Genomic DNA, 71710 nt, shown 5'->3' on the forward strand with positions numbered 1-71710 from the left:
GCTATGAAGTTCTTTTTTTTTCTTCACTGATGAGATGTTCCTAGAAAAAGAATTCCAAAAAGCTTTCTTCCACGGATATTGGAAAGCATTTGAGCCTTGTATTTGTGTGTTTATCACATGTAGATGCAGGCAAGGTGGGAAAGAGAGAAGTTTAAATGGAATATTGTGGTTTTCAAAATATTTTGAAGATAATGTCCAATCCAAATGCCCCTGATACAGCTTGAGGCCATGTCCTCTTGTCCTGTCACTAATTGCCTGGGAGAAATGGCCAATGCTCATCTTGCTACAACCATGTGGAGCAGAATGGTAAACAACGGAAAGAGCAGATGGTAGTGATGTTCTGCTTGCTGGTAATTTATTTATAAGATGCCAATATTGAAGTCTTTATCTTCAGTTGTTTGTTATGAGTGTTTGCCTCCACCATTCCTACCCTTACATGTCCAGATCTCTTTTGCATCACCAACATTGTACCTTCTTACCTACAAAGGTATCCAAAATGAAAACAGTAGAGTTCTGTCTACAGTTAAACCACCCCTTTCTTTATTGCAGTGGTAGTGGGAAATCCAAGCCAAGGAAGACAAAAAACTCCCCATCCAAACCTAAAACCTTGGAAAACTCAGGTTTTGGGTGTGCAGAGGTATTATCCAGCATTAAACTGTTTATTAGGAGACATTATTTTCCTATGTCAAGAATATCTACCATGATAGTTTGGCTATATTTCATTCATTTCACTTTAAATCACGTATCTGTTATTATCAAAAGTCCTTAGTGGAGACCCTGAGAGGCTACTTCCCTTAACACAGCCCTGAAGCTGTGAGACACAATTGGCAACACCACACAATCCATATGCAGGCTGGCTACAACCACATTTTCCAATGTGAGGCAAGGCAGCAGCTTTGATCATTGGCTATCTGTTGTCCTCTATGACAATGGTTCTTCTTGGATACGTCTCAACATCCACAAATATGTAGCGAACCTCGAATCTTCCTGTTTCAAGATTCTGGAAAGAAAAGAATTTCAGAGTGTTTTTTTCTCTTTGGTAGTTTAAATTCAAGACTAAGCTTGTCAGGAGTACCAAGCAACTATACATACCTCTTTGACTTCCACATGGACTGTTCCCTGTTTCCCTGATTCAGTGCCCTCAATATAGAACTTCAAACGCATGTGTTTCAGTCCGTCCTTTACGTACTCAATGTGACTAAAAACAGCAACACAAAACAAAAACCCGACCACCCAGCAAGAATACAGATTATATGCTAGTTAAGTCTTCAAATATAAACTTACTTAAGAGGAGTTGCTTACTTATTTTGTAAGAAAGTGTATTCCGGTGGTGTCCTTATGCTACCTTGGCTTCCTTCTCTACTGCTCCTCTCAAGCTTTACTGTGAGTGCCTAAGGACTAGTGGAGTTAGAAGAGCTAATTAGCTGCTGAGCATTAAGAGATTAAATGCTTAAATGTCCTCACCCCAGTCCTCCCCTTAAAACTGAAAAGCAATCCACTGCTGAAGACTACGGAAATTCCTTGTATTTATTCTAAAAAAACCCTGACTTGGAGATTTGGAGCCCAACATCTAGAAAGGGACCCACATCACCAAGACTTCCAGAGTTTTCTTAGGCACTTAAACTAAGTCATCAAGCCAAAACACACACAGCATGTTTCTCCAAATTAATTATCAGGTTGGTTAAACCACATCAAAACAAACAATTTACTATGTGCTTTACTTACTTTGGCAATAATTTTGTTCTGCTGAAATTGTGTAACTTTGGCACTGTTTGAGATCTCCAACCTAAATGCTGGTATTTAGACTGGAGTTGGGTTATGCTCATGTATTAAATAAACAGCACATCACTTTCAAAGTGACTACTTTGGGAAACTAATGATCCCATGAGAGTTCTGGTGCCAGTTTATGTTTCCTACTGAAATTATTAACTGCTGTTTAGCACCAATCTTTATTTCTATAAGGCATGTCCAGGTACACACTGTGAAATAAGCTTCCAATACAGCTTAAAGCGACATGATGGGGTAGAGAGAACAAATACGAACAAAAAGCCTTACTGCAGCAAATTTACATTCAAGGTGTTCATACACAAAAAACGCTGTAGATTTTTGAGACAAATATTTAAAGTCATTCTTATACTGCAGATGCAAACTTTACAATCTTACCCAGTTCCCAGCTCAAAAATTTATTTAAAATACAAGGCATTCAAAATTATGGAAATTAAATACTAGGAAAGCTGATCCATAGTAAATTTACTTATTTACAGACACGTGCTCAGAACGTTTGTGCACATCAATTTCATTTAGCAGCTTCACTTTAAACATTATTTCACAGAGTCCGGTGAAGAGATAAAGCTTCAACGACTAAAAGTCACTTTCATCAGACAAAATAAAAAAATCTCAATTTCATGGTTCAACCTGTGTCTGGGCTTATGTGTCTCATTCTATATGAAACCTCATTGAATATATTCCTGCCAAATAACCCAATAAAGGCAGAGGACTTAAGTTCTGTAAGAAATAATTGTGTTGTTTCTTTCAAAAGGAAAGTAACAGACACACTCATGAAAGGTTTAGGTGATAGATGTTCTGTTAAAACACACAGTAGAGATGTTGCCTCAAGTACCAAAAAGCATACTGCGTATCAGCTCAGTGTACTTTCAGACTGTAAACTTCTGTCAGATTACTGCTCCCCCCATGCAAGCCTAAGCCTCTGTGCTACTCTTTTCATACTCATCCTATTTTTTGGAGAGCTCTGTGTCTACCATGATGACATTGCTTGTTTTGAGGCACTCAGAGTTGGCATTTTATATTCTATGTACACTCTACTTAGTGGTGTACGGCACACAAGAGGTACTGCAAGAAACTTTTATGTTCAATCAAAAGTGACAGGATACGTCACAAACAGTTCATCACTCTAGAACTAACTTGTGATCCAAAAATATCTTTGCTGCACAAAAACTGATGTCTTTATGGGGCAAACACCAAGGGGTACCTGACATGCTGTCGTCTTCCTCTTCTTGTTGCCTCTCCATAACCTTTGATAGAGTCACCAAAAACACCAATTATCTACAAGAGAAAAGAGATTTGAGCTGTCAGAAAGGATCACATACAAACAGGTATTCCAGTAGCAGCTCCTGCCTCTGCTGTGAATGCATCTTCTTTTAACAAAATGCCCCTGGAGAACTTAACATGTCAAGAATAAAAGCGTTTATGAAAGAAAACAGTTTAAGGAAAACTCCTCTGTATTCCAGTCCTTTTTATTCTTTACAGTCCCATATTAAATGTCTAAAATAAATCCTATTGATATCTTCCATTTGTACTGTTCTCTAAGATGAAGACATGTAAACTGACATTTTGTATAAAAAGAAAAAAAAAAGTACAAAATATTTGCTCACGTTTCCTCCAAGAGAATATGTTTCAAAGTTGAAAATGCAAATGCACTCCCCTTCATATTATCTAAAAACCACTACTGAATAAGAAATTTAGTAATCTTTTTTCTGATCTATAGAGTCTGAGTAGATTAACTTAATCTTAAACTTACTTTAAATTTGGTTAGAAGGGGAGGTTAAGTTTTACTCTGCAAGTACTGGAAAGAAGTTTTAATTCTACAAACTCATTCCAAAGCAGTCTTCATTTTTATTTGAGCAACAACTTGTCACTTAGTTTCTAGGTTATCTTCAACAGCATCTGTGGCAACCTTGTTTGAAGGATGTTTTGTCTGAAGTAGTTTTTTAAAAATCTAGTTTCATATTGATTTTTGTTTACACATAGCTATGACAACTGTGTGATCCCATGACTTGTCTCCACCTGTTTTCCAGTCAGCCAAAAGAATTCTAATTGTGCTCCAAATGAAAAAGTCAAATTTCTGGGTATCAGTGCAGCGCCTCACAGAATGACAGAACCATAGTGAAGTGTCACAATAGAGTAAGTTTGCTGAGAAAAGGCAGCAGGTAAGATCTACAGAGCTTAGTGGGACCAGTTGCCTCTCTGACCCGCAGAATTCAGGTGCTGCATTTAGCAGGCACTCAGAAAAGTCCCCAAGACTTTCTGTATGGTGACACAAGCACATGCTCTGAGGGGCAGACTGTATTTCCATCAGTTTTTGTTCTGTGGCACAGTTAGTTGGCTTCTAGCAGGCTAATTCAGACAAGCTCAATGCTTGCACTGACTTCTCCTAATGGAGGCTTGGCTCTGGAGCTGAGCCACCCCATGCCAGCTAAAAGCACTGGCAGAACTGCTCAAGCACCACGTTGGGTTTCATGCAGCTTGTGAGAGTCCTTGCACAGAGTTTTGACTTGAAGAGAGACAGTAACTACTGAGAAACAAAAACTTAGGACTAAAGTTCAAAAACCAACCTCGGGGTGAGATCTGCATTTCTCCAAGGCATCTCCATAGATCTTATTTGGACTAGAAGAAGAGAACAGCTCTTTAAAAATCACATAGAACAAACCACCTGTAACAGAAACAACATCAGATGCAATGAAAACTTATCAAACCAGATGGAATTAATGAAAAGTGTCTTCTGATAAAGAATGTAATTAAAAAAAAATAACCTGTAACACCAATTCCAACAAGCACCACAATAAAATAGGTAAAGTCTCTTCCAGCTTCTTTCACTGAAATTAAACAGAAAACAACACGTATGTTACAACCTTGGATAATAACACTTGTATGACCTTCTTACATGAATGCTCTTCTGTTAGTCTGTAGCTCAAATAACATTTCAGCAGAAGAAAAAATTCCAGTAACGGTTTCCATAATGCATCATTGATGTAAAAGAGACCATGGAACATCTTTTATATTGTACAGGGCATGTTTACATCTCTGTGTTAAGCCTTATTACTTTGTTTGCCAGATGTTTTCAAGACCCAAAGTAGCAATTACGGCTACTTTTTGGGTGCATGAGAGCCAGATTTTTCAGGAACTAATGAGGTATTATTTAACACTGCAGCATTCACACTACCACCTAAACCCACTACCACTGAAAATCCTTATTCAAAGAAAAGAAGTAAAAATAAAAAAGTAAAAGCTTATAAGTTGCACATACTGAAAATAACTGATTTTATGAATTTGCAATCAATAGAACAATGAAAAGGGGAATATCAGAACAAAATAATTTTTTTAAAACATAATTAACTGCTGTTTGTCTGATTCGTTTTTATCTTTCAATTTTGATCTAAAGTACAAGTGTCAGTATATACTGCAAAATAAGTCATAGGATATTCTCTGTTTCAAAATATTTGAGTACTTGGAAAGAGACTACTTATTATCTTTTAGTGATAAAGTGTGCATTTCAGTGGAGTACAAGTTATGGAGGAAATATTAATAACTATTTCGCCTGCAGTCTTCTAATCAGTTAAGTGTTTTTCGTAAGTAAGTCATTTCAAAGTACTCAAATTTTCTGAGGCTAATTATGTAGTAACTACTTTTCACTGAAGTGAATAAGACCAACTTAAAGTGAAGGCAATCCATAAAGAAACTATTATCATATGTAGAGCTTTGACAATTTTGTTGGAGGTGAACTAATTTCAACAGCTGTACAGACAGGTCACATGTGATAGGTTTTCCTTCTGAAATGGAAAACGAGAGGCTATTATATCTTGTGCCTCATAATTACTTAGATCAACAGGCTGTTTAGAAGAAGTCATATAATTTATTCAGATTGTGCAATGCATACACAGAAATGTAACATCTGCTCCAAACAATACGATGGGAAAAGAAGCCGGCTGGGTGTGCTTAATTTTTTTTTCTAGATGCTTGATGTTTGGAACTACAAAACTTTAGCTACAGAAGGAACCATCTCCAGCCCTTCTGAGCAGCACACAGCATCCTCCGCCTTACCTTTCTGAGCCGCCGACACCAGTGTTTCCTCGTTCAGCGCCCTTTGCACGGACACATCCTTGCTATTACCGCCCGGTTTTGCAGCTTTCAGCCCTCCCGCCTGCGTCCCGAAGGTCAGACGGGCGGCCCCGAGCAGCAGCGGGGGCTGGTGCCGCCAGCCCGGGCAGGAGCAGGACCGGGCGCGGGCCCCCAGGAGCGCCCAGCCGCGAGTGGCGAGCAGCCAGCGGCCCAGGCAGCCCCGCCCGAGGGCAGCGGGCAGCGTCCGGGGCAGCACACCGGGCATGGCTCCCGCCGCCCTCACAGGGGCACGGCCGGGGCACGCCAGCCGAACGGAGGAGCCCTCGGGGAAGTGCCCGGGCAGCCTCCCGCCCCGAGCGGCCGCTGCTCCCGCTCAGGAGCCCACCTGAACCTTTACCACCGCCGGCCGCTGCCCCGGCGGAAATGTTTGGGACGGCGGAGCAGCGAGCGGCGCCGGCGGGCCCTGGGAGCGGTAGTTTGAGCGGGCTCCCTCTCCCGCCCGCCGCCGGGAGCGGCTCCCAGCGAGGTCACTACAGCGCCCGCCATGCCCAGCGCCGCCACCGCCGCAGCCACCGCCACAGCCCGCCCTCCGCGGGCGGAGACCCCCGGCTCGATTCACGGAGGGGGAAGCCGGGGGGCTGCTCGCCGCGCATGCGATGCCGGTCACCCTTGTAAAGCTGTGCTTTCATACGTGTTTTTCTTGGTCTTGCACACATATATGTGTTAAAACTATGCAGTTGAGGTTTCCGCGGATGGAGACGGCTAGAGGGATCTAGGCAGGCAAAATGGATGGGCTGAGACGGACGGCATGAGGTTCAACAAGGCCGAGTGTCGGGTCCTGCTCACAATAACCGCAGGCAGCGCTGGGGACAGAGTGGCTGGAAAGGTGCTGGTGGAAAAGGATGGGAGCCAGTGTGTGCCCAGGTGGCCAAAGCCAATGGCTTCCTGGCCTGTATCAAAATCAGTGTTGTAAGCAGGACTAGGGAGGAGATTGTCCCACTGAAGTTGGCACCTTGAGTACTGTGTTGAGTTTTGAAGCCCTCGATTTAAGAAGGATATTGAGCTGCTGGAGCGGGTCCAGAGAAGGGCAGTGGAACTGGTGAAGCTGGAACACAAGTTTTATGAGGAGTCGCTGAGGGAGCTGGGGATGTTTAACTTGGAGAAAAGGAGGCTCAGGGGGACTTAATCACTCTGTACAAATCCCTGGAAGGAGGCTGTGGCCAGGTGGGAGATGGCCTGCTCTCCAAGAAGAGGAAATGGCCTCAAGTTGTTCCAGGGGAGGTTTAGGTTGGACATTAAGAAGAATTTCTTCACAGAAAAGACGATTAGGCATTGGGATGGGCTGCTCAGGGAGGTGGTGGAACTGGAGATGTTTAAGAAAAACTGGTATTGGCACATAGTGGAATTGACACAGTGCTGTGGTGTCATTGACATGGTGGTGCTCGGTCATAGGTTGGACTAAGTAATCTCAGAGGTATTTTCCAACCTAATAAATTCTGTGATTCTGAGACCCGAGAACACAGTGCCCGAGAGCTCCGAGCTCCCTGTGGGGCGGGGTAGGTGCTACTATGCTCATGGCGGCAGCACTGCCGTTCCCGGGCGCTAACGCTTCCCGAATCCCCGCACTGCCGTGCTCCCGCCCCGCCTTCCCGAGTCCGCGCTCCGGGCACCGCCTCCCTCGGGCTGCCTCCGTCCCACCCCGCCCCAGGGCGTACCGCGGGACGTGGCCGCGCTTGTTCCTCCCTTTCCCTCCCTGCTGGGGGTGCGAGGCCGCCGCTGTCCAGCGGCGCAGCGGCCATGGCGACGGGCCGTGGCAGGTAACCGCGGGCGCGCCGAGCGGGGCTCTGCCGGCCCGGGGCTGCCTGTTCGGCCTTCTTCACCTTTTCTGGGGAGGGTGGTTTGCTGTTTTCCCTCAGCTCCCATTGCTCCTCTGGGAAAGTTAATTCACCTGCTCCACGGCTCTGCTCTGGTTTCTAGCTCTTTACTCTTCACGGCGAGGGCTGTGACCGTGGTGCTCTCCTCTCCCTTCCCCTGGCCCTATGGACGCCGTACAGCGGGAAAACGCTGATGTTGCAGGTGCATGGAGGCCTGGGTTTAAGACTTTTTTTTTTCTGCCTGGAAAGGGGAGCTTAAACTTCGGTATGTCCTTCAGCTTGGAGGAGGTGCTATAATGTGAATACACAAAGTTAGTTCAATGGCTGCTTTATGTGTATTCGGGGTGGTTAGGCCTTTGAAATAAATAGGAGGGTTTCACTGTGGAAGGTGTGATTACCTTAATTCTTACAGTACAGGCTCAGCTTTCAAAATTTTAGAGCATCAGTCTGAAAGGCGAGGTTGAGAAAGCAGATTTTTCTGCTAACCCATTTCCCATTTCTTCAACCTTGAGTTTCAGAGCAGTTCATTTTTTTGTTTGGTTTTTTTGTTTGTTTGGTTGTTTTTTTAACCTGCAAATGGATTGGGGTAATACCCACCTTTTAAAAAGACTGAAATTGTTAACTGAGGGAACAAAACCCAACAACCCAACCAACCCATATCAAACCATTATTGTTATTTTTATTTATCCCCAGATACACTTTAACACGTGGAGGAGACAGGTGTTATCACTACTTAAAACTTTGTTTATGTTATTTGAAATGTTACTCGAAAGACAATTGTTTGCTGACCATAAAAAACCAGGGCGCATTGCAAGTATTATAGCGTGTGAAAGTGAAAATACTGGTACGAAACTGAGCCACACAGGTTGAAAGCTAATGAAAAAGCAATTGAAATTGTTGTGCTTCTTACATAAGATCATCTCAGTGGTTCTAGAAGTTTCTAAAGAGGGGGTGTAACAGCTGTCATTGATTTTATCTTAGGCTTATCTGCCCAAGCTGTGTCAATGCAATATAAAAGCATTCTGTTAATGTTAATTTAAAATCTTAGCACACACAGTACTTGAAAAGTAAATTATGGATTGGGTTTGCTGTTTGTTTCTTCACACCTTGAGAATATTTTTGTTTTGGAAGATGCAAAAGTTCTGCAGGTTTTTTTTTTTAATTGAAAAATAACTGTTACATTAAACTTTTCAAGGCATGTATCGGTAAAATGTTTCTTTCCTCAGTTATTTCTCACTGGGGTGAAGAAAGGGAGGGTGGTTTAAATGAGCAAGGACTGAATACAGGCTATGCAGGTTATGCTTGTCCAACTTAGTGTGTTTTAATGTCCAGAATCCAGCTTCTTATCTGAATTAGTCCTGTGGCTGGAGTCTGTGAAGTTGTGTCCCTATAGAGTATGCCCAAACTCTCTGCTTTCAACATGGATTCAGGGCAGAATAGCCTGGGATGTGCTGCCCTGAAACATACAGAAATGATAGCTCTGCTGCTGTTGAACACAGCTTGTGTTTCTAAATCCCTTTAATGGCAGTTTGTTAGTGCCTCATCCTCTAAGAGCTCTTGATAATGATACATGAGTAAATCCCTTGTTTGATTTCCAGGTTCTGTTATCTTTATTATAAGACTACTTTTTTGTAGTTGTTAATTTAGTTGGTCTATCAGTGATTGGCACCCAGGCTGAAATGTGCATGTCTTTTTCTTAAGCTTATAACAATTCTCAGTGAAATGTCTTGGATTGATTTTTTTGCGTAGTGCAGTTGACAATGTAGACCAGAGTTGTTAATTTCTTTTGATTTTATTTTACTTTGAGCATGAATCAGTCTTAAATCAAAATTGGTAGGTATTTATATGTGTGTGGTAGGCATATAGTTTAAAAATAGCTATTTTCCCCCCATATGGATTGGTTTCCTAGAAACCCAGAGCTGGTTTGGCCAGGTGTTGGAAATCTGCTGGCAATTTAAAACATAAGTAATGCAGTGAATGGGGAGCTCTGCCTGCTTGGTGGCATCAGTGGCTATGAAGTGCAAAAGGATTTGGTTTAAGATTGAAACTCTGTCTCCATATTTCTCTGTGGATTAATGATAGTATTTGTTTGCAATTACAGCTTACGAAGTCCTTCCTATCAGAAAACTTGGAAAAATGTATGAGCAGTTGGATTGTAAGAATTTATGTTAGAAATATGCAAAGTTCCTTTCTTTTGTATCCAAATTGTGATTTGAAGTACTGCCAAAATAGGTTCTTTCACTGTGATGTGCAAGAGGCCAATCTAGACACAGGGTTGAGGTCTTTGATACATTTACAGTCCTGCACAGAAAGGGATGCTGGGTGGTGAATCCACAAAGCTGGCACACCAACTATCAAAATTTTTTACTATTTTATACATTTTAGCTAAGGAAGGAATTAGTTCTCATTGGCTACAAGTTACATAATTCTCTTAATAATTAGTTTTCTATCTTCTATTGGATAATGATTCTCTTGCTTCTCATGCTAATTTGCATGCTCAGTCTTTATGTTTTTTGAGCCAGTGAGTTTCTTGGGTCAGTGATCATGATCTCACATTTCTGGAAGCTGGAGCTAATTTCAGCACAGTTGCTGAGTTGTCTTTAATAGTTTCTTCCTTATCTTGGGAGTTGTTCCAGGTATCCTTGTGGCCTGTAAATTCTGCATTCTTTGTGTCCACTAGCAGTGGCCATCCTTCTTCCCAAGCTTTGTTAACCTCCCCCTAGGTCTGAAATCAGTGAAGCATGTCAAGCCTTAAACCTTAACAAAGCAATTCTACCAACAAGTAATTTGTCTGTCTAACATCTGGACATCCCTTAGAGCTTGTTAGCTGCCCTCTGTTTCATGGGTTAAATCTCCTTTCTTGCTGTTCATGCAAGTAAAGAGCATGGCATAGTATGCAAGTATACAAATGCTTTTTTAACCGCAACAGTTTCTGAAGAAGTTTCAAGGTATTGTTTTTATCTGGTATCTTTTAATAACTTAGCAGAGTTGGGTGCCTCAAAAATGTCTCTGGAGTAATGTTGTGAAACAGAAGATTAATCAGTGAGTTTGACTCACTGCAGGGGCCTCAGTGGGAGCTTGGCTGTGGTGGCTGAGCAGTGGTGCTGCTGTCTAAGGATAATAGATCTCTACTGGATTCAAACTGATTTGGGGGAACACTAATATTCGCTTTGCCTGCTGTGAGAGATCTATCACAGGATTGACAGCTGTGAGTTTAAATCTGAATCTTCCTCATGCCAGGTATTTTAACTTGGGTGTAATTGTTCAAGTGATAATGGTTGCCATGTGATATATTCCCTGCATCCTACATTGGTTGAAATGTTGTGTCTAGGTGTGCACAGTATGTATATTTTTTCATTTTGTGAATATGTGACTCTTAACAGCTTTTCCTTCTTACAAGTAGGTTAAGGACCTTTGCTGCGAGGCCTGGGGAATCTTCTGAAACTGTAAATGCTGGAATTAAAAGTCTGTACTTGACACCTCCCATAAAACCAAAACCAAATGTGCGCTTTGAGAGGTATGTCTTTATGTTAGGAGTACGAGTGGAAGTCCCCCTGTAAGCTGTCTTCTGACTGCTTGCAGTAATTATATTCATATTTTGGAGATTTTTCTGTCAGATACTCTGAGTTGAAAATATTTGCTTTCCTGGCCTACTTTAGGATCCTGTGTTCACCTTCTAATGCTTTCTGGCATAGTTCTCCTTTGTGTTCTTTTCTAAGTTCATAAGGAATATGTACATTTTCCAAGCCCCGTGAAGCCTTCAGCAACTCCTTTGCAAGTCATGGGCAATGTTGTTCCTTGAGAATAAAAATTGTTATTTTATTCCTTCAATGAAAGCCAGTTCAGAATTAAACTACTTCTGTTTCACTTGGTTCTTGGTAGTCATCAAGTGGATCTTAGTGTATAGGGAGGCTGAGAATGGTGGATTGGGATGAGGGAGGAGGAATAAGTGGCTGCTGCATATTTGCTGCAAGGTAAATGTTTCTCTTCTTGTTTGACGGTGAAAAGGCAATTTCAGTATAATTGTGAGTTGTCTTTTTGAAAATTAGTTACATTTTTACACAAAAAAATTCTAAGAATATGTTACCTGAAAAAGTAATTAGTTTTCCTTGTTTTATACATTTGATATCATGGTGGTGTTCACCGGGGTCTGAGGAAGAGGGAAGACATGAGGATCTGACTCCATGTTTCATAAGGCTTGATTTATTATTTTATGATATATATTATATTAAAACTATACTAAAAGAATAGAAGAAAGAATTTCATCAGAAGGCTAGCTAAGAATAGAAAAAGAAAGAATGGTAACAAAAGCTTGTGTCTCGGACAGAGAGTCTGAGCCAGCTGACTGTAATTGGCCATTAATTAGAAACAACTCCATGAGACCAATCACAGATCCACCTGTTGCATTCCACAGCAGCAGATAATCATTGTTTACATTTTGTTCCTGAGGCCTCTCAGCTTCTCAGGAGAAAAAATCCTAAGGAAAGGATTTTTCAGAAAATATAATGGCTACATGATAGCTTCCTGTGTATTGATTTCTCTGTTTTGCATTGGATGGCCAGTTTAGTATTTCAGTGCTGTCAGATGGGTGTAATGGTAAGAGAAAAAAGCAAAAAAATCCTTTCAGCTTCCTTCAAAGGAAAAAGAATATGGTTGAAAATTCTGGATCACGTGTATTATTTTTGCTAATCTGCAGCCTTTTAATTTAATAATTTTATCACTTCTAAATTATCTCTGGAATGAGTGCACTAACTGCTTTGGGCTTACAGTGTATGAGTTATTTCACATAATAACAGTGCCAGTTTTGGCATGTTGCTTCTATGTCAATGCAACTAAGATTCTGAGTTTAATACAAACACTGAGGTATTGGCATTATCATGCTACTTTTTAAAGCTCTCTGCTTCTGAAATAGTGTTATAAATCAACAAGTGTTGCAAATAACCCAGTAGTAAAAGGACAAGAGGCACAGCCGGGGTATTGAATTTCAAAGCACTTTTTATTTTCAGTGCTGATTTTGATGAGACCATACTCAATGCTCAAGGAAATTAGATATAAAATGCATGTATTTTAAACTCTGTGCAGTTATGAGGTGCTGCTCAAATGGTATGAGGTTCCTGTCTGTTAACGCAGAAATCATATTGGCTCATCTCCAGGGTATGTTCTGCTTGCCATGCTTAGACTGGCACCTGCATTTCAGGCAGCCGTCCAGATGCACAGAGACATTGACATTTTCAAGATATCACTTGGCTCTCACTTTGAAGTTCACATCTTTCTGTTGACGTAAATAAAAATTGCACAAGACCCCTGAGCATGTACAGTTTGAAGACTGTGATGAGGTAGAGCATGATCTTGCTGTTAGACCAGGACATTTCTGTCCTGGTACTTCCTGACACTGCAGTCAAAATGGAGAGGGAATATATCTGCAGTTTTGCAAGTGCTTGTGATTATGGAATAAATGTTAAAATCATGGTACAAGCAGTAAGAAACTGAAGCAAAACAAGGTAGTTTCATGTCAAACACAGTTAAAGTTAACAAAGTTTAATGAATGTGCAAACCCATAACTTTTCATGTAATTGTGCTGTGCCACTTGAATAAGTTGTCATGTATTGTTTTAGGCAAATGCCACATACCAGAGAGTGAAATTAGAACCCAAACTCCACAGTTTAACTCTTCAGGTGATTTTTGATTCACCTGTTTACAACCTGCTGGTTTTCACCTCTTCTGTTTTTGTCTGGTTTGAAATTAAAATTGTCTGCCATTGTAATTTCTGGAGTTTGCCAGCATGTCTAACTGTATTCATTTTTCTTTTCTTTTCCAGCATGCCATCAGAAATGCTGCTGAAGATATTTTCCTATTTGGATGCTGTGTCCCTATTGGCTGTTGGTTGTGTGAATAAGCGCTTCCATGAGCTGGCCAATGATAAGTAAGGAAGAAGGGAAGGTTTCAGTTGCGCAGTAGATGTGTTTGCCTGAATTATGAATCCTTCTAATTTAGTTTCTCTGATGCCAGAGCGCTGATGCATGCACCTATGGACAGTTACTCTGCTGAAATTGCCCTGCATAACCCACAGCATGTGTTGCATGGAATTCTGATTGTCCAGGGCCTGTTGTTTAATGGGAGTTATGAGGCAAAAACTAAATCCAGTGTTTTGAAATGTTGCTGTTAGCACTTTGTTTTGTTTTAAAATTTGCATATATTTGTTTGTATTCACGTGGACCTGCACAAACTTCTCTGTTCAGGTGATCCTTAATGGTGTGTCTCCAGCAGCTTTACGAAATTGCCATAGCTTTCACAATTTTGAAGTCCTACTTACTTAATTCTTTCATCAGGTTTTTGCAGAGGGATTAATTCAATCAAGTGATCCACTAGTGGTTTTTATCTGTTGCTCTGTTTTTGAAATTTTGGTGATTCTAGTGTGAACAAAAGAGATGAAGATAAATACCAACACATTTTTTTATAAGGATTGCTTATTCAGAGTTCATAAATTGCTCCAATATGATGATAATTTTGTCAAAGGGTAAAGAGGAGACACCCTGGTTGGTATGTGGTAACTAGGATCCGAGCATCCTTTTCTTTCTAGGATTCTACTTCATTAGTGTTGTTTGAATGAGAAAATATCTTCCTCTATAGGAAGTTGCTGTACCTGGTATGAATCTATTTCTCCCTTATTTACTGAAACTTGTATGGTGAATCAATTGGTTTACCTTGGCATTCATACCTTTAGAACTGATGAATTTAAAGGGAAAATCTGTAGTCCAGATTAAGATTTTGAGGCTGTCAGCAGGTAAGAGTAGATAAAAATTGCATAGTTGACACAAATTTCCAGTCTTGGCATGTGTTTTCCACTTCAGGGTGGTAAGGCAGGATAAAATCACTGTGGCTGTCCAGGGGAAGATGATTCATCTGTCTCCATCTTGGTGATCTCTATTTCCATTTTCTAATCTCAAGAAAGATTAGTGTGTGTGCACAAATGGGACTTGGGGAAAAGTTACTTTCCCTTACCTAGGAGCCTGACTGTTCAGTGGGACCAGGTAATTTCTTCCTGATGGATTTTAATGGACCTTCTTAAGACCCTGAGTCTTGCAGTGTATGAACAGAAGTTTTAATTGAAGTCCCTGCATATTTCTGTGACAAATCTGACCTTGGTTTTTAGACTGAGTATCTTTTTTAGGATATTTCTGCTGTCCTTGATGTACAGGGTGCTGACCTTGATGCAACAAGACCATCAGTCTTTCATTGTGGTATGCGCTGCCTAATGCAGTGATTTGTCTTTTGGCTGTTCATATAATGAGTGTGCTTGAGCAGTTCTTAGCACTGATGTCTCCAATATAACTGTTGAAGACCAGAAGATGTTTGTGACCCCCCTTTCGGCACCCTCTGTTCCCCAGCATGGGATATTTCAGCCTTCCTATCATGCAGTGTGGGAAGTTCACAGATATGGTCTGCCTGCAAAAACTTGAGGATTCTGATCACCAGAAGAACGTGCCTGTGTGAGAGGAAGTGAGAGCACAGGGTCTTTTGGGCATTGTGGTCAAGTAATGGCTGATGATGATGTGCCTGATTCTGGCATTTCAGTTAAAAGGCTTGTTGTAGTAATTAGTGTCCAGTAAGAGGCCTTGAGATGAGTATTAACAATTTGAGGCAAAAAGGGCATATATTCTGTTGTGAAAGAGGCAAACTTGTGCTTCCCTGTTGGATGCCTTTTTGATTTATCTGTCCTGAATTCTTCAGAAGTTGAGGATAAAGGGGCAGTGATACCTTTCTAAACACTTGTGATTCCAAGTCCTCCTTCATCTCATTCTCTGTCTCTCTGCCCTAGCTGAATTTTTGAGTTTCTTGAACTAATTTCTTTGCTTGCACAACACTGTTTTGGGAAAGGAAGAAGCAATATGTTACTGAGAGTGAGGATGAAGATGGTAGGTATTTGTCATTAGTCTGTCTTCAGTCAACCAAATTGCTTGAGTCTGCAACTTCAAAATGCAGGAAAAATGCCTACTACTAAGCCCTGTCTTTTCAGCATCATACAGTAAGATGCAGAGTATCTCCCTCCATCAAAGGATGTCTCTCTTGGGAAGGGGTTTCTAGTTAACAGGAGAGTTTTATAGGAGGTTATTTTACTAGACTTTTTAGGCTGATGAAGACCAATTGGATGATACACAGCTCAGACTCCCCTGGTGATGTTGTAATAAGGACATTTCTCCTTTTTTTTCATCACTGGACAATTCTAAACTGCTTTGGAGTTAAAGAAGAATTTCCCTTCTCCATCAGAAATGTTTTATATTATCTGGTGACTTGGCTGCCTTTTATGGTCTTAAAATAGAAGTATCTTAAAACTTTGTTTCAGTTTTGGGATTGTTCTTTATGTTACTCTTCCCACCCCGCTATTGGTGAAAGGAAGGTTGAAAACTCGTGTTGACTGTGATCCCACTTTACAAGTCACAGTAGCTTATTGGTCTGTGTGTTTTAGACACTTTTATCTCAAAAAATGGCAGTGGGGAATTCTGTATATATCTGCAGAGCAGCAGGCTGGAAGGTTTTTGCAAAATCCCTGAATAGGTTTGCATCAATAAGCAGGCCTGGCTCTCAGCATGTGGGGGTTATTCTCAGTGGCGGATGAATTGAGAATAGTTTTGATGGGTAGGAGGCAGTGTGGGATGGATCTAGTCCTTGAATGCTTTGAGAAGAGGGGAAGATGCCATACAATACTCAGTAGTGTAAGTTTGCCTGAGGATAAGTGAGAATTGGTAAAGGTAATCTTGCTGATAAGTGGTAGAAAATGTCTCTTAAGAATTTGTTGCCCATGCTATTATTTTTTTTTAGTGCAGTTATGTACACTATGTGTCTAGCACTTCAGAATGAGAAAACTTATTGGCAACCTGCATTCACAAGATTATTGTTTGAGTTCTTGGAGGTTCCTGTACTCATTATTCTGTGAACTGTCCTAGAGATACTGGGGTATGAGAGGCTGAAATGGGACCTCATAGTTTCCCTGGTGTGAAAGAGATGAACCCATCATTACAGTCACATTTCTTTGACTTCAGAAAGTCATGTCTTCTCTGGGCTTTCCCAAAGAGGGTGCAGAAGGGATTGACATGACATTGATACCACCAAACAAAGGTGATTCTAAATTGTTCTCCTCCACACCACTTTCAGCTGAATCTGAGAAACTTGAAGTGTACAGGTTATCTTTGTTGAATAGGAGGTATTAAACCACTTTTTCCACTAGCTGATTTTCTATGAGGAGAACAAATCATTGTTTTGGGGTAGAATTTTCAAAATTTTCTGCTTAACCTTTATCAGTTTTCACTTTGCTGACTATGACTGTGCTATCACAGAGCTTCATCCTGGCTCCCATATCTTTGGGAAGACACACAAGACTTGTTTTGTGCTAACACTATGCTCAGTGGTAGCTGAGATGTGCATATAAAAAATTAAGTGACTATTCTTGAAATTTATTCCTCTTTATTCTGTTTTTATTTTCAGTGGAATTTGGCTGAAACTCTGTTCCAGCTCTTTGCACCCAAAATGGACAATTTGGAAAATGAAGTCTAAACAAACAGAAACTGTTTCTGTGGGCTGTGCTGCTTTACACGATAAAGAGCCTGGGTACTGGAAGAAAGAATACATCTTCAAAAAAACATCTGCCTTCAAAACTAGAGTAATGCGACTCGTTAAATTTCTAGATCCTTATACAGGTCTTCCATGTAAAAACAAAGAAGCTATGAAGTAAGCAATGCCTTGTCACAAAGATTTACTTGAGAACAATGTACAAAATATTAATGACTTGGGGGGGTATAAAATTAGAGCTAAAAAATGTGTATCATAATGGGAAGATACAATGATAATTATAAATGACTGAAACTGAGGAGCATAAGTATCAGCTAGTAGAAATTTAAAAATTCTATTGAAAGCATAGTTTAAGTTTTATCACTTTGGGAATTTGTTTTTAAACACCCCTCTCCCCTCTCAATTCCTAAATAACAGAGTCTCTGGGTTGAGTTGGATAATTGTCTTAAAGGACAAAAATGGAAAAGAACATGTAGTGGAGAAGCCAGACCTATCATTTAAGGACACATCTGTTACTGTACTTTGGCATGGTACAGACTGGCCATGCTTAGACATCCTGTCAACCCTGAAACTATTTGGAGTTACACCGTTGTTTCCTGACCAAAGCATACCTCCCAACAAGAATGGGTGAGTTTTGACATAGGATTTTTGAGGATTTTTTTGGGTGTAACTGGTTGATACCTGACATTTGTTTGACTCAAGAAGTTAACTCTTCATTTGAAAGCCTCCCTGCAGTTTTCTTTCTAGGTTCTTCTCTTCTTTGGTAGAGCTTTTCAGCAAGAAATAGTGTAATCCAGCAAGCTATGAAATTAATTCATAGGTTAATGTAGCTATTGGCATGTGATATGCAGACTGATAGGTCCTGACTTGCAAAGCTGAATCTAAGGTATAGACACAAATGAGCATGAAAGAAAAATGTAAATCTAGGAGAATTTATTGTGAGAAATTCAGCTTGGAAAAGTTCATCAGTATTTATGTGGCTACAATCAGGTAATCTATGTTGTTAAAATTTATTTTCTGTCTGATAGGTGTGTGTGTGAATTTAGAGAACTTGGTGTTTAAGTATGCATGCAATCTTCAGCATATGCATATATAGTCACACAGTCCACAGCCTGTCCCTTGTTTTTTAACTTAAATGTGTACAGTGGTTTTTCTCATTATAGTCTAAGAATATATTTAAATGAAAAGTGTCTATTTGAGGTATTTGTTTGCTGTCAAGGAGCTTAGCACACATCTGGGCCTGTGTGTATTGTAGGTGCAGTGTCAGCTACATGCTTCTTACAGAAAGCCCCTAGCCATAGAGTTCTGAAAAGAGAGAGAATTATTCACCTACAAAACACTGGGTTCCTCAACCAGAAGAAAATTATTTACTTAAAAAAGAAATAAATCAAGAGAAGCTTTTGTATAAAGTTAGCTGACCAAGTCTTGCAGTCAAATTATATAGGAAATGTAGTTGTTTTACCAGGATGATGATTCATATGTAGAAAATAGAAGAAGAAAGCTTGCAGGCAGTTGATGTACTTATTTCACAGAGGTACAAGTTTTTACAAATTGTGACTATAGATGAAGACAGTGGATTCACCAATTTCAGTATTGGTCATTGTTAAAACTGTAAGTGCAGGGACAGGCCTGATGACTGTTAAGACTGTAAGTGCAGGGAAAGGATTGATGTTGATTAGGATGAAATTTTTTACTGTGAGGGTGGTGGGACACTGGAGCAGGTTGTCCAGGACGGTTGTGGATGCCCCATCCTAGGCAGTGTTCAGTGTGTAGTTGTAGGTGATACTACAGTGATACCAGTGGAAATCTAGGAAATGTTTTGAATGTAATAAGAGCCTAAGTCTGAAAAGGATTTTAGAAAGACTTCTTTCTTCATTCTGAATAGGTAATGCAAACTCTACTTTCTGCTCTTTTTTAAATGTGTCATTACTTAATAAGAGTGTCCATGAACTTATATTTAAGAGTATTTTGGAGCTAAATGGCTTTAATTACAGGTAAAATATAAAAAAAAAAAATTAAAAAAGGAAAGCTTGCAATAACACAGACTTTTAATTCATTATATATACAATTTGATCCTTTCCTTTGAGTTTTGCTTCACAGTGATAAATGTTCAGTGATTCAATCTAGTATCAATAAAGTATCAAAAACAAATTGTAAAGTAATTCTGTATTTTGAAAAGTTGGGCAAGCACGTAAGTTCTTTTTAAAAGAGTATTTTAGAAGATCATATAGTGTGTTTTGTTTCTTATCTTGTTAAGGGTTCAGATCCTGCTAGTACACTGTAGTTGTTCAAATGTATAGTTTATGACTCTGCATGCTAAATGCTTTCAAAACCATTTTCATCATGCGCTGCTGGTCAGACTTCAGAGTTAAAAATGTAATTAGGCTGAACTTTTACATGAATAAGGAGACATAAACTTTTGCTACATTCTGTATGTTCTTTTCAAAGACCTCGTCGATTTTCCTTGATTGCTGAATACCATCTTGCTAACCTGACTGAAAATAGTGTAGTGGTTGGTGCTGATGAGCTTGTTCAGCTCTTCAGTCTGAGTCCAGGACTGTTAGTAGGAATGTGGAAGGTAAGATAAAATTTTGTTTCAATATTTTATTATTTGAAAGAAAAGAGTTGTTTTTTTTTTTTGGGGTTTGGGGAGGGTTTTTTAAAAAATCTTACTTGTTTTTTTCCCCTTTGGATTTTGAAAGATGTTGTCTAAACTAGTAACCACAAAACACATGTAGGGACTGTAAGTGGATGATTTATGGTATCCTAAAGAGCTGTTGCTGGAGTATATATACATAGAGAAATCTAATTAAAAGATCAGTTATGTATCATTCTATACTAGATACTGTGTTCAATTTAACTTATTTTGCAGTCTTTACATGCCCAAGTTTGATATCCTGGAGTAATTTTCAATAGAATGGTTTGAGAAGTGCTTCTTCCTGTGATTCATGCCATTGCTTGTCCATATCACTCCAAGTGATGAGTTCCCACATAGGAACTTTAATTTACATCACCAGGTAGCTGTATCCTGCTCCACCAGTAGGAATGCTGTAAATCGTGCCCTTTTGGGGGTATTAAATTCTTGGTATGAAGAGTCTAAGTTAAGCAGTTAGCCTCTGTAGGGTGGGTGTAGATATGAGTGTCTTTAGAGAGCAGTGAAGAACATCTAAAGTAGACTTCTACACAAAAGGAGTCTGCATCTTTGCATGGAGTGCACTGGGACCTCTGTGTCTGCCTGTTGCTATGCAGGGCTGCGTGCTATGGAAGCCTGTCTCAGGTGTTCTGCTCTTGATCTCAATTCAGAGGTGGCAGCTCTTTTTTCCTCCCCTCAGTCATGCTGTTGACATCGACTTAGGTTATTTGGCGCTGGCAAGGAACTTTCCATGGGGAGGCTGTGGACAATTCCTGGAAGTCGTCTAATTTCCAGCTGCAAACATGGTGCCTCAAATGTGCACAATCACCAGAGGCAATGTTTGAAACTGCAGAAGGACTATTTCTTTCACTCTTAAGAGTGAAAGTCCTTTTCCTAGAAAACTTGAGACTGCCTGACCAGCATAAACCTGTTACAGGTTGTTTCAGTCTGTGAAAAGCTCTGCTAAATGAACAACCATTTCTCTCGTATCTTCAGAAGTTTTGTAGACTGGTGTCCCTGTATTGTTGGCTCTGTGGTCTTGCTTATGCATTGGCCCCGTCTGTGCTTGGAAAGAGAGCTCTTTCAACACCTGGAAATAGTTCAATCATAACCAAGTTCCACATAGTTGTTAAAAATGCAGTGCCTCAATCTAGTATATTGTCCCTGCTTGTTTTTCTGAACAGCAGTTCTTACTCTCTGTGTAGGCAGAGTAATACGAGGTAGTTAAGTGTCAGTGGGTGTAATAATTGTAAATGCCACACATCTTGTTTTTTAGCACATAGCTGCATAACAGAAACCAAGGGCAGGTTATGTGGGCCTCCTGGTTTTTGGATAGAGAAAGACTGAGAATTTATGTGATTGATAGATCTCCCTAGTTAAATCCTTTATAGCAGTAATTTTGTACTATGAAAATACCAGAGTAGTTAAAAAGCCAAAAGTTTGAATAGAGGATGTAATTTTCTGGTAACCCAGAGAGATGAAAACAGTAGTTGCCCATATTTCAGGAAAGTATGGCAGTGGATAACTTTCCTATTGACTTAGGTGTTTGTAAATGTAGGATTTAAATAATGCATTTAAAGAAAAAAACCTGATATCCTAGCATTCTGTATTCTTGAAGTAAGTACATACTTTCATCTGTATTTAGTTTTCACATAGATATTTTCTTTGACTATAGAAGGTTATGTTTGTAATGTTTTCCTAGGAGTAAATAATCTGGTGAAGACATGATCTTTACTTTGAAATTTGCAATTTGTGTTGAATAATTCTGTATTCCTCACTGATGTTAGCCCTCTTTGGAAATAGTTCCTTACACATGAAAATAAACTTGATGCTTCAGTAGTTGGGAATAAGTGCTGTTTGATTCTGTTTAGGTATCTTTCTTAAAGTGGTAAGTAGAAGATAGGGAAGTACAATTCTTGGATTGCTCTCATAATTTTTGCCTTGGCATAGCTGGCTTCTGTCTCTTTCCCCATAATACAAAAATGTTGCAGTCTTTTATATATATTCTGTACTCTTGTGAAAAGACAGTAAAGGTTTTAGGAGTCCAAGTGTTAAAGCAAGCCATTACTAACATTATTATAGTAATTGACAGAGTAATAAGAAGCAGCATTTATCTATGAATTTTAATGCTCAGAAAGACCTTGTGAAAAAAAGGAATTTCCAGATGAAAATACATCTACTTTAATTAATTTTTCAGGGGAAAAATGAAATTGCTTTTGTTATGGCGAATCTTCATTATAATCAACTTCTTGAGAGAAGCATTTTGGGTTCTGCTACTGTGTAAGTTTGGTTTTCCTTCGTGGGTAATAAAGATAACCTTTTGAATAAAGCTTTGCATTTTACAGTTAAAATTGGCTGCTGGTAAGAGGTTTGTATTTAGGCAGTAGTTAACTATTCTTGTTTAATATAAACAACAGTTACAGTAACTAAATAACAAACTGTAGAAGCATTTTCATTATAAAATATGGCCATTGTTATGCTCTTAAGAAGATAATTTAGTTATACAAGTGTACCGGTACTTGCCATATTGAGAGAGATAGAAATACACTGCACACACTTTCTCCCTTTCCCCAGGCAGTCTTCTTATTTCCTCTTTCTGTCTGAAACAGAAAGAAAAGAGAGAGACATTTCAGGAGGTAGGGAAGTATTCTTTGGCTGTGTAAGAGGGGGGAGAACTCTTGTAAACTGGTGAGGTGCCTGCATTAATCTTTTAATCCTTTTGAGAAAGTAGCTGGGTTTCCTATGAAGTGTTTGTATGATTTTTTTAGCTTTAGAATAGTATTTGGGGAATTTATTTCCCACTCAGCTCTCTGGTCAGATACTGTTGTATCTACCAGTAGTCTTAAATGCCCACATAGCTTAGTGTATGATTTTTTTAGCTTTAGAATAGTATTTGGGGAATTTATTTCCCACTCAGCTCTCTGGTCAGATACTGTTGTATCTACCAGTAGTCTTAAATGCCCACTATAGCTTAGTGTGGCTCTTCTCACACAGAATGCAAGATTTAACACCATCTCCCTTAATACCAAATTGAATGCTGTGTAGAAGTTGCTCAGTTGCCACTAGCATGTGGTCTCTTTAGGTCACTTGTGTGCTGTACTTATTTAGTTAGCCACAGACAAAATTATTTCAATATTTGCTATTTCAGAGAAGTCTCTAGAGCTAGTGTACTTTTAGATTTGTAGTTGAGCTGATGCTTTTTTCTTTTTTGTAGACAAGTCCACATTTTGAAGTTTAACACATGTACCTTTTAAAGTTGACTGCTGTATTTTCTGCCTTTGGGTAGGCTGAACAGCTGATCAGCAATATTAGACACTGTAGTATCTTAAAAGAAGCATGATGAACTAGAGGTGTTAGATTTTGAAACTGTCTTAAGATGACAGTCTCAATGTTGGCCTATGTGTTATATCTTTACTAAGTCATCCCCCCTTGCTAAATTCTATCTTTTTTTTTTTTCAAGTCAATATTCTCCTCCGCCTAATAAACCTTTACTGGATGATATTGACTCAGAATATGGACTGCATGACTACAGGCTGCATCTTGATCTGCATGGCAGAAACTGCATGTACCTGTGTGGATCCTTCAAGTGCCTCTTCTGCAGAAAACGTAAAGTTGATGGAGCAATAATGTCTGTTTTAAAAATGATCCCTGCTGTTGCATCTTTCCTTCTTATATCCAGTTTCTCTGTTTTAAGGGGTGAAACTGAAATGGAATTTTAAGAGTAAGCTATCTTTCTGTTTGTGGTGTGGTTTCTTTATATCTGCATGGTGCTTTGTGTGGCATCCTAAGCCCGCTCTGTAAGAAGTCTGCCTGCTGTTAATTGACACTGTCAGCCTGGCACACAAATTCTGCAGATATTCAGGGTCTTTTCTTTTAGTTCTGTGCTACATTAATAATACACTGGCACAGTTCTTGGTGCAGGTTGATGTTTCTTTCCCAAGTATTTTATAAAGGAGAGAGGGATACATATTGGAATCTTGTTTCTGTAGAATTCTCCTCAAGTATACTTTGGGTGCACAGACAGATTAAATGTATAGATACATTTGTACAAGTTACTGTGAACTTTAAGATTTAGAGTTTCTATTTTGGTGAGCTTAAGGTTGCCTGTTTTGACATCCTTGCATTGTGTGGAAAACAGTTTCAGTCTTCTTCTGCTGCTTCATTCTGTTCTCAGCACTTCTTTCCATGAGACATGATTGGCCATACCTGTTCTTCTCATACAGCCCAAATTCATAATTGCACTGGGTTTTTGAAAAATACATGGGTCATCTCTCTTTTGACGTAACTTCAGCATAACTTCCTGAGCTACACAGCTGTCTTTCTGTAATCAGAGATAGATTAAAATATTAAAATTGAACACTGTCATTAATTTAATTTAGAATTAAGTATTGTCAATTAATTATTGCTCCCCAGTATTTATATTTGATACCGGCACTCCTGAGCAGTGTGGATTTCAGAACATATTGTTTTTCTGTCAGTAGAGGGCGCTGTTGTCAGGCGTGAATTCTTTTGCAGGGCTGCAGAATTTCCCCGTGATTCGGGTTGGTTTTTCTCATTTGTGTTGGGTGATTCCAAGAGCTGTGCTTTAGATTGCAGCCTTATGCGGTGTGGAGTGTTGTTGTCCTTGAACCTGAAATATACATGTTTATGTGAAAAGTGCCAAGCTTGAATTAAAGGAATACTTATAAGGGTAAAATTTCAGTGGAATTCTATGCATGTAGCAAGAAATCTTACCTGAAGTGTTGCGTAGTGCAGGAGTCCTCTTTATGTTCTCAGAAAAAAAAATCTTCTCAAAATTGTCCAGAGGCATAGGTTTTTGGGATTGTGTTGGTTTTTCTTGTTTAGCTGAATATCACATTTTTCTAAAATGAAAATTTTATACTTTTAGCAATACAGCTGCGCAAGAAAAAGTATTATGTGGCATACTTCCTTTCTTGGTATCACTTTCTTGCTGCTTAGAAGCTACTTCCACAAAAGATTAAGCTGATGTTTATGCAAATTGAAGCAAATGTCCATGAGCTACGGTTGTGATGCCATCTCACTTTGCAAGTTACAGAATCTGTTTCATGTTCACAAGTGTTTTCTGAATTGCTTTGGTTTTGTGACCTTCAGCAGTGTGACAGCCATCAGATTCTGGTCTCAAAGGACGACAGCTGAAGCTATGGTTCTGCAGACAATAAGCTCATTTGTCATCTAATCCCTTCCATGTGCTTGCACAGTAATTCCTTTTGGAAAATGCTTGACTTCCTCCAAAAAGGTGTAGTGAGGCAGCATATGGCTGTCTGCTGTCACATTTTTTCATTGTGATTTGTTATTCATTTTTCTCATTCTGGTGAACATGATGTTGCTGAATGTGGCCAGGTTTATCCAAACTGGTTTGTGTTGGATGGTTTGTGTTTTGTTTTTAGGGTCCCTTTTAATAATACACTTTGTCCCATCCTCTGGGAAGACTCTGAAGCATGGAAGTCCTGCAACATAGTGGAAAGTCTTGCTATTTCTGAAAATTCTTTACCCAGTCCAGTTTTATTTTAAATTATAGATGCAACATACCCATGGCAGTTTCCACAACTTGAGGCACATACCAGTTGTGAGCTAGTTCTGTTGTTTTACTTATTTATTGGTTTTCACTGGGAAGCTTTAGGCATTCCTAGGTTACCAGAGAATGCCCATTTGTATTTTGCAGAATAACTGATTTGTTCAAGATTAATTTTTGTCTGCTTTTGGTTAGTATATATTAATATTGTGCTGCATTTTGCTACTCCGTTTTCAATTAATTTTGCTGAATTCTTAATATTAAATTTAAAAAGGTTATGTCGCACTTTATTGGACCAAGCAGATGGAATGTATATGGCTACAGATTTTTTTCCTGTTATTATACTTGCTTTGCAGTAACTAGCTGTTTTTTCACTGTTTTGGTTGGGGTTTAACATTTTATTTTATGCTCCTTTTCATGGAAACAGAATCTGTATTATGGTCTCTTTGACAGGTACTGTAGGGTGAATATGCTAAATATGTTGTAACTGAATTGAAAATATTTAGAAAACTTTCCTTATTTTCAGGAAGTTATGACAGGCTTTTCATATGACTCCCAGAAGCCATGTATTCAACTTCTTAATAAATATTTTTGAAATGTATTTACCTAGGTTTTCAACTTTTTAAGCACGGCTTTGTAGCCATGTGGTAGTTTAAGCTTTTGCTTTTCATTGTCATTTCTTGTTGATGTAAACTGATGTACTGTGCTTGCAAAATGTAAGGATTGATTTTGGTGTGTTTAGAGAACTGTTAAGCTTTGTTTGTAAAATTTCATATCAGGCAGTTGAAATGTTTTGCTTGACCTTGAAGATTGATTTGCAAGTTTAAATAATGATTTTAGTATGATAAGGCTGGTTGTTGGCACCCAAATTAGTGTTAAGCATAGCTTTTCCTCTGAAAATACCAATCAAATGACAACTTGCAACAGAGGCTTGGTTAGCAAAACAAACTTCCTTGGCTTTTAGCTAAAATAAGTGCTTTGGAACTATTGGTCTATTTGTTTGTTTCCCCTGAGGTTTGTCTACATGGTGTATGTTCTCTTTGTTAGTATTACCTCTATTTGGAAATATTTGTTCCCTATAATTTACTCTGCTGCTTTGCTTGCTGTTGCTATGTGTGTCTTGCATGAATCAAGGACTAGAGATGTTATAAGGGGACAATGAAACAAAGTCTAGTTCAGCCTGAAGAAAGCCCTGTCCAATTTGCTTCCTCTATGTTTCTCTTTGTATGTTTAACATAGCTTATCCTGCCCTTTAATTTCATTTTCTCATCTGACTGGGGTGTGGAAGGGGAGTACTTAGTACTTAGCCTTCAGTTTCTTGCTTGTTTCTAGGCAGGCTTTTCCTTCCTTCTGAATCTGAGGACTGAAATGGAGCTTTTATATTAAAAAAAAACATGTATAAAGTCTGGATTAACCAACCCATGAATAATTAGCCTTCAGATTCCTGATCTGTTGCCTGTTTCCATTCTGGCTAAAGTTAAGAAGTAACTGCAATACATCATAGCCAGATGATCTATCTAGCAATATGTATTAATACCATGCAATAGTAGAGTGATGTCCTGGGCTTCATTACTTTATTAGCAGAAGAATGCTTTTTTCAATCCATTTTTATTCCATTCAAACTTCATTTGATCTGAATGAGTAAGAGAAATAGCCACTTCCATGCAGATTGGAATTGTGCATAACCAAGTAGTCCTTTTGGAAAAAATGGTTGTTGACTAATGTTTTCAAGCCTCTTGTATTAAAGCTCAACTTCAAATGTGGACGTTCAGTGGTTAGTCAGTAAATTATTTCAATAAGATATTTTTACCTTGAATGAAATTTTGTCATTGAATTTGATTTACTGAGGTTATGGAACTGGACCGTTTGGACAGGTGTCAACTTATGGCCTTTTTGTATTTTGAGCTGGATCTTGGAAATTAACTTTTGCTTACATTTTCCTCACTGATTTCTTTTGCACTTCACCTAAAGTGGGTATCACAGTTTGGAGGATTGCATATTCCTTCAACTATAGAAAGTATTTCCTACAAAATATTTCCTGGGCATAGTCATGTTGGTTTCACTTGTATTTACACTCCTATTCCAAACAGTGTCTGTACTGAAAAACCTGCAGCTGTTGTTCTCTGTTGTGTGCTGGGCAGCTTCCTTTCCATAATAAGTGTTCTTTGGACTCCCCACTGGTAAGTGATGCCTTTCCAGCATTGGTTTGTGGCCAGCTGTATCTTGGGAATTGCTTGGCTCTACAGTACCAATTCAGAGAAGTTTTTGGCCTCTGTGTTAAAGTGTGGGCTTTCTTTCTCCATCACTGCCTCCAGCTATCTGCTTCAAGTAGCCACCAGGCAGAGGTTTTGCTGCCACTGCATGCTGGATGCAGCCATTGAACTCACAGCCAGCCTTCCTGGTGTTGCTGCTTCTGTCTGTAGCCTCATTCTGCTACTTGGGCTTGATTGAAGGAGAATCACAGGCAAAACACTTCAGCCTTTTTTCACTTCTGTCACTTGCATCTTAAATCTCTGCAAGCCCCTTCACTTGTTACCTCACCATCCAGGACCTACTACTGGATCCTGACAAGCATTACATTCCTGGGAATTCTTCTCTCCCTTTGTATCTGTCTCCTGCATGTGCTATATACTTACTTTTTTCTACTGAGGTCTCTAGTGCTTTTGTTTTGCTCTTTTAAGAGAGTATCTCTTGTTCAAAGAAACTTGTTTAAGGGATGTCCTACCAAGAAATCTGCTTGTGTCATGATGTGATGCTTTTATTTTCACTGTTCTTTGTAGTCAGATCATGTTCACTATGATGTACCCCAAGTTATAATTAGACTGTTGGATTCCCTGGTTAACTTTCCCTCTCTGATAGCAAAGAAAAAAAAGTTAAAAAAAATGCCAATCTCTTTTGAGAGGAGAGGGAGAGATTCCAAAGAAATATGGTTATATGTAGTAATAAAAAAATCACAAATCATAGTAATTCTGCCAAAAAAACCCCAGGGGCCTTGGAAAGTTATTTAAAAAATGAAAAAAAATCCATAATTTAAAAACTTGATTCAAATCAAATCATACTTCATGTCAATTTAAATGATGCATAATCCTTTCTAAGGAGGAATAGTTATCTGTGTACCCTTTGTATTGGGTTATTTGAGTTTCCAGTCAGAGATAAGAGATTTAAATAACTTGAAAAACAAGACTGGGGAGGTATCTCATTGTTTTATTTTGTGTGGTAGTGTTGAGCTTGACTTCTGGGGAACGGGAAGTTGTGAAGGCACTGGTGGCATGAAATTGAAATGCTGAGTGTGAAATTTACTCCTTGCATCCTTGTGTAAGTTCTTTAGGTGGCATTCTTATTTTTGTACTAAAAAATACAAAATATTTTTTTATCTGCAGTTTCTACTGTGGATCACAGAATCAAAGCTCCAAACTGCAATTTAATTCCTCTATAAAGTGCTTGATATTTAGCTGTTGGTGTGTGCCAGGGTTTCTTATTGGTGAGTGGGACGAAAAAGACATGGAAAGGAGATAAGAGAACATTTACAGTGTAGTTGGGCTCAATTTGATTTATACTGCTGTAATGTTGTATATTGTTTCTATTTTCAGGTGACATTGAAAATGGATATGTGAGGCTCATAGTTGTAAACTTAAAGGATAATAGGAAGCACTTGCCTATTATTGGGACACTTGGCATATCCTGGGAAACAGATGTGTTTAAAGGCAATGTAAAGGTCAGAAATATTCTTTGTTTCTGGAAATGCTTACTTCAAAACAGAATTATGTTTGTGCATCCTAAATAGGCTAATTTTTAAACAACCTTTTGATTTGTAGAAGCTGTCTGTAACTGGACAAAACTCAATTCCAATATTCAAAAAAAAAAGTGAATTTTGAGGAAGAGAGTACTCTCCTTTCTCTCATAGAGTCTGGATTGCATGATAGACCCATTATCCGTATGTAGTTGCTCCAGTGCTTACCTCTCAGCAAAAATGCTGTGACTGACCAGCCCACTTAGAAATGCTGGACAAAAAAATGTACTGCAGATGTACTTTTTGTGAGGATTTTTTTAAATTTGGTATGAGAGTGTTATTTTTTGTTTTGTGTTTTTTATTTCTTTTGGTTTGGTTTTTTTTGGTTGGTTGATTGGGGGTTTTTGTGAGCAATAAGCCTTGAACCTCTGGGGAAATACTCTGCAGTTCTTTGCTGTATGTGCAGTGAAAGTTAGGAACTGCTGGGGAATATTAAAATGCCAGTGGACACAGGAAACTACAGTCCACATCCACACAGTCAGCACCTAGCTCCAGTCAGGTACATCAGTCAGATAGATTAACTCTTTATTTTTAGAGGAATGCTCACACATTCTATTGCATAAAATTCCTAAAAGAATTATTTCAAACAAAGTTTCAGAGTGGTTCTGTAGCTTTTGCAATAGTGGTGAAGGCACATATTTTTAAATATACTTTATCAGCATGAATATTTCAGAAGTCATGAACATTCTGATAAATATAATTTAAGCACTACTGAAAAATCATCTAGTTCAACATTTGATTTCAATTTTGTTGCTTCTTTCGAAAAAAACCCTCAGAATTATTAAAACTGTTGTTTCTGCCAATCCTGTATAAATGTGGAATGAAATACTGTTTGATGAGACTTTTTTTACCAAGGCATGTAGTGACAAAACAAGGAACATTGTTTTTAAACTGAAAGAGGGTAGATTTAAACTGGACTTTGGGAGAAAAAGGTGAAAAATTCTTTCTCCATGCTGAGGATGATGAGGCAGGGGTGTTGGAACCTTAGTTAGGTCCCTTCTAACCCAAATCATTCTATGATTCTATAGGATTAACAGCTACTTGGCAGAATCTTTTTTTTTTTTAATGAAAAAAATCCTGAGTAGTACATAAGAATTTAGGAAGTTATCTGAATTTAGGAATTTAGGAAACAGAGAGTTATGGCTGTAGTCTTTAGTTTTTTCAGTTTTAATCATTCTCCTGTGTACTTACAGCATAAATTATATGTAGTATTTGTTTCTAGGACAAAATAAAGAGTACAGTATTTTTTTTTAAACCTCATTTTTTGATGAGAGATGGAACATGTCAGCATATAGCTGTGGATGGAATTCAGTGTAGTTTTTACCGTAACTCTCTAAAATTCTTAAAGCGTGTGAATGCCAGATGACCTCAGCCACAGAAGTAGGACATTCCATTACTTTGAATTTATTTGAATTTTAGTTAATACTCTAAAGAAAACAAAAAACCCCTGAAAACTTCCTTGGCACTTCTGGGTTTTTTAATAAAAAATTAGTTGCTGAAGTGCAGATAGTTGGAAATTGTCATGGCTTAGGAATGGTATTCTCCAATTTAGTATTCTTACTGTAACCACTCAAATCACACTCCACTGGCTTGCTTTCCCTTTCCTCTCCCCTGTGTTGGGCTGAAGAGGAGAACTGGAGGCACGAAAGGTAAAGATCAAGGTTGAAATAAGAGCAGTTTACTGGAAGCAGCAGTGAGATTAAAAAGGTGCCGAGTAGCAGCAGCAATATTAACAACAAGAATGTACAAGAAAGGGGAGTGATTCACATGCAAATGCTCACCATGGAGTGCAACTTGACCGTGGCACAATACCCCTAAAGAGAAGAAAGCCCTTTCCTTGCCCCTGTAAATGAGGTGAGGTGGTATAGAACAACCTCCCTCTCTTGGCCCTGCTCCCTCCTGGCTGCTGCAAAAATTAACCTGATCCTGACCAGAACCAGGACAGAAATGCAAGGGAAGACCCCACCACTCAACACCACCCCACTTTACTATTAATAATTGGCCTTTTATATGCAAGTTATCAGACCAGAAAATAGGGATTCTTTCTTGTTTCCAGTGATTCTGTAGCTCATATAAGTTTATTACACCAGCATTAGGATCAGTTTGAATTTTGTATTTTCAGCATAGTCTACAGTAAAAAGCTTAGGGAAACTGTGTGTATCTTATTGCCTCATGTTTGTGCCATCTGCCCTTGTGTTGTTTGATTGAAGTAAAGTAATAGTGAAAGCAATGTTAGAGCAACAGAAGCACAACTATGTAGTACAGAGAAATAAAGCATTCCAAATGAATTTTTTTGGCATGGAATATGTGGTATTGGTTTGTTTACGCTTTTGGAGCACAGATACAACATAATTAAGATAATTTGATTCATTTAATGATTCAGAACTCATGAGAATAAGGAACAGCTGATACTAACAATGACACATTACTCCTATGCTTCCAAGGGATATGTGAAACTATCAGTTTGCCAAGACCAAGGAATTGGCATTAACATTTTTAAATTATCTAGTTGTGTAATCTTGTAAAGAAATATTTTCAAGAATTTGTAAGTGGAGGAATTACATCAATATTATTAATATTACCTTTTTGGGAACTGAAGCTGTGAGCCTTTCAAAGAGTACTGTATACAGCTGGCTTGGAAGGGTAATTGTGTGTGCACTGCCTTGGGCAGTCCCTGAGTATCTTTGCAAACATTGCTGCATTCACACAAGTTTAGCAGCTGACTTTAAACTGAGGTTGCTTTCTCATATTGAAGGGACCATCATTATTTGAATGGTAAAGTAACTAATAGTTGAGAAAAACAGATGTTAAAGGCTTAAAAATGTTCAGGAAGTAATGTTTGATTTGGTAGTGGTACCTTCTGTAGCAGTGGTACCTTCTTGTAGCACAGCATTTAATGTGTGAAGGCTGCAGTTTCGATTTCTGCAGGAAACCTCTAAGTATTTGTTGCAGTAGGTCAGTGAAACACTCTCAATTGTATTTTGAGGTTTTAGCCTTTGTACAAAATTCTCTGAACCTCACTTACTTTGCCATGACATAGGGAAATAATCTCTTCTGCTTGTGTTTGTAGGACTGCTTTGTGATGGATCTGACTCTCTTGGATGAAACTGGAATGCCCTTCTGGTGTTTTAGTGCTCCAGTCCACATGGAATTGTCTACCAAGTCATCTGGCCTTTATGACTACATGGGTCATATCTATACTGCAGACTATGCAGATTCAGAGGGTAAAGTCTGTGTTGAGTTTGTATGGTTGGAAGAAACCAAGGAATATATTATAGTCAGTTTGGTGCTTTATGTAAGCACCAAAAAGGTAAATAGCTGGTATGGAACAAACTACTGACTTAATTAGGTCACTGATTTCCTTGTTTTGAGAACCAAACAAACAACCCTGCTACAACAAAAACCACAATAAAGTGGTGATGCTTAAGATTGACACCAACAAGCAAGACTGTTCCTGCAAGGTGTCCAGTAATAAATGCAATTGCCTACATTTTTTAATAGGCAATTGAGGAATCAAAGAGACATATTGATATAAGTGAGAGGTTTTCTTCTCTGTTGAACATTACATGGTTAGTCTGTTTCTCACTGGCTATATTGAAATTATTTTTAGGAAGACTTTTCTTTATAGACACTTGTTACTATGGTTAAGGAATTGCTTCTTTTGAGAGCCATGCTGTGAAGATGCCTTACCTTACATAAGCTACACTGGTTTTGAGAACATTGACTTTTATGTTTAGTAATAAAACAGTATGTGTGCTGTTCCTTCCAGGTTTGTTGGAGTGTAATTGGTAAATGAGAAGTTTTGTTAAACACATTTTGTTAAATGGTTTTCTCAGAAAAACTTCACTGAAATATATTTTAGTAAAAGATTGAAAGGCTAGATGGGAAGCCAGATCTGAAAAATGTGTCAGTCAAGGCATTTGTTAAAGTCATGTAAAATCTGTTTATGATGTTTCTTTAAGTTCTTGTTTATTCTGTTTTCCCATGTTCTGACCTGGTCTGATTGAGACTAGATACTTGCCTTACATATTGGCCTGTGACTAAGTGTCCCAGTTATCAGCCAACCTGAGCTGATGTCTGCTCTTACAGAATGTATGGAACATTCAGTTGTTTTGGAAACAATGCATATCTGAAGCTGTATATCTAACAATATGAGTCCATATAAAAATTGAATATATGTGTCCAATCTTTCCAGTTCCATGGAGTAACTTTAGAATAAAATTTTCTACTTTCTGTATTGAAATATTTTTTTAAATTACAAGATATTGTGAGTCCAGTGTCATTACCTAGCAAGGACAATTATATTGTTGCCTGCTCTGACTTTATTATGGTAGTGATTTCCTGAAAAAGAAATTCTCTCTTTATTTGTTTATATACATTAATTGGTTTGTGCAAACAATGTTCATATACAAGCACTTATCTTCTGTGCTACAGTGGTAGATAGATATTACAGCCATAAAGTTGTTAATTTAAGTTTTAAAAACAATAAGGTGAGGCTGACAGTTCTAGTTCACCTTGTTAACCTTACCTAAAGAAGCAGTGGAAATGTTTCTGCATTTGGTCATTAGGCAGACTAACAAGAGTGATCAGCTGCATTTTGTCTTCTTTCTTACTGACTGCTGATGGGGACAGGAATCCCTTGAAGTGATATAAAGGTTTTAACATGTGGACTGGGTGTGATGAATGCCAGAATGACAGACACTGAAAGTGATCTGTGCAGACAAGTGGCCAGTCTGGATTTTTGTTTTTGCCCAGATTTAATTTTTGAGTTACCAGCTTTAGCAAGGAAATAGTAGCTCAATCCCAAAGTTTTCTTAGTCATTGGCCTTACTGCTAAGCTTGTAAACAAAAATGTAGAATTATTCGGGATACATTGTCCTTTGAAATGTGCAAGTATGTTCTCTTACTTCCTGTGAAGCTACCAAAGACAATGGGCACCCAGCAGCCATCAAATGGTGAAAGGTTTGTCACTGTTCATTCCAGCTGAATTTTTATTGTATTTCCAATATTTCTGGGTTTAGTGTTTTTTAATAAAAGTAAAATGCTTCCTTTAATAAGCAATTTCAATTTCTAATTAATTCGATTATTTTCTACAATTGAATGTTTTATAGAAAATTCTGGCATCACTGTTGGAAGTGGAGCAAGAGAGTATACTGACCCTACCCCTGACAAGCTAATCTAGTAGCCTGAAAGTTTACTATCTGAATTGATTAGGATGAGAGTAAGTCTTTAGCAGCCCTGTCAACCTAAAGGTGATAGAAGGCAGAGCAATTTTGTCAGGTTATTGCTGGCTTATTTCTGCTGCGCATAAACATGTGTATTCAGCAAACCCAAGCAAAATGTTCCAAGATCTTAAAAAATGGACCCAAATGTTGCAGAGCTGTTCTTCTGTATCTTTACTGGCTATAATTGTGTCCTTTCTGAAGATGTGAAGGATGTGTCCTGGAACAGGCCTCAGGTGGACCTAAACTTGATCTCATACTTATGCCACTCCTTTGATTTCAGCTGACAGTTGCTTTACAACCGAAGTAAATTCAGTAGCTACCAGCTGTATGATCAAACCTGGTAAGTTACATATGCCTTAACTCAAGCTTCCATTTCTTCAACTCACATCTTCTTTTCTATATGTAAGTAAAGACATAGACTGAACTTCCAGGAAGGAAAGGGTTTACATTAGGTAAACTGCACTGGTCTATTTCATGAAAGAACCCATCTGTTCCGAAAACTGATGCTTTGATAAAATTGTCTTCTAAGTCCCCTTTTATATACCTGGTGCAAAAGGTGGTAGAGTGAGTTGCATGTACCATTCTACAGTAAAAGATTCTTGTTGTATAAAAGACAATTATTAGAACAAACAGGAAAGATGGAGGCACCAGTTGAAATCTCATCATGTCACAACTGGTTGTGACAGTAAGCCTTACCAGCACATTTTTCCTTTAATGTCTCAAGATTTTTCTTGCAGCTGTTTTTAATAATTTTGTGTTACATACTGAAGACAGAACAATGTGTTTGTTGTAATTTTATGCTTTATACAATTTGTAAGACAGTTTCTGTGAGAAGAAGTATAAACACTTGTAAGTTAAAGATTTTACTTGTTCTTGTGCACTTCAAGTACCAACTCATCCAATTAAAAATAGAGCAGCCCCTACCAACTTCTAAATGTGTATGTTTAAGTACTCTGCAACAGACAGAACTGTGGTATTTTTAGAGGGTGATTTACATGGTAGGCAAGCATAAAAACAGTACTTATGTTTACTTTAGTGCAGATATAATAGTGCTCATTTAACATAACGAGTTTAAATTGCATTGGAAAGGAATCAGTGTGCAAGTGATTTAGTGAAAGGGCTTTCGTGAGATTATTGTAGCAGTAGAGGAGTTGTCATCTAATAGAACTACATCTAAATGTTAATCCTGCCATTTATCCTTGTTTTGCTAGATTCTGCTGTGTACCTAAATGTTTCTGTATTCTGCGTTCCTTATTTTTTAAAAATTATTTTTAGGAGGTGTTTCTAAAGGGAAAATGTCTTCAATGAGCAGTTCATTAATATTTTTGGGTATTTAATGTGATCGTCCATTGATGCAAGCTGGAACTGTTGGTTTATATAATCTGAACAATTGTCTTTAATTTTAACAGTGCCACTATGGAATCGTAGCTCTTAACTGCAGTTGGCTTGCTATAGAGGGAAGCTAATAGCAGCTATAGATTCTGAAGTCTTTGTAGCACAGGCAAGTAATCGCAGTATTTTTCTTCCAACTGGCCTGTCAGTTGCTTTGGTTTTTCTTCCCTTGTTTTTGCAATTGCTTTAATAATACATTTCAGTTCTAATGTGCTTTTTGGTATCTCTGATTTAATATGGAAAGCAATTGTATGCTTTCCATATGTATGTGAATGTCTCATTGACTTTGCTCTTGTCTGTCTGGCCTCTTTCTCTGTTTAGCAAGTATGTTTTGATTTGTATTCATCCACTAGGTGGTTAGGTATGGTCTTGGTTTTGTTGAACTGTTCTCATTGTCATGTGCTTGCTTTTAGAAACAAGGACTATCTTCCTGGTTTTTTTTCCTTATTTCCCACCCCACCCCCGCTTTCCCCTGCTGGTACATGGCTACCTGATGCTAGGGATTGAGTGCTCAGCAGAAGTATGTGAATAGGATACCGTCAGCTGAAATGGATTAATTCTGTTTCAGATTAAGAATCTAGGCAAGTGATCAAGTTTTATATGTTAGGTATATCTGAATGATTTACTGCCTGGCAACAGTTACATAGTAGCCTACGTTGTATTCACCAGACTGTGCATGTATTCAAACAATTAGAAGGAGATTTAGGTAAAAGCATTTGCTTTTCTGCCTTTGTTGTGTACTATTGTGGCCCAGCTGGTCTGCTGTGTCTAAGTTGTGATAAGTGAAATTGAACTCAAACATAATTGCATTAGAAACTGTACAGAAAAAAAGGTGTTTCAAGAAGTTAAAATGAGAACAAGTGATGGGTTTTATACTCTGTTTGTGTGTAGTGATTTGGAAGGACATTAGTATGAAAAGTTAAAGCCTGTCTCTTGCAAGCATCATAAATCAGAGGGGGAAATGGTGCAACAGGGATAACTAGAGTGTGGTGAGGAATTTATCATTCTGAATGTCAAAGCAGTGCTTATTCTATTCTTTCTGACTCTTAAATGGTTTAAATTTTTTTTCTCATGCTGTGCCTTTAAAAATGTTGGTGAAAAAGGAGTAATGATACTTTGTGTTAATGCACTTCAGTTGTGGAAGGTTTATAATGAAGTTTAAAACGAAGGCTTTTAAATGTATTGAAAAAACTAAAATGGGAGTTATTCTTTCTGGGTTTAAGTTACTGATCTCCTTTTGAAGAACGATGAACCTTTTGAAGGGAAATGTGCTTCTGAGTGAGACGCTCATCATCTATTGGTAGGTAGAAGTACTTTTGTTCTGCATATAGGCCACTTAGAACATATATTAACTGTTATTTCTGTCCTGAATCAGTCATAAAGTTAAATTCAGCTGTCTTGATGAAATGTTATCCAAAAAATGCAAGGTAGAGAAAAATGTGTAATAGCTCTGTTATGCCCTGTTTATTCACTGAAATACTACAAAGCAGTTTAATCTGCAGGGGTTGGAAACTATTTAACCATAGAACAAAAAATACCACCACCAAACCCCTCAAGCTAATGCAAGTGCTTAGCATATCAGAGCTCAGAATTATCAATATCCCTTCTGTATCAAACAAACAATGTACTTAGAAATAGGGCAGAAAACCCCTTGTTTAGAAGAATCTGAAAATAAAGATTACAGATTTAAAAAAACCCTAACAAAATCTTAAAACCTTAGAAAGTATACTGAAAACTCTCCATGTTTGGAAAAATCTGGAAATAATGAATAAAGCTATTCTTATTTGTGATTATCAGCGATTCTTTGTTAATTGTTTTCTTATTTGTTTTTAACACCTTGATTTGCAACTTTGCCTTTTCTGATAGAAATGTGCAAAGAGAGGTACACTTGTGTACCTAGTGAAAACATTTAACAAAAACCTTGAAAGAGAAGTAAAGTACTCTGTAATTAAATAATTTTATTCTGCATTTGCTACCTGGATGAGATAGTAAATAAAGCAATATTTTTGAGAAAAAAACCTCATCGTAGTAACTATACCACATGTCCACCATGTTTTGTTCTAATGACACATCTATATAAAGATCTTAAAATTTCAGTTTTAATTCTACTGTAGAGTAATGAATGGAATATTTAGACTACTGTTCATCCATCCTGAAGAGACATTTAATGAACAAGTAATGGTGTAATAGAATTACTTAGTAATTTTTTAATTTCAAGTTTTGCACCTGTTTTCACATATTGTAGGACACATTGTAAAGACTGAACTGGAAATAACACTGTCTTTAGGAAGTAGTAGAAGTAATTGATAGTGTGCTCTTTTTTAGAAACTCAGCATCTCATGTTTACAACTTATACATTCAAAGTGTGAGCAGAAGCCAGTTATTTTGGCCTTCAGTTTTCACTATTTTTTGTAACTGTGTAAGAATTTGTGGAGCACTCTTGCTCATATTCTTCAGTTTTTCTGTAGGATCATAACGGGAGTCCCAGTCGTAAGGATCGGAACTCCAGTTTCCTGCAGCTGGAGACCTCTGTCTGTGGGTTTAGGGTATTCTTTTGGATTGAAGTCATAGTTAAGCTGTTGGTTGTTGAACACTATATGAAAAAGTTTGCATTGTTTTATGCAGCTCTATTCTGTTAGAATTCACTGCAGGTTGGCTCTTTTCTAAAAAACATGAATTCCAAACGTATCCATTACTGATAAATACGCTGCCTAATTCTCCTTAGCCAGCAAGCAGAACTGGAAAAAAACTGCCACAGAGTTTATGATTTTGAGAGACAGAGGCTTTTTTCTGGCATCTCCCCACAATCACTGTTTGCAAGTACAGCATAATTGCTAATGTACATGGGGCCTTCCATTTCAGCTACTTGGTACACTTATATGTGGAATTTAAATTTACTGTCACGGAGCACTCCTTTATTTCTTCTCCTATGCCTTGGTCCCTCATTTTGCTCCTGCAGTAATTTTGTGGAAATTGTGTACTATAATATTACAGTGCAAAGAGGAAAATGTCTGCAAATTTTGAAATCCAAAGAGAGCCCCATCTGCAAATCAGACTGCACATCCCTATTTGTGTTACATGGGACATTTATTCCAGGATTTATTAAAACTGGAGTTTTGGTTGGAGCTTTAGCTCAGCTCTTTATGTTTATTCCTACTAAACCAGCAGTAAGGATTTCCAGTGTAGATGTCCTTTATAATGGCCTATCTCTGTGAGAGCTCAGATAAATTGTCTTGCAGTGAAACTGGACAGAATTACATTCAGTAAAAATAAGCTTTACATTTTTGATTTGTGTTGATAGTTTTGTCTTGACTGTTGAAAATTCTATTTAAGCAAATGGCTTGTTTCCAACTAATACTTGGACAGTCACATAAAAACAGTCTTGATTCTTGCTTTTTTTGGCCAAAATCTCTATATAAAATTACCAGACTACCTCAAAGTTATGACTTAGTCAACTGCAAGCATTGCATACCATCCAAATGTTGTAGCAGGTACTAGGGGTTTCTCTGAGATTCCGTCTTTGTCTTCTACCTACCACCACCACCCCCTTTTTTTCTCTATCTTTTTTTTTTTTGTTTGTTTGCTTGGGGTTTTTTGGTTTTGTTTTGTTCTGTCCCTAGAGGCCTATGCCACATCATTGTAGCAAATAATTCTTGTTTTATTCCCTTAATGATTTTTTCTTCTAGTCCTGTAGAAGCACCAAGCATTAGACATTTGCAGCATGTCTCATATAAAGCAGTCTAATCCTTTCATTCCCTTTTTCTTATTTCAATGTGATGTGTAACATACACTAATGTGCACATCAAGCCTTGCTCATAGAGAATGACCCATGGCATTCATTCTGTTTCTGTGCAAGGTTACCTGTAGTTTAAGCATTCATTTTTTCTACTGTTAGGGTGCTTTGCAAGACTGCCAAATAACTGGTCTAAGATAAGATGGTCTTGCCATCTTTGTAATCTGTTTCCATTGAATAACTTTGTCTTGCAGATGCTTGCCTGCTACTTTCATTTCTTACTATTTCCTGTAAAGATGTTAGTATGAGAAAGCAAAGACCTTTGTTATTACTGAGGGGTTATAGTGTAGGCAAAACCTAATAACTTGTAGGTGCAGGTTGGTACCAGTGTTTCCCATGTGGCATGCTAAGACTTCATCTGAAGAGCTCAAGTTCCAAGGTTCTGCTCTCTTGGAGGAAAATGAATGCTTCCCCCTCCTTGGCTTCCTTCAGGTACCTCTTTCTTTCCCACGAAGGTAGCAAACGACTGCAGTAACAGGGAATTCACAAAGGTTCATGGAAACAGGTGAGATAAATCTAAGGCCTTTGAGCCTTAGACATGAACTTTCTTGGACCAAGGTAGAGTAAAGAGCTTGTCATGGGACAAGTCCCAAAAGAGTGATGGAATTCCAGTAAAAGCAGAAAGTCATTTTGGATAGGCCATGGAACCCATTGGTCTATTGTAATCCTTATGGAGAGGTGAATTTCTTTTATTTCCTGCATATCTCTCAGAATGCAAAGTTTGCCCATGAGCAGTTTACTGAGAAGTAATTTGCTGGAGTTTTTTGACAAGCCTTTCTATGATTTAATTGTGTTACTACCGACCTGTCTCCTTTGCTGTGGGCCACTGTTAAGGATTCAGGGAATGTGGTATAGGACTGGTACAACAAATGTAGCCAACATATGCTACTCTTTGCAGCTTGGGAACTGCAGCAGGAATCTGCAAGGTACAGGTCACCCACCATGTGTAACAACATGGATAAGGGCTGCAGCTGGAAGTGGAAAAAAGTTTTGTACTTCAATCTTTACCTCTTTTCTCTTATTTTGTTCTACTGCTTTTGCTTCTTTACCTGTTTCTTCCCACACTTACGTCAACTTCTGCCTTGGTCATATCATAATCCTAGTGATATTCATAGAGGGATGATAGAGGGATTCATTTATCTGCTGAATTATTTGGCGGGTTTGCTGCTGGGAGCTGCCTTATCTTTTTTAGCCTCATCAGTGTCAGGCAAATTGTCTTGCCACATAGTGACTACCATAAATCTTGTTTGATCTCTTCCTACAAGCATGGAACTATCAGCAGTCATGGGGAGAATTCCTGATGTCCTTGATGAAAACAATGGTAGCTGCCCAGTGGATTTCAGCAACTGAGAGGCAGAAGATTGCAGTGTAACATAAACTTATAAAACAGTAAAGTTTATACAGAGTATGTCACTTGGGTAGCATAGTTTTACTACTGGCAGAATTGGACAGGTTATAGAACAGATTTCAGCCATTTGTAAGGAATATGTGAACTGAAGCATTAATTTAATATGTAGCTGCAATCTGGCAATAGGGACATAGTGAACTTTCTAATCATCTATTCTCTAAAGGACATAAATCAGAACTTCCCCACTGAAACTTTCACTAATGCTCATTTTCACATTGTACTCCCTAACTTTGAGAGGCAGCAAGAGAAGTCACCCAGGCATGTGAGATTTATCTCATTTAGAAGAACAGGGTATAAAATAGGGAGCGAAGAAAAGATGGGGTGCTTTTGTGAAGAAGTTCAATTTAACTTCTGTGGCACTGATTGCCATGGAGGTGCACAAAAGCAACAACACCCCCCCTTCATCAAGCCCCTCTTGGGGGTGCCTGGGTTTGCTTTGCCCAAAGGGTCACTAAAGGGTATCCAGTAGAAAAATCACTCCAAGAGAAGTGTTGAAGACACTCAGTCCCAGGAAGTGTCCTTGCCTGGCATGCCAGTGCCAAGGGCAGGGCTTCCCCTCAGAGACCCACTACTCCCAGGAAAACCCCACAATAGGAAGGTTTCTGGCAGGGTGTGTATAACTTGGTCAGGTTGGGGCTTGTAGCCATGCAGGGTAACAGTTAAGAAACTTCTCTGAGCCTCAGTGTGTCAATGTGTGTGTGTGTGTGTTCCTGTCACTAAAGAACATTAGAATGAAGGGGATTTTAATGAGAGCGTGTAAGTGAGTTTAATGAGTTAGCTTAAAAGGAATTTTGTAATTGACACTGAAATTGGTTAATTTTATGCATTAGATTTAGAAAACTCCTGTTGATGTTATAGGTAATGCTTTTCCTAGTTTGCATTTTAAGAGAGTGTAAGGCTGTGGAAAGTGCTTCCTTTAGGCAGAGATATTCTAAGTGGGTCAAGAATGGTGCAGGGTGCATCAGCAACTTTACCCTGGGAATGTCACTTTCAGACATAGGCAAGTAGCTCCCCAGTCATGTCCTTTCAGCTTTGCTTCTTCTAGAGATGGTAAGGATGATGCAGAAAGTTAGCATCATCATTGTCATCCAGAAATTCCACTCCACAGTAGTAGAAACCTGCAGTTTCATTACTTTCACATTTCTTCAGGTAACTGTGAGGAGAAATAGGTTTTTACATGCAAGCAGTTCATGCCTGTGTTGCCTGCTTTTCAGTTATGTCGCCTGTCTTACTCTGCTGCCTTGAAGTTTATAAGGTAGCTTATCTTATCTGATAATGAAAGAAATCTGTGTTGATTTTCTTTGACTGAATTTTAACCAGTGACTTGAAAGGTGCTTTCCACAAAATATCTTTGAATATCTATGCATATGTCTTGTGTAGATTTTTATGAATGAATTCACCATCTGCTTTTCCCCAGGTCCTGTATTTTTTTTTTCAGTGAGAATATTGACAGAAGAATATCTGTGGAAAAGGGTTTGATCCCAGCAGGACTTAAGTGATAAGCATAGTTAAACATGTGAGCATACATTTGAAATGTCTGAAGTTCACTCAATACATACTTTACATTCTGTATTCACATTTCCCTCGTTGACTTTTTGAGAAGGTGTACCGTTGCGTTCATTGGGAAATTTCTTTATCTTTGAAACATTACATAGGAAGCATTGCAGTCATGTATTATAATGAATGGTAAAATGCATCTCCTTGTAACAGTTCACAATCAGATTATTGTGAGAGGGTAATTTTATGAGGTATCTCTGAAAAAAAATTTTTTTTCCTGGGAAGTGAAGTTTAATGATTGGAAATAGATGCTGAGAGGAATTCTAAAAGTACCTGAACTGCTGCTCCAATTTTGCTGGGTTAGCTGAGCAAAGCGAAGCATTGATGTCCTTTTCCATTTTCCTTTTTCCAGTCAATGTATCCTGAAACTGCAGCAGTAAACCCAGGGTTAGTCAGGCAAATGTCCTTTCTGGGTATCTGCTCTCCCCATGTGGTTACATAACTGCTCTCCCCATAGGATTGCACTGATGAACAGTCTTTAGTTTGTAGGTCAGGATTATGTGGTGATATGTGCTTGGTTATCACTGCCCTAGAGTCACTCATTGAAGAGCCAGTTACTGAGTGTGCAGTTCTAGTTTAGTCATTGTTGACCCTGGGGATTCTGCATTTTTGTCTTGAATAATGTGTTCACAGATTTCACAGAATATTCCGAGTTAGAAGGGACTCGCATGGATCATAAAGTCCAACTTTTAAGTGAATGGCCTGTACAGGGATTGAACGTGTGACCTTGGTGTTACTTATCACCATGCTTTTTCAACAGCAATACATCTGCCCTCTAACAGCTCCTATCTCCTCAGTGAATTCTATTCCAGGCTCCTTATTTTCATTATACCTGAGCCAATCCCACTGTTTCTATATCCTACTGCATTAATTTTTACAGGATATATAAAGCAACTTTCTTTGGGTGGAAGAGTCAGGGTGGTTCCACTGTAAAGTGTTTAAGTGGGATCAGAGTTGGACTTTGCTTCTAAGGATTGCATAGAAAGTGGTTGGTATTTCACTTCCTGTTGTTCCCTTACTATGGTTGGTACAATTGCTCAGCTAATTTGAAGCAAGAGATCACTTTGAAGTGTTTCTTTTGCCAGCAGATGTTCATCAGTCAACCAACAATTTGTATAGATTTTAAAACTCTTCATTGTTCCTGCTCTGCAAATGACCTAGATATTTGTCTTTGGTATCACAACAATGTTTTTGTCTAGTTGTCCCTTAGAACTGCTCCCTTTTCTGTACCACATGAAGCTGGATAGATTCAGAAAATGTTCTGCTTCACTTAAAAACCTCAAAAAGGCAAAGTTTTGGGGGAGTAATCCCAAATACTATTTTTATTATAGAGTTTAGAAAATCTCATAATTTATATTAAGCTTATGGCAGTGCAACCTTTGGCAAAGTGGTTCCTTAGTGTAGATTTGTAGAACTGTGTGTAGGCTCAAGGAAAAGTATAGCTATGGCAACACAGAGCTAATGTGTTTGTATAGGACTCTGTTGATACAATTAAGAACTGGAAGGAAAGTGTTAGCTTGGGTCTGCTTCTAACTATTCTGCACAGTACACAATGAAATATTAAATAATTTGATTAAAAAAACAGCCCCAAGGCTGAAAAATTGCAAGCATTCTGAGTTATTACAAAGTCCTCCTCCAGAATTAAAAAAAAATGAATTAAATCTACAGGCTACACTGATTCTAAAATTGATGTGCTGCATCTGAAGGTAGCCAAGGGACAATCTGTTATGTATGTGATGAGGTTAAATGAGGCACAGCTGTAATATACAGTATTTCTTCTACATCATAGACAAGAATAGTCCAGTTTGTGTTGAAGCCCAGTGATGTGGCATAATGGATGTAACCTGCAGTGAGTAGATTAACCTTAAGTTGTATGCAATGCCTGTGCATAGCTTAAAGACGATTCTAGCGGGTAGTAGGAAATAAATGATTTTCTGACATAAAGAGCAAGATGTACATTTCACCAGCAAATTTCTGATAAGATAGAAAAATGATAAATCAATATGGTGCTAGAGAAAATGCTCTGAATAATAGATTATAAATATTATTTTAAATATTATTATTAGTAGTAGTATTACTAAATTGCAATAGCTGTTTGGCTGCACTGCTTCTGAAAAATGGCACACTCAGTGTTCTAGTGTTAGGGAGTCATAGCATGCTGTATACTTCACTCAATCAGGCATTTGCATGGCTTGATTTGTTTCAGATGTTCTCTGTTGTGTATATGAGAGTAATTTATTTTGGCTGCTGGAAAATACACTTAAATCTGTGGTACACATTGATTTGTAATTTTCTATTTTCTTGCATGCTGATGGCATTTAAAGACTTTGAATTGTTCACAGCAGTAGATGTTTATTCTAGGGGAGGTATAATAACATTCTTACACACTCAGTTGGATCTTGTTAGTGCACCCTACTGCTTTTGGTATGTGTTGGAACAAATGGATAGATATGGGCAACACAGACTCGTGCAAACGCATAATTATCTGCGCTACATGAAATGTTTTAAACAATATTGTCTCAAAACCCCATTGTCAGGCACTGCAGGGAATGAAGATAAAACTGCAGCACAAAACAGACTGCCTTTGGCCAGCAGGGAAGGGATGTATTTGTAGAGAACAAAAAACTGCATCAGAGTTAGGGGGATGACTCAATGAAAATACAGTCATCTGTCAGCCAAAACTTACTGCTCTAAAGGAGATAATCTAATCATGTAAGTCTCTTATGCAGTCATCATGTTTTAGAATGTGACTGCATAGTGCATCTTTCTCAGTGTACTTTGCAGTCCTTTTTCTACCTGGAAAAATCTAGAGAGGGGAAGAGGAACTGCCTTCTCATTTTACATTAATAATATCCCATTACCACTTTCTGGAAAGCTTTATTTGCCTAGGTAGCTGTGTTTAGTAATGTTTATCTCTAAAAGCATAGTGAATATGCTGTTATGTCATACATTGAGTACAGATAATTATTTTGCCACTTCCTGAGGTATATCTCTGTTCTGGGGTCCATGGGAGGAAATCATCCCTTTAAGAGGAATGATGAAACTTCAGGTGACTGGAAATTGTTTGAATTTGTTCAAACAATCTGAATTGTTTGAATTGGTTGAAATTTATAAAAGCTGATCTGAAGTTAACTCCTAAGAAAGTTGTTACCCATGTTTGTAGAAGGCAACTGATTCAGGGCTGTGATAACTGCGGGGCTTACATCTAGTCAATCTACCAAGTGGGCAGGCTCTATTGTAACCTGACTTTTCCTGTGTCACTGTGTCTGATGCCTTCAAGATGTTACAGTGTCCTCACAGGAAATACTTGAGTTATACTAAGTCTTTCAAATAGGTAGCTGTGCCAAGGAGTAGTTGGGGGCGATGGTTGTCTCTTAAAATTTGCTGTTTTCTGAAATGTCAAGACAAAATTTTATATTACTGAGTCTCATTTAACCTTTTTCAACCTTGCCTTTTTGTTTTTGCATGGTACTGCTTTACAATAAAGTGACTAACATAATTGCTCCTTTGCCCATCCGAAAATAAAAAGCCATTATCATGCAGGTTCTTCTTGACATTTTAAAAATATGGGTGGTCAGAATGAAAAAATACTTCGATGTAAGTAGATCAACTCAATTAAACCTGTTCAGCTATTAAAATCTGCCTTGTTAAGATAAATAAATTCTAAGGAGCCTGACTTGGAGGAGAAAAAAAGATACTGATGTCTAGTACAATGTACATGACATCTGTGCAGCTGATCTTTTCTTAGTGCTTGTATTTGTGACCCTCTATTTGCATTGCCAACAGTTCTCTTCAATTAAAATGAGTATTTTAGCATGGGCAGGGAATAAAATCTTTGTATTGAGGTCTTGTGGTTTTAGAACCTAATTGCAGGAGTGGTGCACTGACAGGCAGGTGACAGATGTATTCTTCTGTTTGTCATTCCTGTGTTGTAATAGTTCAAGAAAAAGAGTGAACTTGTGGAAATTGATAGGAGATACATATTTTAGTCCAGTATTTTGTGCGGAGCCTTTTAGAATGCAAATATATTAAAAGTAGTTGCAATGATTAAAAATAGTTGTGCCACTCTTCCTCTTTATGGCAATTACTCATATTTTCAGAATGACTTCCATGACTTTCACCTCAACATTAATACTTTAGCTGGGGGATATTTTATACTACATTTCCCAGAACACTTATATGGCTCACATCTGAATATTCTCCAAATAAATCATAATCTCTCATTTTGATGCCAGATTGATGGCTTATGACTTTCTCATGTAGTGTCATGATCAGTTCTTCTACAAAGTGCCTTACTGTACAAAGCTGCATAATAATGTATAAAACTGTGTATTATTTATTATTTCCATCCTGTGGCCCTATTATTTCATTAACTCTCTGACCTTTCTTGTCAGATCTTACTGTTTCAGCAGAATATTTCTGCAGAATTAGAATTTTGATCTCAATATTGATATGTGTTCCTGTATTATCTTATTTATTTATATGCAAATGGAATTTCCTTAGTGTTTTTAGTAGGAACTACTTTTTTTGGCAGTTCTTTCAATTTCTGATAGTATTCCCTTGCGCACACCACCAAGACTGACAGAATATTTGATGTTTAACCAAAAAAGTTCTTGCTAAGGAGGAGCAAGAAGTGAAGGTCTGTTTAAAGTTTGTCTTGAACAAGACAAGCAAAATAAAATTGTGGTAGTTTAGGACTCAAAGTCTTCCAGTGCAAACCAGGTTTTAGTCTCAAAAAATGCTGTGCTAATTCTGGAAGTTTTGGTTTCTGAGCAGGTTCATAATTTAGACATCATGACCTTTTCCTTCAATAATTCTGAGTTTATACTAAAAATACAGTAATTAGCATATAAATGTTTTAAGGTGGCACTGATCTATTAAATTAAAACTTTGAGTGTTGAAACTAGTCCTGTTTCCCAATATCCCCTCCTTCCCTTCTCTCCTTCCCAGTTAAAACACTGCAATAGAAGACTGCTGCCCTTTCTAATTTGGTGTTTATTACTTCTTCTAATCTATGGTTATAGCACATTTCAAAGTGTCTCCTGTGGGGAGAGCTGCTGCTTCCACATTCTTGCTTTTTCACTTGGCTGCTAATACAACATATTTGATCTCACTTGAAGGATGATTTTGCAGTTTACAGAGAGCTGATGTGAAATCTCACAAATAAGACTTACCCAGGATTTAACAAAAAAAGCTATACTGCAACCAGGCTCTGCAGTGCCATGGTATTTGCAACATTCCTACTGCATCAGGTTCTATACACAACAGTTTATATAACAGGTTCTATCAGTCACAGCTGATAATAGAGAAGCTACGGTTGCTTACTTTGGCCTTATTAGATAAGGTTCATTAACAAAGTTGGGGTGGGGAATAAACACCAAGTATGCTCAGGAAAATACTAAACTTTACTCTGAGGAAAGTGGAAAGAACTTTGATTTTTAAATGAGAGCATTAGCAGAGCTAGGCTTTCTTACAGACTTCCTGTTTTATATAAAATTTTGCTCAAAACAATATACTGTAGCTGCCATTTAACTACTTGTTACTTTGATTGTAATCTCATACTTTATAATGAGAGCATGACAAGCTGTGTCTTTTCCTTGGTGATCACAGAATCACACAATGAACTAGGTTGCAAAAGACCTTTGAGATCATCAAACCCAACCTGTGACCTAACACCTACTCCTGAACTAAGCCATGGCACTGAGTGCCATGTCCATTCTTATTCTAAACATGTCCAGGGATGGTGACTCCACCACCTCCCTGGGTAGATGATTCCAGTGCCCAATCGCTCTTTCAGTGAGGAATTTTTCCTGATGTCTAAACTTTCCCTGGTGCAGCTTAAGACTGTGTCTTCTCAGTGGTTGCCTGGGAGAAGAGACCAACTCCCACCTGACTACATCCACCTTTCAGGCAGTTGTGGAGAGTGATAAGGTGACCTCTGAGTCTCCTTTTCTTCAGGCTAAGCAACCCCAGCTCCCTCAGTCATTCCTCATAGGACTTGTGTTCCAAGCCCCTCCCCAACCTAGCTGCCCTCTTCTGGATGCACTCAAGTGTCTCAACGTCCTTCCCAAACTGAGGGGCCCAGAACTGGACACAGCACTCAAGGTGTGGCCTCACCAGTGCCGAGTACAGGGAGAGAGTGACTTCCCTGCTCCTGCTGGCCACACTATTCCTGATACAGGCCAGGATGCCATTGGCCTTCTTGGCCACCTGGGCACACTGCTGGCTCATGTTCAGCCGACTGTCAACCAGCACCCCCAGGTCCATTTCTGCCTCACCACTCTCCAGCCACACCGTCCCACTGCAGGGGGTTGTTGTGGCCAAAGTGGAGGAATCAGCACTTGGACTTGTTAAACTTTGTGGTGTTGGATTCTGCCCATCCATCCAACCATTCCAGGTCCCTTTGCAGAGCCCTCCTACCTTCCAACAGATAAACAGCTTAGTGCAAATTTACTGATGGTGAACTCAATCCTCTCGTCCAGATCATCAGTGAAGATATTGAACAGAACTGGCCCCAGCACAGACACCTGAGGGATGCCACTGGTGACTGGCCCCGGCTGGATGCAGCACCATTCACCACCCCTCTCTGGACCCAGCCGTCCAGCCAGTTCTGAACCCAGCAAAGAGTGCTCCTGTCCAAGCCGTGGGCTGCCAGGCTTTTCCAGGGGTGTGCTGTGGGAGACAGTGTCAAAGGTTTTGCTGGAGTCCAAGTGGACAACATCCACAGCATTTCCCCCATCCACCAGAAGGATCACCTGGTCATAAAAGGAGATCAGGTTGGTTCAAGCACAACCTGCCCCTCCTAAACCCATGCTGGCTGGGTTGTGATCCCCTGGTGTAAGAGACTGAAATAGTTAATGCCTTAAACATTGATATAAAATTTTGATCATTATAGAAAAAATTGTATAAAGAAGCTGCAATCACAGAAAACTCCTTGAAGAACTTTGGGCTGTAAGTCAAACTGCTGAGATTAGATAAAGAGAAACCCATTCATCAACGATCTCAGGCCTGGGGAGAAACCAAGAAGGCTGAGGGAAAGGAATGCATCCACAAGAGAGTCAAACACTAGAGAAACTCTCTCCTTTCTGGGTTTGGGGTGGGGGAGCCCACAGCCCACAGAATGCAGTTCTACACAGCCTCCCCCTGAAACAGTGATGGAGGAGGAGGTTTCAGGTGTAATCTCTGGTTAGAGGCAGTGACCCATCCTCCCTGGCACAAACTGGCCCAGCTGTGAATCCCCAGGAAGGCCACATCCATGGGACATTAACGTGAGAGGCAGCTGGGGGGATGTCATGATCCATCAAAGGCTCCCCCCCCAAGTAATTTCTGGAGCCTTGCACCACAGGACTGCACGTGATGCAGCAAACCCAGAGTCTGTTGTAAGAGACAAGGGCAAACTCCCTCTGCCCAGGGAGGTGCCTGGATTTTCCTGCCTAGCCTGAGTGTATAGTAACCCATTGGATTCTCTGCTTTCTGGGGCTACCTTCACCACCAAGAAGACCAGCTGGAGAGGGTCAACAGAGCATTGTTGGGATCCATGGAGTGGTGATATTTTCCTTGCTCTGTGTCACCTTCTTTCTGTCTTCCTGACCTCTCTTCTATTTCTTCCTCTTGCTGCTTCTCTCTTCTCTCTTTCTCTCGTATTTACTATCAAATAAAACCCATACTATTGCCATTGGTGTATGATTTTATTTGCACCTTAATTCAGGCAGAGGCATTTCTAATAACTAATAACTAGATCATGACACCTGGCCATCCTGTGGGTGCCATATGATGGCACTCAAAATGATGTGTTCCATAATCTTGCTGGGCACTGAGGTCAGGCTGACAGGCCTGTAGTTTCCTGGATCCTCCTTCTTGTGGTGGTGTTCACAGGGGTCCCAGGAAGAGGGAAGAGATGAGGATCTGACTCCATGTTTCAGAAGGCTTGATTTATTATTTTATGATATATATTATATTGAAATGACATATTAAAACTATACTAAAGGAATAGAAGAAAGGATTTCATCAGAAGGCTAGCAAGCAAGAAGAAGAAAATGGAATTATAACAAAGGCTTGTGTCTGACCAAGAGTCCGAGACAGCTGGACTGTGATCGGCCATTAATTAGAAACAACCAACATGGACAAATCAAAGATGCAGCTGTTGCATTCCACAGCAGCAGATAACCATTGTTTTTGTTTTGTTCCTGAGGCTTCTCAGCTTCTCAGGAGAAAAAAATCCTAAAGAAAGGATTTTTCATAAAACATGTCTGTGATACCTTCTGGCCCTTCTTATGGCTGGGTGTGACACTGGCCAGCCTGACAGTCATCTGGGACCTCCATGCTGAGCCAGGACTGCTGGTAAATGATGAGAGTGGCTTCACAAGCTCATCTGCCAGCTCCCTCATCACACTAGGATGGATCCCGTCTGGTCCCATAGATTTGTGAGCAAATAAGTAGCTCAGCAGATCTCTGACTGCTTCCTCCTGGATAACAGGGGGGCTATTCTGCTCCCTGACACTATCTACTGGCCCAGGAGGACAGTTGTTCTGAGGACAACCTGTCTTTCTGATGAATATTGAGGCAAAGAAAGTGTTAAGTACCTCTGCCTTTTCCTCATCTTTAGTTACTAAATTCCCTCCCGCATCTGATAAAGGATGGAGATTGTCCTTGCCCTTTTGCCATTAATGTATTTATAAAAATATTTTTTATTGTCCTTCACTAAAGTGGCTAGATTGAGTTCTAACTGGGCTTTTGCTTCTGTAATTTTTTTCCAACATGCCCTAGCAACTGCCTTAAGCATTTCTTTATATACCTGACTCTCCTTCCAAAGGTGATACACCCTCTTTCTTTTCCATAGCTCCTTCAGAAGCTCCTTGCCCATCCAGGCCAGTGGTTTTCCTCATTAGCTCATCTTTCAGCACATAGGGACAGTCTTTTGCTATGCCTTTAAGACTTCTGTTTTGAAGTACACCCATCCTTCCTGCACTCCTTTGTTTTTGAGGGCTGCTGCCCAAGGTACTCTCCAAATAAGTCTCCTGAATAGGCCAAATTCTGTCCTCTGGAGGGCCAGATGGCCTCCAACCACCACATTTCCCACCAGCCCAACTCTGTTTGCAAACAGCAGGTCTGGTGTAGTCCCTCCACTGGTGGACGTGCTCACCAGCTGTGACAAGAAGCTCTCCTCCATTTACTCTTAGAAGCTCCTAGACTGTCTCTTCTCAGCTGTGTTGAGTTGCCATCATATATTTGGCAAGTTAAAGTCACCTACAAGAACAAGGGCTGGTGATCCTGAAACATCCTCCAGCTGCTTGTAGAATAAGTTATCCACCTCTTCTTCCTGCCTGGGTGGTCTTATATAAGACACTCCAACCAGGATGTCAGCCTTATTAGCCTTCCACCTGATTCCTACCCATAGGCACTCAACTTAATCATCATTAATTACAATTTCCATGGCATCGAGAGCCTCCCTTATATAAAGAGCCACCTCTCCACCTTTTCTCCCTTGCCTGTCTCTTCTGAAGAGCTTGTAGCCATCCATTGCAGTGCTCCAGTTATGTGAGTCATGCCACAATGTTTTCATGATGGTGACTATGTCATGGTTTCTTGCTGTACCACAGCTTCCATCTCCTCTTCTTTGTTACCCATGCTGTGTGCATTAGTGTACATGCACTTCAACTGGGCTGCTGATTTCATCCCTGACTCTGGCTTATCACCCTTGGGCTTGTTTATGGAGAGCCTAGTTGCATCCCCTTCCCTCTTCAAACCTGTTTTAAAACCCTCTCAATCAGTCCCACAAATTCATGGGCTAGAACCCTTTTGTCCTTGATAGATAGATGGAGCCCATCTGGCTTCACCAGGCCAGGTGCCATAAAATGATCAAAGAACCCAAAATTCTGCTGATAACCCCAACCCTTGAGCCACTTGTTGATAATGCAGGGTCTCTTGTTCCTGTCATCATTTGTCCCTGCCACTGAAGGGACTGAACAGAACACCACCTGTGCTCCTGCCCCATCAACCACTCGACCCAGAGCCCTGAAGTCCCTTTTAATTGCCCTGGTGCTCTTCTTTTCAGTCTCATCACTGCCAGCCTGGAGTATTAGCAGTGGGTAATAGGCAGAGAGCTGAATCAGCTCAGGGAGTCTCCTGGTGACATTCCATACCTGGGCCCCAGGGAGTCAGCAGACCTCCCTGTGGGATGGGTCTGGTTGACTTATGGGGCTCTCTGTTTCCCTCAGAAGGGAGTCACCTGCTGACGACCCTTCTTGTTAATGCTAGAGGCAGTGATCTGTCTGATAGACCAAGTCTAATTTGGAGGTTCTCTGGGCAGTTTATTTTCTTCTGTGTCTTCTGGCTGACTCTCTGGATCCAGGGCCTCATACCTATTCTGAAGTGGCACCTAGGTAGGTGATGGGGGTTATGAGGAATTTTCATTACCTCCCTCAGCAGGGACCCATTTCCACTCCCCTTCATCTACTAGGTCTCCTACTTCTGCCTGATGGTAGGAGGTATCGGAGTCCTCTCGCTCCTGGTAGGCTTCTCTCAGGTATGGAAGGGTAAAACTTCACCAGTCTATTTCCCTTTCACTTTCCCTAATACCCCTTAGTCTTTTTACTTCCTCCTTAAGCTCAGCAACCAGACAGAGGAGGTCATTTCACCACAGGCAGGTGCCCCTTGCGTCATCCCATGGTACTACTGACAGGCTCAAACACTCCTTAGAGAATGGGGTCTGGACAGATGTGTCCTTCTTGGGGGATTCTGTTTGGGTTGATACTTTTACTAGGTATGGCTTTTGATTGTTTGGGGACCATTACTGTTAAAAAAAAGAAACCTAAAAAGAAAGAAACAAACGAAATTCCAACGCCAAGTAAATCCCAGTAGCAGGAGGATGACTGCAACCCTGCCTGCTTGCCCTGCCTATGCAAACTGCCATGTTTGCCTGCTCCCTAGAGCCTTCTTTTAATCCCACCTCCAATGGCTGGAGGAAGCCCCCCCAGCACCTGAATGGGTAAAGAGAGGAGAAGATCCCCATTTTTCATCATTCGGACATGACAGAACTTTCAAAATCTCTCTCTGACAAAATTCCCTGTTTTAATTCCATTAAACATCTGTATTCTATTATTTTCTTTATTAGGTGGAAGCCCATGTTATAGGAGTTCATTTGAAACTTCTAAAACTCAGAAATATTCTACATGCCCAGCAATATGGTGGCTGTTTAGAAATGCGTGTATTTTTCTTCTGTGAACTTGACCAGTTGAGTTTCTGTTGGCTTGGCTTGCTTTGTGTCAGAGTAAAATTAATTAGAAGTGAAGGCATTCTGAGTGACAGGTTGGGCATGCCAAGATGCTGCAGATGTAGAGGTGATGGAAATGTACTATTTATATCCGTTGTTAATTCCAAAGTCACAACATGCAAATTTCTCACAGGCTTTCATGAGAGGTCAGTTGTGGAAGGCTTTGGGGAGATATTTCTACAATTATCAAGATGGAATAAAAAATTAAAGTCAAAATAATAGCTTCCAGGGTGTGGGATTTTTTGGAAGAACACTTGGTCTATATTGATCTACTAAGATTTTTATCTTTGGAATGGAATATTACACTTTAGATAAGTTAAAAGGAATTAGAAATATCCTGGCCCACTGCAATGAGCCCTTACAGAGCTGCAGAGAGAAGGCTCTACTTTGACTTACATGCAAGATGAAGTTTTTCTGTAGCATAAAATATCTGTCTTGTGAATTTGGTTTAGTTTTGGGAAACAGGAGAGCAGGTAGTAAGTTGGAAGGTACCTACAGAGAAGGTAATGCATTTTCAAACAAGAATGGAAAGAATATATACGGGCTGGTTTGTGTGCTATAGCTATCTAGTGAATTTATAGTTCATGACACATCCTCACAGTTGGAAGTAGTTTTTGAAAGAAGAAACCACTTTTTCTTTTATGACATTATTAAAAAAAGAGATTATTACTTTTGAAAGTGTAGGAATGTTAAGAAAGTACTTGCTTGGAAAGTAACTGCTGTGAGTCAGCATGTAGCTACAATGGCCTACTGGAGCTAAATGTAAAACAATCAATTGATGGCCTTGCATATCCTAAATTGTTACCTCCTGCAGCCCTTGTAAAGTAGTCACTGTGTGGCAGCACTTCTGCTGAGTTTAGAGTCCTCCAATGCTGCTCAAATGCAGGAGAACCACTAGAGTGAAAAGGATATGTGAGCAGAGGCACAGGTAGCTCTGAAGTTTCTTTGTGAGTATGGCAGAACTTCCTTCTGAGGTGGAAAAGGACAGCAGAATTGCCACTTTTTAAGTTTTAGGTGAGACTCTCAGCTGTTCTCACCAATAAAAGTGGAAGTGCAGGACTTGCCTGCAAGACCTTGTTTGGGCTGGATTTTAGTCGGAGTCTGATCATAGAGCCCACAAATTTTTATTTTAGAGCCTATAATACTTGGAGCCTGTAAATACTTCCTTTCTCCTCATTTCTCTCAGACCTTCATAAACTGCATTGCTGCTGCTTGATTTTATTCCTTTCCTCTTTAGTTTGTTTGAGTTTTTTCCATCAGCTTATGTACACTTGAACTAAAGAGTGTACTGTGGGTTTTGTACTTTATTAAACAGCTTAAGGCAAAACCCCTTTATCCTATATCTAGACTTCCTGATCTTATTAGCAGTATCTTGTTCATACATCACAATATTTTATCATGCAGTACTAATGTACCCTGTACTAATGTTGCTTGTTTATTCAGCTTTTACTATAATACCCGTTATATTGTAATGAACTCTTTGAGCTAAGTTACCATTTTAATAAAGCTGTGTCGTGATATTTAAGGCAAAAGTCTATACCTTAGAATGCATCAGCCAAAGGCAGAATTTGTACTACTGCACAGCATTTATTCCAAAAGTAATAATTTCTGGTAATAAGAAAATGAAAATGAGATGATGTGCATTTAGAGATTAGGGTCATGGTCATGGGATGAATTGTTTGACTATAGTCCAAGTCTTTTTCAGCAGGCTGTCTTTGAGAAGTCTTTTTTTCTTCTACTTTTCTCCCTTGACAATGGCTAAAAGAACGAGTTTTAGGGAGAGCAGAAGGCTAGAGCAAGCCTGTAATGATTATTTGACAGAATATTCTCCCTCCCGCTAACCATTTTCACTGTAGGACTTCTAAAGTTGAATTTGGTTTCTATTCATTTAATAGCTTGTTTTGTTGTCAGGGAACTGTCTGTGGAGGATCTACTGTCACTGTGACTTCTGTTGCAGATTTCTTTTTGAGTCTCTCAAGCAATACTTCTCAACACGTCTGATTTCAGGGCTGCTCTGAGGAGAAAGACACTGACCTGATTTCCTCTGATATTTAAAGCCTCCCCTGTAAGTCCTCTGATACCAATTCATACAGCACTGAATGGATGAAAAGAGACAAGAATAAACATCCTCAAAAGCATCATTACAGTGGATGAACAGTGAAACAATGTATTATTCAGTGTTTGCACACAGTAGAATATTCTGCTTGTGTTCTGTCATTCTCATTGTAGTAGATAATTGTATGCTATATGCAAGTAGAACAAGGTTGAAATACAAGTGTACCCAATGTCTGCAGTTTCAAGAAGAATGAACACTGTCTTGAGTTAGTGAATTTAATTCTATTTCTGGAGGAAAAAAGAATTGCAAAAATACTTTAATTCAGGAAAGTGAACAGGAACCTGAATTTCTTTGGAATTGAAGTCTTCCAAAGTTTCCTACTCTAAAGAGTAAGCACCATAAATATATCACTACTGCAGTGATTTTTTTTGTCTTTGCCCTGTGAGGAGGCTTATATGCATATATATAAAAGTAGTTTACTACTTTTAAATGACAGTAGTAAACTGGTGATCTGATTTTGCAACATGTACCCACCATGCCTAAGCACACAAGCTGTTTGTTAAAGTGTTAATGCACTACTCATTTTCTGAAATTACATGCATGTTCTTCACTGAAGGGCTGGCTGGGAACCTAAATATTTGTGCTCAGTGGTTTCAGGAAGGTGCTGTGGATGCAGTCTGGCATCTTTATAGTGCCAGATGCAGGCCCTGTGTATCATTAGGAATAAACAATGAAATGGAGATCTTTCTTGCAAAAGGCAGACACTTTATTTAGCATCTCTTGAAAGCAGTTGTAGATAGCCTCACTTACAGGTTAGCAATGATTTACAAGTTTTCTGTCTTCTCTGAGTGTAGGGTTTTCCTAGCCTTACAACACAAGCTGTGAGAGATGGAGGAAGGAAGAATGAGAGGTACGGGTAGATAGGTTTAAAGCATTGTGGTTTTAAGCTTACTTAAACTCAGAATTTCAGGTTGTTTTTCTGCTAGAAATAAGAACAATAATGTATGTTCCACTTTATTGGGATTTTCTTTGAAAAGCTTTTTGCATGAGCTCAAGGAAACTGTGCATTTGCTAGTCAAGAATAAAATGAAACATTTTTCACTTGGATTCATTATCCTGCAGATCACTGCAGTTGGTAGGGAAGATACGAGGTAACAATGCACTTTCTAACTACCCCAAACCCCACTGAATCAATTCTTTAGACCATGCTTTTTATTTTCTTGTAATTGGTGTCATTCTAGGGTGCTGTGTCTATTTATTTGAAGTAATATGCGAATTTTACCTCAGGTAGTTTGAGTTCAAATATTTCCAAGAACAATGTTGATTGCAGTAAATTCTGGCCACTCCTTGCTTAGACTTATCTATCAAGAAACCTCTTACTTGGGAGGAATTAATGGTTACTGAATCTTTTTTGTTTAAAACAAATAAAAACCTTACCTCAAAGGCTACACAGCTGCTTACTTGCTTACTGATTTGGGGGAAGTAATGTCACTGGAAGGAGTATTAAAATATGTGTTGAAACTGTTGCTGAAGTTTACAGAGCTGTTTATTAAACTTTATCTTTCTCTTTTGATCTTGGTTTAAATGTTTCAAAAATATTTTAGTCCAGACAGATCTGATATTTATCTTGTTTCTTCCCCTGATTGCCACTAACAGAATCATACAGACCTGTTTTATCCTTGCAAATTAATCGCAATTAAATACAAATTCAAAGGACTTTTTGGCTTTTATCTACCTGGATATGCTCCTCATCAGGAGGGGAATTACTAACTTGCACCTGCTATTTTTCTTGCCTTCTAAGGAAAAAGGATTTTGCTAAAGTATTTGAAACTCGTAAATGAAGCACAGGCATTGGTGGTGATGGCAGACATATATTTCTCCGCAATGACTGTCTTCTGCCTCTGGCCTTAGCAGTGTTTGAAGGAGAAGTTGTCTCTTTGGCTTTCGCATTAATGGCTTCTTTATCAGGTTTTCTAGCTGATTTGGCAATTTTTTCCAAGTTTGATATTTAATTGTAGGAAGTTCATAATTCTTGTTTCATATTGGTTTTCAAGTTCTCCTGCTATCTCATAGATGCCTGGCATGGGCTCAGTTTAAACTCTTCATTTATATATTCCCCCAGGGTTTGGAAGAAAACACAGAACCAGCACACCCTATGTGATTGAATTACAGTTTCTAGGATAGCTAGGCACTGCCAACAAACAGCCATTTCTACTGAGCATGATGTTCACTGTAACACATATTAGAGAACCAAACAGGCCATTTGCAATCAATGGAAAAAAGTAGGATGCTAAGCTTCAGTGAGCACTCAGATGATTGTGGATCAGTTGTGCAAACAATTTGAGGAAAGTTAAAACAGCTTTTAGTACACTGGCTGTTTACATGAGCTTAATGCAGTAGATAAGCTGTTGATGCCTTTTGCCAATTGCATTAGGCCCTGTCTCCATTCCAATCTTCTTGGCCTTAGTGCAAGGATCAGCACAATGGTGTTTGTCTCCTCTGTAGGACTCTTCTCAAGACTGGCAGGGTGTGTGTGATGGACAGAGGGGGTCAGCTGCTGCCTCCCACAGGATGGGGTAAACCTTAATTGGGAATGCAGGCCAGGTGCACCTGGGTGTAGCACTGGGGGTATCTATTCAGTGAGTTAGCCAGCAGCCTCTGGTACTCTGAGAGACTGGAGGGAAAGGTAAGTGTTGCTGCTGTTGTAATTCATTTTTTTTTCCCTTTTCTTTTCATTGGCCTTGGATTTAAGACAGCAGTGACCTGGGCCCTGTATTGGAAATACCTAATCTATTAAGCAGTAAAGCTTAATTTGTACCTTATAATTTAATTAGTGTGTGATTATAAACTCAGTTAATCAGGAGCTTATTTCTTCACAAGGTGTATAAGAAACCAAAACCCCTTCCTGAAACCTTATGGAGGATTAATTTCCTAAATTGCATATTGCTACTGATCTTTTTCAGTGAGAATTCTTAGTCTTATGCTGTGGCAGCTTTGTTCAAATATGTTATGCCTCTGTTATGTCAAGCAGCAGGAGGTTTTTTGGTCAAAATGCTAGAATACTAGAATATATCTATCTATACTTGTGTTTGTAGGGCTTATCATGAACCCACAACTCTTGTGCTATTTGGAATGACACTACACATAGCTGGCAATTAAAATCTTCGGAAAAAGGAGAGACAAAACATACTTTTCATACTGTCACTGAAAGTTGGGAATGAGACTTTCTACCACTGTATTCTCAGTATTGGAGAGCAGCATTGCTTTTATTTTCAGCATTGAGTGTGAGGGGACTATTTGCCCCTAACCCACATGGAGCAGCTACCTAACAGACAGTTTAAATCTTTATAACTTATACATAAATCTATGTAGTTTATACATATTTATTATATTTTCCCAAACTCATGCATATGTGCTAAACATTCCTGCAATTTTTTTTGCATGTTTAAAATACTTCTCAAAGCTTATTTGCATCAGAGTAGGGGTCTTTTGTAGGTTTTTGGTGGTTGTTTGAGAAACATGCCATTCTTCAAATTACTCTTTTTTGGTCACAGGCTTCCAAAAAAAAGTTTCTTTTCTTTGGGTCCATCCCAGGGATGTGGTCTGGCCAATAAATACCTTCTTGGAAGTGTTTCTTAGGCCCGCAGTCTTAAAGGCTAAGATAACCACTTTCATATATTAATGCAGGACTAGGCACTGTCACTTAAAGCTGAAGGCAGTCATAAGACTTAAACACTATTTGTTACAATTAAAGATTGCCCCAACAATAATAAATGTGTTTCTTATAAGAAAAAACAAAGCATTTTTTTGGTTGCCTATTTAATTTGCATAGATTTACTCTAGAATTTTGGCTTTTTCTGCTCAGATGGACTATAAAGGTCTGTGTTTATATTATTAAATAGTGTGTAGGTGATCACAGTAATGATGGTCAAGATGTGTTTCTGAAGAGTAATTTAGTCCTGCTGTGGTTATAGTACCCTATGACACACAAGACTTATGTGTTCACCTGCTGTTCCTCCTGAATGAGTGTTCCTGTAGCACAGCCAGTTTTTCCTTTCATTAAAAAGTTCCTGCCTGCATGCCTGACTTTTATTACCATTATAATGTAAAACAACATGGGTGCACTTAGAGAGTAGTGAAATATAATAATTGAGAGAAGTCCTTATCCAGTCCCTCAGGATTTAAACTGATTTCAGCTATCAATATTTCTCCCCTCCACCTGTTGAACTGATTTTCTTCTTATTGTCATAGAGGAGAGATTGTCACTGTTCATTTAAAGCAGATAAATTTCCAAGTATGTTTCAGGTTTGTTTGTAGTATCTAAGAGTGAACATCTGAAAAGCCACTTGCCTAAATTACAGTAGGAGTCATTTGGACAAAATGTGTTTGTGAATGTTTACAGATACTTGCACACACATATATGTCCTTGGTGCTTTCTCAGGGAAAGTTTATTTATTTGCCCGGATTATATTGGTGGGGGTTTTTTTTAGTTCATGGAACCTAATGAATAGGACTGTTCTTAAAGAGAGCGAATATCCTATAGGATTCCACGTGTTTTAAGATACAGTACTTGCTTCTCCGCTGCCTTGCCCCTTACACTGTTTTATGCCTGTGTAGGAGGGGGTATCAAATAGTATCAGTGCAAACCAGTAGAGGCAATGGCAGAGGAGTGGACAAAAGCAATACTCAAGCATGGCCCTAATTGTTTCTAGCAGCAGTATCATGCTCATAAATAAATATAATAAATCTGTTTGGTCTACTAAACAAAGCCGAGGGGTTAATTCATTTCTTGGGATGCAGACATGATGGATCACATCTTGAGCCTTCTGATGTTGCAACAAGCTGGTGATTTATAGTTTGTCATCTATAATTAAGAGTTCCCAGCAGATGTGTTTATTACTCTTACATAGCACCGTGTCAGTAAAGCAACACCTGCATGCAGTGGTTGCACAATTATATGTGACTGAGTCTCAGCTCAAATGAGTTCAATCTCTAGCTCATAACTGACTCTTTTATTGCCTTCAAATGGAACTAATTTTCTTTGACTGTAGCATGTCAACTTTGAATTAGTGTCCTTGTCTTATGTGGTTCTAAACCTGATTGACATCAACTTGCATTTTTGCTTTATTTTCTGTTAAATTGGGAAAATGCTTTAGGAATTCAGGTCTTTAGAAGATCAGGTTTTCCTGACTCTCTTATCTGTAGTCTGTATCATCAGATATGTGTATGATTTTCTCACTTATTTTGACAACCTTTCCACTAAGACCTGGGTGGAATGGGCAAAGTTGATTTGTGTTTATACACTACTCTGCAGCTACAAAGCTGAGTTGATTGTATAAATTTAAGAAAACAGTATATTATTGGTTTTCTTTGTTTGATTTTTTTAAAAAATAAATTAAATCCTATGAGTTTTTTCATTCTTTTAAAACAAGTGATGATGTTTGATGGAAGGGAAGTTAATTTCCAGACTAGTAGAATGGCATGCTGTTGCTTTAATTATGTATTCACAGCTTCTGTCTACTATTCTTTGTTTCAGAGTAAATATTTAAAAACCCACTGTTTCAAAATCTTTACATTTGCCTTTGCATCCAACATAAAATTAAATACTTCCATATCTAATAAAATAGATTGACATTTTTTTATTATGTTAAGTGTTTAGTGATGGACTCGGGTGTAAATATGAACTTAATACTAGGAAAAAATCTAATGTGATTTCTGGAAGTACCAGATTTTCACTTTCTAGAAAGAATCAGTTATCAGTTGGTAAACAGATTGGTTTGACAGCCACCCATATTTATTCAGATTGGTTCCTGCACTTGCAAACTGCCAGCTTGTTTTCTGCTGTTGAGAGAGCAGCGGGAACTCAATATTTAAGAACAGAATTAAATAATACTTATAATTTAAGGGAGACTTCCTATGTTCTGACTACCTTTTTATGCTTTTCAAAATGTTATTGCTGTAATGAATACCTGGGACTTTGTATAAGTTTTCTGTGGCAGTCAGTAACTCGTGTTACTGTGTAGCACAGGAGAGATCAGTCCTTGCTGGAGAGGTAAAAGTCAGTGCTGAATAAAGGGGAAGGATCTTGTCCCTCAGTAGGCTGTCAGGACTCTTCAAATGCCTTTTAATATTCTGCTTACTCACAGCAGAAGCCCCCCTTCTCACATAGTATGTTATCTTAAGCCACATAAAGCAAAATTCTCCAAATAATCACAAATAATTTTGGCTTTGAAGACTTCTAGGGTCTGATTTCATACCAAAGCCCTATAAGCTCGGTTTTACCTAGGAATTTTTGAGCAGAAAAACTCAAGGAATAATTCAAGCACTGAAGTCCCATTGAGCACATTTATTGGCCCCTAGCCTGGCTTTCGAACTCCCCAGGGAATCCCAAGGGCAGCTCAGAGAAAGCCTCTACTTTGCATCATGGAGAGACTCTTCAACAAGATTTATGAACCAAAGAATTTACCTAGAAAATAAACTCCTTTGTAGTAAGGCTGCAGCTTATTTTCTATTGCATTGACAACTGCAAGATGCTGGCAGTTTTCTGTTACAAGTTCTGCCCAATACTGATATTTTGGATGGTGTTTGGTAGAGCTTGGGAACGGTGCAGGAGTGACAATAACCAGAATGTCTGCAAGTGAGCTGAGCCAAGTCAGGTAGCAGAGAACATCAGTTTGTTATGAGAGGAATTGAATTCAGAGTTGCTTTTAGAGTCCCAGTAGAGCACTTTTCTGCTGAGAAGTGCTTATTCAAGTTCAATTTGAAGTATTTTGCAGGAAGCCATTTCTAAAAAAAGCTCCTTTTGATAGTTAACATAACTATATTAACATTGATATATAATAACAGTTTGTGTCTAAGATAATTTGGAGAGTGACTATTAGAGTCAATATATGAAAAATGCCTTCCAGTAGGATTTGGGAAAGAACCAACTTGTCAGCATTTTGAAGTGATTAAAAGTGCATCTATACATTTGCCATCTCTTGAGGGCTGTTACAACTCAAACCAGCACTGACTGTCACTACAGGGAGTGACAAACCTCTCTTTATAAGAAGTCTATTTTTTGCTTGATACTCTCAAGTAATTTTGTGCAATAATTACTCTCGGTGGCTATGACAAGTGTACCTGTTCTGTGCCCATGGCCTATTTGTGTCCCTCCACTCATGATGCTGCTCTGAACCTCCTGCAAGTTGTTTGGCCTTCCCTTTCCATTCATTATTATTGGACTGAAAAACGCAGAAGCTGTGCGGCTTGCGTTGCAACTAAGTGTAGAGAAAGAAACTGGTTAGTGACAGTTTCTTGAAGAGACAAGTGTATAAAGGGAAGAGACCTTCCTGATTTATTTACTAGCCCTCCTATAAGCAAAATGCCACTTAGGGATTGCTCTGTTGGATCAGGATCTGTCCTATTTCTTCCTAGGGCTGTTTAATGAGGAGATAAAAACTGGTCATTTTTGGAGGAAGAATTTGTGTTAAAAAATGGCATTCATCTTGAAGCAACTAGAAACTGGCCAAATTCAGCTGAGGATGAAAGAGCTGGCTACCATTGGGTGGTGCTGCTCTGTAGGGCAGGGTCTCTCTTCCAGGAACTTCCCTGGTACATCACAGACCTTCAGCAGAATGCTGGAGCTTGGGCTGGGAAGGAGGATGTAGTGACCTACCTGTAGGAGGGGAACCATCTGTGTAGAATCAGGAAAGATGGAAAATAGAGTGATATTTCTGTGTATGGACCTGGCTAGAGCTGGTGTTTTAGGTGGAAAACTGGCTTTTACAGCTACAACACCCTTTTTAAAGATGAAGGATTGCTGTGGTGAGGAGGATCTACCCAACCAAATGGGGCAACAGCACCTTTGCCAGCAGGCTGGCCAGCCTGATGAGGAGAGCTTTAATAAGGGAAAACTTGGAAAGTAAGGACACCATATGTGAAGATGCAAACTGGCAGTTACAAGAGACAGCTCGGAAACAATAAAACAGGGCAAAATACACCTGTATAAAATGTATGTATATGAATGCATGGGGCCAGGAAAACAAATGGGAGGAACAATCACAGTGGTTGTGCTTGCTCAATCTACAGTTGAGCTGCATCACTTGCAAAGAAGGGGTTTGATTAACTCTCTTGACTTGTCAGGCCATACCTAGGTTACTGCATGCAGCTTTGGACCAACCCCCTTCTCAGTGCAAGATACATTCAGCAAGGTCATCAGGTTGGGAACCCTTGGCCTGTAGGAAGAGGCTGAGGGACCAGGGATGTACTTTGGGGTTCTTAGCAGCAGCCCTGCATGCTTGTGAAGAGGTTACTGGGGAAAAGGATCAGCCGTGCATGGGCAGGATGTAAAAGGCAACTTGCAGAAACTGAAATAGAGGGTCCAGACTGCATGTGAGGAACAAAGGGACAAAGGCTTCCCCATGAGGACAGCCCAGCAGGGAAGCAGGCTGCACTTGCTTTGGTGCATTCTACTTAGAGATTGGAGTAGCTGCAATTTATCACAGTTCTGCCTTGGTAATCTCAGGAGAGTCAGGGGTGATTGACATGTACCTAGCTGGTCTTATCTTTGTACATGGATCAAATGTGCCATGTCATCTCATGGGCTTTGGGGAATAATGCCACGGACTGCTCTATGCTCGTTGTTATGTTCTTAGTCCTATGCAAAATTGTCAGGGAAAACAATGCTGGTCTTTCTGAGGCTGTGTCTTTTCTGTTCACAAATTCACAAACTCAGTGGATATGCTGGCCTCTTTTAATACCTTGGAAGTGTTCTGGTTTTCTGTTTTAGAAGGAGGATTGCAGGAGGACTATGCTTGTAGAAATCTGGGGAAGGTAGTTCAGCATACAGCTCTCTGCAGTTATAATTTGGTTACTAATCTAGTCTTTCTCATTTTTTAACCATAAGCGTAGAACATACAAATTAATTTTGCTCAAATAAATCTGAATCTGCAGATGCAGGGATTTCACCGTCCCAAATACAATATTTTGATTTTTCAGTAAGTGAAACCTATATTCCTTGTTCTGGGAACAGTGCCTTGATCACACACTTCACATGCTTAGCCTGCCATAAATTATTTAGACAATTCCATTTAAATATTAGAGATGTGACAGTTGTATCCAAAATAAAACTTCAGTACAGACAGATTCTGCCAGTCTGGCTTTAGGCCTCTGCCTAAACCTCTAATTTAAGAGTTTGTGATGTTTCAGCTCAATTTGTAGAAGCTATGTAGGGCATTCAAAGTATGAGATTATAGGATGGGCATATCAGACTCCTTCAATCATATCCCATCCTCCCACAGTACTTTTTGCTCTTCTCAAGTATAAATTCAAATTTATTTCAGAGGAATAGAGGTTTCAGAAAGAACTTAAACTTACCTTCTACATTACAAATAAAATTTGCTGCTGCTCTGCACATACCGATGAATTCACTTTGGATTTTTTGGGTTACACCAGCCAGTAAGACAGGGCATGTAATAAAAGTTCATTTGTTTCCTCACAGCAAAGTTAGTGTAATAAAATGCTGATTCAGTTATCTCCAAAAGATGGTGCCTCATTTCAGTGGTGAATAATTTTCCATGTATTCAAATCTATTTCTCTACAGTACAGCATCAGTTTTTGCAGACCTGTTTCTTGACATCCTTGCTAGTTTGGTTAGGCCTTGAGATGTGTTCTTGTTCTTGAGCTCATCTTGCAGAGATTTAGTTGCTAATTGCTTGTTTGACAATAGAGTTAGATATTTGATACTAGGGAAAAATCTGAAGCAGACTTATGGAATATAGCCCTCTTTTCATGTAGCTTGCACCATATCTTTCTTGTTTTGTCAAAAGAATTTTTTCTGTATTTTTCCACTCCTTGTGGTAGTCTCTTAAGTTGTGTCTTATGAGGGGTAACTGTTCTTGTATTCTGTCTATCATAGAGGTGTGTATTGTTTCCAAAGAGATTCACAGGGCAGTTCACACTTCATTTCTTTTATAAATCTTTTTGGGTTTTAGACTAGGTTTGTATTTTTAGTCTTGGTATGAAATCTGCACACCCTCACATAGGCAGTTACATGTATCCTGGGCTTAGTTTGGGGAAAAGGACCCCAGCAACCAGATTATGGTACTCTGGTTTTTATGTACTGGAACATGGAAAATGTGACATGCAGTAAGGTCACTAATTTACCATTGAGTTAGTCTCTTCATTAAGCTACAACATATTGCTGAAGAATTCAAAACTGGAGCATCCATGAGACTGAAGATCTGAAGCTCCAAACACTGTGGGCAAAATGCTGAAGATCTGTTCTGGGCCTCTTTCTTCTGCTCTGTGTAGACTACCTTGAAAATGGAAGAGTTTGGTCACATATTCAATAATTTTAGCTTTAATATTTGAGACTTGTATCTGGTAATTGTAACAAAAAGGCTTTGGAAGACAAAAAGAACCAATGATATAATGAGACTGTTAATAAGTCAATGAAAAGTGAACCCAACCTTTGTGTAATCACGGCGCTTTACAGACTTAATCCCCAAAAGGAATTTGGAGCTGTGAGTGTATTTTGGCTTCATGGTTTTAGTGTGAGCCCTGTTCAGGTTTGAGTGTGCAAAGAGTCATGCATTATAGATATTTTTCCCCTTGGCTAAAGCCTGATGAGACTATAGTTTAAATATTAGACTCAATATCTAAAATCAGTATTTTGCAAGAGTTTGCTATCACACTGATTGCTCAGCTATCTTGATGTTTTAATTAGTTGGCTGAAGATATTTTTGATTGGAACATAAACATGAATGTGTACCTTGCTGAATTTGACAGACATATGATTTTCTTCATTTTCTTAGGGCTGGTGACGGGTTAAGCATGTCCTTGAATAACTTCTGTAATTGTAGAAAAATGTGGAGCAACTTTTGGTGCTTGATAAACTTTTTTTTTATTTTACCTGCACAGTTGGACAGGGCTAAGATGACCTTCAGTTTCAAAGCTGATAGCAGTTAGTTTGCTTGATAAATAAGGTGAGGGAAATCTTAATCTCTCATATTGGAGCTTACAAAGACCTCTAGATAACCAGCTTTGGATGGTAAAATGCTGTATTTCTTGTGTGGGGGTGGCCTGATGACTTTGGTGTAGGTTACATAACATTTTCCTTTCCACATTTGCAGACATTGCTTAGAGAGCTTAAGCACTGCCCTGACTTCAGCTGTTCCCAAAACAGTGCCCTGACAAAGTAAATCTTGTGCCATGTTTTAAATCATCTGGAATGTTTATGTATGAGTAAGACCAACTGGGTTAGTTGTATTGATTTATGACTAAGTCATTCAGCTATTGATTCAGTTTGTTATTGGCAAGTAACACGCTGCATTGCAGAACTACATACCTGCTAATCAGCTCTGTTGTTCACCACTGAACAATTTGGTTTTTCTTTCCAATGGAAACAAAATCCTTAGCTGGAAAAGACTGAAAACATATTTTTTTTGCTGCCTCTCAGTTTCTAACCCTGACATAACACTGCTGTAGGCCTGGTTCTTGCCATGCATCTGCGTGCCAAGGGCAGTGCAGTTGGTGTTGGAAGTTTCAGTGGGCAGACCAAGTTTTGAATACTTCATAAACTTCACAATTTCCTTCTGGGAGACAGGTCGCTTTTCTGATCAGCTTTGTACTGCTGGTGCACTTGGTCCTCATGGCCCTCATCTAGTAAAGTGTGATGGTTTTGGATGTGCAGGGAGACAGAGCATGAGCCTTAGTGCCTGCAGGTTGTCTGTGTCTGGATGGGTGCTTCAGCGACTCTCCCTCTGCAGCTGGGCTGTGCAGCAGCTTTGTTTCTGATCTGTACTGTTGGATAATAAATTCATGCAGAAGGCAGAGTGGATATGCTATATTAAACTAGCATTGTTCTACATTTGTCTGGCTGCTCCCATGAGATTTCACTTGTACTTGGTTTTTAAGCAGGAAGCTGAAGGAGCAGCCCCCCTACATGAGTGCCTGCAATTGGCACTGAGGGTTCAGGGAACAGTGTGCTTGTAATACTTTTTTCATGTCACTTAAGAGGGATCAGAAACAGAAGATGAATGATCTTTTTTTCTTTTTTTTTTTTTTTTTAAGCTGTCCCCTTCCTCTTTATTTCTTGCAATAAATTTTAGATTCTGTGGTAATAGTTCCAAGTTATTCGCTATTGAGTTCAAAGGCCCTCTTGGAGAAAGTGTGAGATACCGCACTTCTGCTGGCTCTTGTACCAGTACTTTTATGAAAGTTCTCTGAGTGCTAAAAAAAGCTGTATTTGGAGGGAGAGACTTGCCCTCAATCAGTGTGTTTGACTTTCCCAAAGGCTATTAAGCTGCTAGTACTTCAGTGAGAGACCGGGGACAAATTGTGGTACATTACTGCAGGAATTCTGCTTTTCTTTGGAATGTGGAAAGGCTGCTGCATCAAAGAAGTACTAAAGTATTTTTATTTAAGAGTTTAGTAGAGGTGAGATACTAAGCCTGTCCTTGTTTGAGTCTCAAGTCTTTCTATACTGAGTTATAGCTGTAACAATTACCCTTGTGTGTTTCAGAATACCACAAAATGGTCATATAATAAGGAATTTTAAATTAATATTATTCCAGTTACCTTTTGTTTTAAGGGAGCATGATGTCTTAGGAAACTATAATGTTTTGGGCTAGAGGCTTTTTTTTTCTGATGAAGGCTTTATAAAAGACAGGTATGTGTCCTAAAGTATGAGGTTGGCTTTTAATTTCCAGTTTTAGAAACCTAAGATAGATATTTGAAAGCTGAACTTCTAGAAATGGAGCAAAGAGGGTTTTTTAATTATGATAATTATTTTAAAAAGTGTGGGGTTGTTGTATTTTGAGTATATATTTATGTATGGAATGGTTGCAAGCCTAAAGTTTAGTTGAAGTTTAGTTCATATGTTCCAGCTAAAGTGCAGTTGAATTAGTAACTGTTGAGTATGCAAGAGAAATCTGCGGTTTTGATTGTTTAATGTGAATATTTAATTCTGAATTTGTTCTACTCCAGCTGTAATAAAGATATGAGGAGCTGAGCAGCAATTACTGCAGTTGTCACAAAATTAATCATTAATGTAGGACAGGCAAAAGGAAAATTACACTTCAGCACTTTTTCTCTGGCCTGACAGATACCCTTCAATTTCTGCTGCTGGTGGTTAAATATGTTCCCCTTTGCAGTGATGGATTTTCCCTGGGCTTCAAGCAACAGGCACAAGCTATGAGTTGCTGGTTGCTGCTGAAGGATGCAGAGCTTGCAAAGAATTCAGCTTGGCTTTTAGAGCAGGACTCTGAAGTTCTTTCTTTTGCCTCTGGCAGAGAGGTAAAAAGAATGCAGTTTTCTTGTCATGAAAATAAAACAGATTTAGTGATTATTTGTAATAACCACTATCTAGGACAGTTGGTTTGGACCTTACTGATTTATGGAAGGAGGAAGAGTAAATTCTCCAGTAGAGCATTTCAAGTATAGTGAAATAATTTGTTTTTTAAACCCATGTATTTGCATGGTAACATTTTTGAGTCACTATTTTTAATTTAAGCCGAGTGCTGATTTCAGAAGGAAAAAAAGTGAGAGATCATTTCTATGGAGAATCAGCCACCAGCAGCTGATTCTCCATAGAAATGATAATACTTTCACAGATGTAAGTATTGATTTAATTTTCCCTCTGCCTTAGGGAATTAGAGTTGGTTTGTTAGGAGTAATGACTGAAAACCTTAAGTCTTTGCATGAATATGAAAATTATTTCAAAGGGTTGTTTTGGCTAAAAGTTTTTGGAAAAAAAAAGAGGCTGGGAAGAGGAAGTGTGCAGAGCAAAATTTCTTCTAATCCTCCTCTTTGAAAGTCCCTTACCCCTTCTAAAAAAAGAAGAGAACTGGTGTCTTACTGTGTTGGGTGTTCTAGAGTCTGCCTGACAGGTGGCAAGAAGCCTTTTGATGATCAGTGAGTTGCTTTTGAAGTGGGAAAATCTGGATGACTAATAGCTGGGACCATTTTCAGTGATGTGTAGCCTCACTGAGGTCTAACAGGAATAAATATTTGATAACTGAGTGATGTCTCATATTTTTGGTGTTTCTTGGTTTTGAGTGAGGATGGCATTCCATCCACCAAGTAATCATTTTAATTCATGTTCAGTAAGAATTTCTGGCTGGGAGATCTTTGTGTGAGTGTTTGCTTTTAATCTATTGTACCAGAAACAGCTTGCAAGAAGCAAGTACTCCTTTCCTTTTTGCCTGGTGTTGGAAGTAGGAAGAGAGCTGGCTTAGATGTGCTGCTTTCTAAATGAAGAGTTTATGGAATTCATGAGATTTAGGAGACGAGATATGTATTGAAAAGCAGAGTGGAAAATAAGGGACAGTGATAACTGTGGAACTGTAATCTGCTACTCCTACTTACTTTACCTAATCTTAAAGCCATTAGCTGTTGTCTGTATGATACTTCATACTTTCATAATGATATTGCAGGGGGATAGCAGTGATCCCTCACACTAGAAAATGAATTGATGAAAAAACTGCAAGTCTTGACTCTTTCTGAAGATCAGTCCAGGCTTTCCTCCCTCCCAGCTTCTTTTGCACCAGCTTGCTGGCAGAGCTTGGGAAACTGAGCAGTCACTGACTTAAGGTAAGCCCCAGTTAGCAACAAACAAACCATCAGTGTGTTGTCATCATGATTTTCATGCTAAATCCAAAGCACAGCACTGCACCAGTGACTAAGAAGAAAAGCAGCTCTATTCCAAAAAAGGAAAGCAATGTTGGTTGACTAGACAGTTCCTTGCTTCACATTGGTGTTTGGGCAGAGATTTCTGAGAGGTGTGAGACATAAGGCTAACAAGGACAAGAACAAATGGAATCTGAAACCACGTTATGTATGTATGCTGAAGTACAAACAACCTTGCCTTTGCTGATATATTTACCCCCTCTTCACACACTTGATGTGTCACTTGGAAACAAAAAGAAATCCTTCAGATTATTCATCTGAATCTCAGCTGCTCAGCCTGCAGGAGCTGTGCTGCATCAATGTTCCTGGGGGAGGTATGTGTGTAGGTAAAGCAATTTGAAAATTCCAACAAACTAATTTGGTGTTGATTATAAACAGTTTACAGACTTGTGCGTCCTCCCTTGACAACACTTGCTGACATTGCACCTAGGTCATGTTGTACCTGCTTCACATAGAACTTCCTGCTTGTGTCTCATCTGAACTTTCCATTTTGCTTATATAAGAGCTAAAACCAGACTAACTTCATTGTTCCGTTTAAATCTGGCCCTTTATAAACCATTTTAAATAGAAATTTATTCTTTATTCAAACAGTATTTTTGTGGTCCAGCAAGTTTCTAAATTTTCATTCAATTTCTCAACTGTGAGAGTTTGATTTCTCTATGTGAGGGTGAGCCTTGGTAGAATGTGTACCACCAGTAAATCCTTGCATTGCAAATGCTTTTGTAAGATTTGCAGATGCATTGCTAGACTTTTTCTCCTCTCTCCCCTAGCTGTAAGCTGAATGAGAGGTTTGGGCTGTCTTTTGACCAGTCATTCTTTAGGATTGTTGACTCATCATTTATGAGATCAAGCTATTATTCCTCTCAATTTGTAATATGAATGGGTGGAGGGAAGAGGAAGCCTTCTAAGTAAATACTTTCAATAGTCTGTAAGAATTTATAGCTAGCTTGCTTGAGGTTAGTGACTCAAGATTTTTGGTATTCATCAGTTCTGCATATTTCTACGTGTAGAACATAAACATAAAGGAATTTTACATTCCTTGAAGTCATAATGCTTTTAGAAATAAAAAGGTGTTTTTGTTTTGG

At 38.9% G+C, this 71710-nt stretch overlaps 2 protein-coding genes across 3 annotated transcripts; one reads left to right on the plus strand and one right to left on the minus strand.

Moving 5' to 3' along the window:
* Positions 1 to 518: 518 nt before the first annotated feature.
* Positions 519 to 6280, minus strand: TIMM21 (translocase of inner mitochondrial membrane 21). Its single transcript, XM_030944110.1, has 6 exons — positions 5839 to 6280; positions 4551 to 4613; positions 4353 to 4450; positions 2990 to 3063; positions 1093 to 1198; positions 519 to 1000 (listed from the first exon to the last, which is right to left on the minus strand). Exons 1-6 carry the CDS (start codon positions 6119 to 6121, stop codon positions 908 to 910), a joined length of 717 nt encoding a protein of 238 aa, XP_030799970.1. The 5' UTR covers positions 6122 to 6280; the 3' UTR covers positions 519 to 907.
* A 1277-nt stretch (positions 6281 to 7557) lies between these two features.
* Positions 7558 to 32939, plus strand: FBXO15 (F-box protein 15). Of its 2 annotated transcripts, none has more exons than XM_030971833.1 (10): positions 7558 to 7673; positions 11131 to 11247; positions 13549 to 13653; positions 17214 to 17456; positions 17715 to 17924; positions 19746 to 19875; positions 22127 to 22209; positions 23390 to 23535; positions 29053 to 29177; positions 32323 to 32939. In XM_030971833.1, exons 1-10 carry the CDS (start codon positions 7654 to 7656, stop codon positions 32590 to 32592), a joined length of 1449 nt encoding a protein of 482 aa, XP_030827693.1. In that variant the 5' UTR covers positions 7558 to 7653; the 3' UTR covers positions 32593 to 32939. The 2 variants fall into 2 exon arrangements, with proteins under 2 accessions (XP_030827693.1, XP_030827694.1); XM_030971834.1 differs by having other exon boundaries at positions 7560 to 7673; positions 11134 to 11247.
* Positions 32940 to 71710: the final 38771 nt, after the last annotated feature.

This window comes from Camarhynchus parvulus, chromosome 2, assembly GCF_901933205.1.
Source record: "Camarhynchus parvulus chromosome 2, STF_HiC, whole genome shotgun sequence".
NCBI lineage: Eukaryota > Metazoa > Chordata > Aves > Passeriformes > Thraupidae > Camarhynchus > Camarhynchus parvulus.

Bases quoted from the DNA above. Each gene is read 5' to 3' on its own strand.
- TIMM21 (XM_030944110.1), bottom strand. From the start codon at position 6,121: ATGCCCGGTGTGCTGCCCCGGACGCTGCCCGCTGCCCTCGGGCGGGGC. The intron at 4,451-4,550 runs GTTATTTTTTTT...TTTCTGTTACAG, and splicing joins TGTTGGAATTGGTGTTACAG to GTGGTTTGTTCTATGTGATT. The intron at 1,199-2,989 runs GTACCCCTTGGT...TGCTGTTTTTAG, and splicing joins GGAAGACGACAGCATGTCAG to TCACATTGAGTACGTAAAGG.
- FBXO15 (XM_030971833.1), top strand. From the start codon at position 7,654: ATGGCGACGGGCCGTGGCAG. The intron at 7,674-11,130 runs GTAACCGCGGGC...CCTTCTTACAAG, and splicing joins ATGGCGACGGGCCGTGGCAG to TAGGTTAAGGACCTTTGCTG. The intron at 17,457-17,714 runs GTAAGCAATGCC...CCTAAATAACAG, and splicing joins AAAAACAAAGAAGCTATGAA to AGTCTCTGGGTTGAGTTGGA.